The sequence below is a fragment of the Sphaeramia orbicularis genome, chromosome 20 (assembly GCF_902148855.1).
Source record: "Sphaeramia orbicularis chromosome 20, fSphaOr1.1, whole genome shotgun sequence".
In the NCBI taxonomy this organism is placed as follows: Eukaryota; Metazoa; Chordata; class Actinopteri; order Kurtiformes; family Apogonidae; genus Sphaeramia; species Sphaeramia orbicularis.
The window spans coordinates 24,687,942-24,759,175 of record NC_043976.1 but is presented as its reverse complement, the minus strand read 5'-3'; the positions used below and the strand labels follow the sequence as shown (position 1 = coordinate 24,759,175).

The window sequence follows — 71,234 nt, the reverse complement described above, 5'->3', positions numbered from 1 at the left end:
GTCCTAGATTCACTATGACTGTGTGTCAGAGTATGTTTGGGGGAATTTCTGAGTGAAAAGCAAAGTGTTGGTTAGGATGTGGAAGTGTGACCGTAAAACTAACTTGATAAGACACCAGTGAGATGCAAAATGGAATAAACACAAGGTAATAATAAGGCTTGTTCCCAACATGAGACAAGCATTCAGATTCTAAACAAAAACTTTTAATTTTCATCTTAGAACCAGATTAATAATATCAGGCTGTGAAAGATACAGTAACTGATATGCATATTAGCTGAAAAGCCTGCAGGAACCGGAGGGTTTACAGGTGCAAAAGTGATAAGTCATAAGAGCTCTGAGCTTTTGCTCTCTTTTTTCATTGTAATTTTGTAGATGTTTTCAGTCAAAGCGATCACAGATGTACTGTTGTAGTGTGGCTAAAACAACATTTTGTCCACACAGCCATAGTAGTTGTCAGTTTTTAATGCTAGCTACGGTACATTACCATCATATATATCATTTATCATCCACACAACAACCAATAAAACACTTTATATTAACTAATAATAAATGTATCATGCGTTTGAAGTCCAGAATTACAAATGTGGACAGACACTGTTTTATTGGATTTGGTTGATTTGTTTCTCACATCTGTGCATTTTGCTAAAAATGTGCTTGTACATCATCAGCACTGAGGGTCTAATGTCTATTTCAGCCACTTTAACTCCTGGCTCCTCCTCTCTTTTTAACCCCTAAGGGCCTAAGACCTGGGGAACCTTTAATTACCCACAGCCCCAGCTCTCTTCTCCACTGGCCACTGAATGGTCAACAGGCTTTTTACTACTTACCGAGGCATCAGTGCCAGAATAATAATAGAAAACAATGTCAGCATGCACGAAGACCTGTCTAAGGGGGGCCTGGGCCGAAAGAAAGAGAGATAGACAAGAGAGAGAGATAGGGGTATCATTAGATAAGCCTGTTGGTTAATTAGCCCTGCATCAGGAGGAGGGGACCCCCCTCCTGATGCCAAGAATGGCCATCAGCCGTTATCCGTGGTCGCCTATTTTTTATGGTCCTTTGCAGACTCCGCTGACGAGGTTGTTAAGCAGCATGGAGGGCATATGGTGGCAGGATGGAGATGTACTGTTGTCAGTCAGTTGCACACTGACAGATTGAAAAAAAAAACAAACTTTAATACATTGTTGCAGAGGCGGGACCTTAGATGTTTCGCTCCAGCTGCTTGTTAGACATGGACTCCATAATATAAAAGAACCCCTTAAGTGGCGGAGGCTAGCTGTGTGGGATGTCCTAAGAATTGACAACTCTACAGTGTGTCCACACTGCCCATAATCGTGAGATTCAGCAACAGTGTCTCCACAAACAATCACCAGAGATGTTGATCACTCTGCTGTTCATTTAGGTAGGATCTTCTCTTATTTATTTCAAATATTAAAAAAAAAACATTTCGCAACATTCGCATTAGCCATAAGGATCGTCTGGTTTTATTTGGAAATGTTTCCAGACATGTGATGTTAGTTGTTCTACACACTATGATCTCAGTGTTCAACAGGCTTTTTACCACATTTGACATTGAAGTCTTATCCCATGTAAAGAAAATATTGCTTTGGGAAGAAGATGCTTCAGAAATAACAGACCTCATGTGTCATTGGAGATGTCAAGCACCACAAGCCAAATACCATTGGGCTCTGTATTACATAACAGCATAGACCCGTGGCAAAGATTTCACAACTTAGCATTTATCACAAATCTCAACACTATGCATGCTGATTTTAAACTACTATAGGTGAGAGTAAAATAATTCCTTATTTGAATAAACCTTTCACTAAAATACTCTCAAGATGTTTATGTCATACACATCCTCTATGGTTGTACATGTATCAAAGCTGCGAGCTGAGGTTTACGGAACAAAGTCCTCACAAGCCAGCATTTATCCCACAGTTTTGATCACAGTCAAGCATTCGTGACAAAACCTCACCACATTAAAGATGTTAATGTACGAGCAAAAAATACAAACTTCACCCCAGACAGGAAACAAAGGACCGCGCATACACAATGTATTAATTAATTCAGCTGAATACCCGGTGCTTTGAACACTTCTACCTTGTTTTTCACTCCCTTGCCTGTTATTTGCATTGCACTGTGTGGTGCTCATTTACTATTTATATTACCGTATGCACTGGCTTTGTGCAGTCAGTTCATAATACTCCATTTTTTCCAATTAATCACAAAAAGATTTTAGTTTCGCCTCCAGCATATTCAGGACTCACAGCTGTAAGCAAGCAGTTATATATCAAACACAACTTCTCTTTTATTTTGCATTTCTTACTTTTCGCTTTCTTTTTCTGTCACTTTTCACTGTTTTTTATGCTTTAGAACCCTTGATGTCTCTTTATCACTCTTTTTTTCGTCCCTCAGTTCATAAACACTCCTTCCACCTCCCTCTGTGAGTTTTACAGATTTTTGCCCCTCACCACCACCTTCTCCTCACATACCCTATCCATTCCCTCATCCATTCTGCCTCCAAACTGTCTCATTTTTTTTGCCTTCACCTCTTCATCCCTTTTCTTTTTCACCCTCCCCTCTCTCTTGTGGTAGTGGCTGGGCAGGCCGAGCCCTGGGGCAAGAGAAGCAGCGCCCAGATCTGTTCTGTGTCGTGTGACTAGTTATTTTTATCTCAAGTCACTTTCTAGGCCCAAACAGCTCAGTCTCCATCCATTTCTCCTCATTCTTATTCTTTTCTTTCTCTTTTCATTATGTTTTTCCTCTGTTTTTGGCCGGGGTCCTGGTTTACTCACTGTACTGTATTTACTTCTTACACGCAGTGTAAGATAAGACGAGTGGGCAGTGTTTGTGTGCATACAAGCCTGTGTACATGTGCATGCATATGTGTTTGTGTGTGTGGGGTGGAGATGACTCAACTTGCTTTTAGTCATTGATGTTGACAAGCATAAACATAAACCTGCTCTCTCTGCTGGTAAATGGGTAAATGTTCCTGAAAATCACAGGAAAAAATGTCACAGCCATCTTTTATTTAAAGAAGGCACTTGCATGTCCTCTGCACCATTTATATATTCTCAACCATTGTTTGCATCAATTCAGAAACAACATAAAGGGTTTTTTCGCCCACAGTGTAAAAAGTGAAGGAGCTTATGAGTTCAACTAACATGCTGTAGCAACATTTTATGAACATCAGGACCGGGCTTTCTGGAAAACACCTTGGAGACTAGTCCTGGGGTTCTGGGCATGTTGGTTAGAACAAAATATGTTGTCAGAAAGCAGGACACACACACATTCACTCACACATACACACATACACACACACACATCGTCTGCTCTTCAGGAGGAAGCCCATTGTGCAGAGAGGAGATCGATGGAAGGGTCAGGCCATGTCAGAAGAGGTAAAGCAGAAACAAGCAGAAGATTGTTTTCTGTGTCTCTCTCTCCTCCGCTGTCTGGAGACCCCAGTGGTCAGTGCTTTACGCCAGGGTACAACCTTTCAGCTCAGGGAGAAGGCACTGTTCACTTGTAACAATAACTTCTTTCTGTGCGTTTGTGTGGAAGAGTGAAAATATTAGCAGATTCCTTTAGCATGATACGAAACAGTTAAGGTAAAAGATGCTTGAAAGTCAAATGTAGTGTTTAGTATTCATGATCACCTTTAATGTAGTGTCTCTTGTTATATTTATGGTTTCAGATTAAAAAAAAGAAAAAATATGTGACCCTGTGCAGAAAAATCGGTGTAGCTAATGAACAGACAGATGGATATTCAAAATAAAAATAAGTCCACAGAATTATAACCTCTTCATCAGGCATTATGGCCAATAATGGATGAGGATGATGGTCTAGAGGTGTTACTATGATAAAAATGTATTCCTCTGCATTTCATCATTCACTAGTGTTACCTTTGTGATGTACATATAGCTAGCACAGTCAATCATCAATTGTATTTTTGTTTTTTCTTTGTTTTTTCATACTTACAAAGTAAGGTATACCAATTTAAATAAATTACAGTATTGGATGCAAGGTAAAGATGCTAAAAATGTGACCCTTTTTATAAATTTTTTTGTCCCTTGGATCATTTGTAAAAAAAAAAAAAAAAAAAAAATGTCACCAATACCAAGACCAACACTCAAGAAACAGGCCTTATACATGCAGAACTGTCCTGTGTTCTCTTTATCACAGCTGTTAATTTCTGCTCTCTTGCTGTTATTAGCCATCAGCTGTTATTTTCGGACGCTGGCCCCAACTGATAAGTGTGGGAAAGAAGCATGTGGTTCTCCACATCAGTCCTCCAACCTCACCCACAATGGTCTGCTTTGTCCACCTCACCTCCCTCCTGCCCGGTCTTGGGTGCTACATAGGGTTGGCATTGTGTTTAATAAAGTTACAGTGGTCCTACAACGTCTGACTTCCCAAAAGCTAGGATATTAGGGGTGGAACAAAAGGCCACAACTGCCACTTTGTCTTATCCAGGCCAAGAGTGGCTCAGCAGAATTAGGGACGAAAATGAACAGCAAGGTTATATCAAGCTATGAGACACAATTATCATTTTAAAAACCTGGGCTGCATGCTGAATTCCTAATGTATTTAAAATAAAAGAGATTCTGTCTTGAGGGCAAATCATTGACACTTCTAATGGGTGAGCCCTCACTGGCACCAAACCAAGGTAATAATTCACTCGGGCTGTCTTATGACCTCATGGCTTTCACATGTCCTGTGTCAAAAATTTTTAAGGTAGGGGTGAAAGACTGCAGAGAGTCCAGCCAATGATCTTTTATTATACAACCCATACCTGTACATACATATATATAACTTAAATTTGTCACAGTAATAAAGAATAATACAAAAGTGCAACACACAGACAAACTTGCTAACAAACACTAAACATTACAGAATAAGCTGTCAAGATACTATTACAGTATAGGGACACTGAAGAAAGAGCAGTCAGGTGTGGAGCTCTGGCAGTGATAGATAGGATGGAGCTTAGGGTAGACACACTTTTACAAGACCAACCTGTGTGCCATTAACAAAATGTGCAAAAGAAAAAGGTCTTTGTTATCAGCAGTTTCTACTGTTGTCCTTATGGGTTATGCTCATTGCTTTCCACTGACAAAGTATTCCCACATGTATCACCTTAAGACATAGTTTGTTTGCTTCCCATACTGCTATGTTGCTCGCGTCAAAGCCAGCACATGGCCAGCTCTTGACTGATGGCATGCTCTCTTTCCCCAGAGCTGCCTGGTCCCCCGGTAGTCTCATTCCCCCCGCCACAAAGCCCCCTGAGGGTGTCGCCAGTGTGTGTCTGTGTATGTGTGTGTGCTGTATCTCCCCTGTGCAGGTAGCTAAGTGTGACAGCTCAGTCCACAGGTAATAGTCAGGTGGCTTCCCCTTGGGAAGATCCCCATCTACCAGACCCCAAGGGAAAGAGGGGGGAGAGAGAGAGGCTGAAAGATACACTGTAAGAAAGAGGTGGATAGGTCAACCAGCAAGGGGTTTCAGAGTTGAGGTGAGTGTTCCCCCCGCGACTTGCCCACAATCACCATTCACTCTTCCCTACCCAGGTTCCACCCTTAAAAGCCTGTAAGTGCACTGCAAATTATTTGGTTCTTACCAAGATAAAAAAAAACAACTTAGATTTTGAAGTGTTAGATAGTTTATCTTGTTTTAAGAGTTAATATCTTATTTTAAGTGTTCATACATCTGTAGACATCCTTATTTCTAGATTTAACTATTTTAATTCAAGAAATCTTGTCAAGTGAAATTATCTTGCTGCAGATGTTTCACTTGTTTTGTGTACCCTTTTCCTCAGATTTAGTGTTTTTATCTTGTTTTTAGACACCTCTTTTGTGCAGTGTGTTGTGTACCTACATACATAGTGGTCTTTGGATTATTCTAAATATACTAGCACAGAGCACGCCTATGAATGTTGGGCAACATCTGCCAGCTAATGGTAAAGAGGTCAAGATCTGACAACAGCATGATGAATGGCTGCTTGATCTTCTATTTCCGATCCTACTTGGACTGAAGCTCTGTGGCAATGCGATTGAGAGTTGAGCCATTTACTGCAGGAACTGGTGAATAAGGGCATGTCTAATTCTCCGGTGACATATTTATTAATTTCAACTCATTATTGTTTGTGCAACGAGAAGACTCATGTAAACTCTCTGCTTTGAATGTTATTATTATTGAGTGGTTCCTGTTCAGTATTAATTCTAGGTTGATCTCATGAGGGCCATTTCATTATTCTTCGAAGGTTGAATGCCATTGATCTAATTATTTGTGTTAGTTGGGTGAAAATTTTTATGAAGAGTATAATTTAAGCAAACCATCTTTGATTTGTCACACATTGATAAATCAATAAAATATAATAAAAAAAATATTGTCAGAAGTGTAAAATGAACTTTGATTTTCAAAAAGTTTCATTTTTTTCATCATTTACATCCATTACATCCCTACTGTCTTGAAACCAGAAACAAACACTCAAAGCAGATATTTGTGGAATGATCTTCTCTTATACCTGTGCGTAGACAGGTGGTGATTTGATAGCCTAATAGTCATGTGGCAGAGCTTTATAGCAGGTGTTTGCAGGATTCTCAAGAGTTCCCATGTGCCTGAACATGCTTTGGCCTATACTGACAGTAAGTGTGCATTCAAAGGATGGATCAAGGTGGATTTGCACGCATGCTCTTGAAAACCTTTTTTCCTTTAGACAGGCATATTTGGTGTGGAAGTTGAAGCGAATGGGAGGGGAAGATGCTATTATGTTGTCTGTTCCTTTAGTCAACCACAAAATTTGAGTCAGGCAGTTTACTTGGTCATGGAAACATTCCGACTCATGTGTCACGAGACTGCAAGACCTCCCTAATCTTACACTGTATTGTCAACAAACCCCATTAAGAAAACTCTCCAATAAGGCAACGCAAACAAGATCCTCTTCCTCTTGACTTTTCTTGTCGGCACTGCCCTTTATCACCCTCTTTAGTTTTTATGAAGGGAGGCCTATCTTTGGACTATCATTTGACATCATGTACACATTCCTCCTACCAGATGCTCCCTTGTGATATGCTGTGTGTGTTCCCCCCTTGCTATGTGTCTCAATGGGCTGCTTTCTTCCCTTGCAGCTTCCCTCCACCATACACAGACAAACATATAGACCATGTAAGCCACAAAGTCCATTCAGCTGATGGAGAGCGTTGGCTGAAGGGGGAACAGCCACCACATGATAGTGGGCCCGGCCCCTCACAGAAAACCACCTTTTCTGTCCAAGAGGGGAAACAGACAATGCTTTGTGGACCATATAGAGGGAGTCTACCCCTTCTATTAAAGGCACTGACACCCAGCTGCTTAAGCACGTCCACCAAACTATTGACCATTGTTCCACGCATGCCTGCTTTAGTCACATCCCTTCCTCGATAGGCCCCCAGTGATGATCAATGGCCAGGCCCTGCTGGAGTGGTCGAGGGTCTGTGGCACCCCACAGGTCTCTATACTGGGCCCACTCATCTTGTGACTGATCGCCTGTCACTCTCCATCCTCCCCACACCCCTGGCCTGGAAGAGGCACTCGTCTTGTCCCCCCAATTAAACCCACACAGCAGGTTATAGACTTCATCTTACTGGTTGGTGGCTTTGTCAAAAAGAAATAATAAACTGATTTTTTTCTTCTACCACAGTGAGGTATTGGTTTTATTGGCTGAGTATGCAGGAGATAGGTGTACCAGTTCTTATGTTTTTCATCTTGTCTCCATTTTACGACAGCCTTTAAAAAGCTAATGTCTGTCATCTCATCTGTTTGGTGCAATTAAATTCTTCTTTTAGTGGTATTGCAAGGAGGCCTCAGCTAACACGTCCATCAGACAAGGAGCTGTGTATAGGAGACATGCTCAGTTAGACCGTATGGTCATAAAGGTTATATTAATGGTTTATGTACCTCACTGCAGCATTGTTAATGGCAAATGGCATTTACTGGGTGCTGCAGAGGAAGGCCATTCAATCCACTGTATGGTTTATCTATCATGTCAAGCGCTCAATAAAAAGCCCTCAGTAATATCAAAGGAGACTCAACACAAAGGCTGTACCCCTGGGCTAGGTTTAAACCTTTTCTTGTGTTCTATGTAACAAAATGAATAGTTTATATTTTCAAAATCCGTCTGAAATTAATCAAATTTAATTCCTCTTTGCGCCGTGCCTAAGTACATGCACATGGACACACAGAGACAAACACACATCAAGGCATGTCTGTGTGCGCACACACAAGGCAACAAAGCCATCCACACACAGTGAAACAAACCCTATTAAAAGAATTTCAGGGGTCGTTTCAAATCTGGCTCTGTGAAATAGCTCACGCCTGAACCAGCGTCTGATTTCATGTGCCTATTTGATTGTTTGGTGTCCCTTTATCAGTGATGATGTCATCAAAGTGGGTCCCCACACTGCAGCACCTCACTGGCTTTACAGCTAAGCAATCCCCACTATGCTTGGTGAATGCTGGTGAGGATAACGATAATGATGATGAAGGTTATCATAGAGTAATTACTGTGCATGGAGGATTCCACACAGTGTGAATGAGTAAGACACCCAAGCGAGAGAGATTGAAAGAGGGAATGAGGAAGAAACATTGAGGGGAGGGGGTTGGGGGACGTATCTCTAAATGTGTCGCTTGATTGAAGTGTGTAAGGTTCTGAGCTAATTACATCCAGAACCGCAGCCTAGGAACAGATGCCACACTTGTGCATCAATAAATGCTTATAAGTAACTTATTTAGGGCTGCCTGCCATGCAAGGAAATGGCATGACTTAAAGCACAAGTGCCTGGGGGCTATTCCCCAGCTCTTTGTCTTGTCATCCTGCATCTTTTAAATCTATTCACCGCTTCAAAACAACACAGGCAGACAGCAGGGCAGGCAAAAAAAAGAGAAGAGGAAGAAAAAAAGATACAAATATTCACACTTTGCAGACAGTATTATGTTTGCCGTTTGAGTTGTCTGCCATCAAAGAAATGTTGTCTTCTCTTAGATTTGTGAGCGGTAAAAGAGTGGTGAGAGCTCTGTTTTTAAGGCCAAGCTTCTGTTTGATGAAATGCAGCTGTTCTTTAAAGTTTTAAGATAAATATGTTTTGACTTGAGCGTAGAGAGATACATTAGCTTGACAAGCCTGTGCTGTGTTTTCTTTATCTGTTGGTGTAATAAACAGTATTAGGCTTTCATATGTGAGGAGTTGTATGTTGTCAAAAATTCAAGGTACCTTGCTGCTTTGTGATTATATTGAGCGTGAATATACGGGTAGGAGTTTTTGTGTTTTTATTGCTTTCCCTTGTGGACCATATGTTGACGTGAATTTTATCTTTAATGATCACTGACAGCGAATCATTCAAACAGATAAATTGCTTTGAGAAATGCACATAGATCACATAGAACATAGTATGTAATCAAAGCCAGACCTTTACCCTTTGCAGATGTAACAGGCAATTAGTGTTACCACAGGTGCAGGTTTTCTACAGAATTTGATTGACACAGTTCATTTCTAGTTGATGAAGGTCGGTCCTTATGACAACACTTGAGTCATTAGTGACATTGAATGTAAGTTGTTTTTCTGTGGCTTACATTGTTGTCATTCATTTTCTGCTCCACTGTTATTTTCAGCGTATACTTCATAAAGAAAGGAACACAGAGAAAGCATGCAATGAGACACTCTAGCAACTTTTTGGGTATTTCTGTGCACTCAGGCTCGACTGCATGCACATGTTCAGGTGTATATTGGCGCTCCTTGTCCCATTCGCAAAGCTATTTAAAGCTGCAAAGCTGGAAAATCAACTGTGTGTAACATCAAGGGCCTCTGCACATTCCCAAGGATTTGCATACAGAGAGAAAGAGCTTCTTCACTCATTACTGTTACCGCCACATGATGTAAGAAGGCGAAAGTCCCCGGGAATTCTGGTTGGTTTTGATCAGCCTGCACGACTGACCGGTGCTAGAAACACTGCAGTGCTTAACACAAAAATGCTAATGCAAAAGAGGAGCAAGTATTTCCCTCTTGACTCTGCGTTCTCTCAGTATGAATGCAAAGAGCTGTTTTGCAATTGATGATTGTCCCAGAGAATAATTAGACAGTTTTACATTTTTCATGAGATTAATTCATGGCTTTTTTTATGTGCATTTTGTAACCTCACACTGCATATATTCAGTACCATATTACCATATTTGAAATATGTATTATCTATAAGGAATATACCATATGTTACTGAGAGGCCTTTCACTTTGGGTTTAACCATGTAAAAGCAGAATACAAATGGATTAGTTTGCTCTGTCATATTTAGTATAGTAAGCCGTGAATTAAGTTTGCAATTTTCATATAGACTTGTCTGCTCATGTTTATCACAGGCTGCTAATATTCATAACAATATCCACTGCCAAAAACACCAACACACGCACTCACATTGTAAAGCAGGATTCTGCTAGTGTTGGCCCTGTCAACTTTCCGTAGTGTGAAGTTCATTAACCTTTATGACTCAGTATTATGGAAGCCTTCATGATCTGTGGATGTGTGCGACTAGTGTGCACAAAATCTTAAAGTGTACGATTAGTTGGTGCATGTGTGAATTATTGTCCAGTATGTGGTCATGCACAAAGGTGGAAAATGTAAGAAAAGAGTTGGAGGAAGTGGTTGGAGAAGCTGCTAAACATGGCTAACTTTTCCATGACATCACTCATCTGGTATTAACAGTGTTAACGCTTCGTCCTGCTTTCCTCGCCTCTCTTGTGCCACCCAAATGAAAGGAATACAGCACAGAGAGTGTGCGTGTTGCTGTTTTATAAGGTTTCCTAGTGGCCTGTTGCCAGAACCTCTGCTTTGCGTTTCATCCCAGGGCTAATTTATCACATCCTTTTCTCAATCATTCTTTGCTATTGGTGCTACTCCAATCTAACCTTCTTATAAACAAGATCAAAATGAAAACTAACTCTAATTCCTACATTTCGTCTAGTTTATTTGGTTATAGAACATCAGCTTAGTTTTTAATCAGAATATTTATATGAAGGTTCTTCACCGCAAATAGTAATTAATACAGGATGTACAGTCTAGAGCAACATCATCTGTATTTTCATTAACACTCTATTAAGTTAATCTATGAAATGAAAAGCTGGTGTATATAAACCTTTAAACTGTCATTTAATTAGACTTGAGGTGTCGTTAGCAGCTGGAATATACTTTCTCACAGTTTGGAGAGAGTCTTTAAAAAGAAGCACAGTATGTGATGAATATGAAAAAAACTGTGATCCGAGGTGTCTGATTTCAGCTTCGGGGCAAGAGGTGGGGGGTGGGGGTAAGGAGCTCAGTTTAGAGGTACCATATTTTAATGCCTTAAAAGTACTGCTCACTGTTTGTCGACTTGTTTGGGCAGTGAACAAACAGTCTTGGCATACAGTATATACCTCCTAGCCCCACCTCTCCCTGCACCCACAGCTGCATCCACCACCCCTGATCGGTTTGATCTAATTTCCTCTTTTTTTCTTCTTCCTTTACCTTTCCTGCTGAAATTGATTTCTGCTTGTTTGGTTTGGCAGTAATAAGATCAACAGTAGGATCATGTTTCAATGGCATACTACTTTGAACCCCAGGCAAATGATTTGTCCAAACTTAATAATGGAAATACTTAGGATGTATTGGGAGATGTAAACAGTAGTTGTAATAAAACAGTGCCGCAAGGTAAGGGCTCCTTTAAGTTGCAAAGCCTTTCCACTTATGTTGGCCGTACACACCTCGGGCTCTCCCCAAACATTATGAATAAAATGTATCCCCATTTAGCCAGGCGAAAAGTCACCCAATAAAAGCTATTTAACTGGAGTGTGGTCTGGAGTGTGGCATGTTTAGCCGTCGCAAAGTTTGACCGGCAATGACAAAGCTGTCAACAGAGCAGGAAACAGCTAATGCTTTACTGCACAGACAATTAGTTTAAGGGTCTCAAATACACATGTAGACATGTAAGTCCCACTTTGTGCTTTCTGAAATGTTGCAACACTATTTCTTTGGCAGCAGAAATGTACTAGAGGGGGATTTTTTCACATCTACTTGCACTGCTCACTAAAGCATAGATTTTCTTTAAGAGGTAAAGAAAGGAACCTTGACTACCATGGGATACTTCTCTTCATTTTTATGTTTTCTGATTAGATTATTAAAGCAGTTTTAAATGTAAGGTTTTGTTTTGGGTTTTTTTTTTGGTTATACGTCAGTTTCTAATTAACCCATGAAGAGTTTTGTTTACTAACCATCGCCTCACACCTTGTATGCATTGGCCCACTTACATTCCTCAAACTGAATTAGATTAGTTTCACTCCATGCAGGATGGCAGAGTTACTCCCTGTCTTCAGCCGTAACCTGAAAACGTATCCATTCAGGAAACACTTCACATCCTCTCTCTCTCCTTTCCCACAGATTCCTCTTCCACTTTAAAAAATAATGTCTGCGTTTGAAAGTGTGTAAAATACCAATGTACCTTCAATCTCAAAGTCGCCCATAGATGAATAACAATCGCCTTAATTGTGCAGTGGGTGAGTGGATGTGAATGAGGTTCCAGCAGCTGCGGCCTCAACTCAAAATAGACAGATTCATGGTAAGTTTAGTTCTGTATCATACCCACTGTTGTCTGCCACATGGAATCCTTGTGACCAGGCCACAGAATCAAGATAAAATTTTAACAGCTGCTAAAAGTTCTTAATATGCTTTTTTTTTTCACTCAAACAGACCATACTTTCTGATCAGAGAAAACACACATTAGAACACCCACACACAAGGACGTTCATTGAAAAGTGTGTGCTTAGTCTTTGTGTTCGACACAGTTCAAACTCATCTTTAAATATACTATTTAAGCACAAGCAAAAAAAAAAAAAAGCTCTACTGCATTTTCCCAAAAGTTTCTCTTCTTCCTGATAGTGTCTCTCTACATAGACAAAGGCCCCATTGAATCAGGAGCTACAGTTCTCCTGTCTGTGAAAAATTAAACACATTTAACAAATTGAATCTATGCCTGTCCAAATCCAATTTGTTATCATGACACTTTCATTTTCCTCTTTTTTTTTTTTTGCCTTGAGTGAATGGGTAAATCTGACACGACTGATAACACAATGAGAAAACAAACAGACAAGGACATTGGGCGGTGTTGTTGGTGGCACAACTTGTTTGATGATGTTTGTGAGACTAACATGTTTTTACGTAAATCAGTTTGCGCTCTCGCAATTACAGCTGCGTCATGCTTTTTATGTTTTTTCATGGCAGTTTTAATGTTCACACAGCACAAATTAGTCTGCAACTGGTGGCGAGAAAGCAATAAAAAGAAGCTCAGTCAATGATCACTTTTAACAAAGCAAATATTCACCACTTGAATAGTTTTTTTGTTTGTTTTTCGGACACAAAACAGGCTGAAAATATAAACCATGTCGTCTGGAGCTGTCATCCCCCGAGCTGTTTAATTTTTTTAACACTCGGTCAGAAGTGGAAATGAAAACTCTGAAAGTTGGTTGAAATAAACAGCAGGACTTATGTCAGTGTGAGGGAGGACTCGTAAAACACCTGTTTGCAGTATGGGGGCCTGAAAGCAGGAGTTGTTAATAGCCAGCCATAAATCGCTCACTCCATTGTTCTGTCACCAAGTTGCAGGCCTGCATTTCTCTGTGGGATTCATGAGGTAAAACTTTGCTGAAAGTATAATGTTCCCTCTTGCCCCCTTTGCTACTTTGACATCAAACATGTTAAAGGAACACGATGCGTCAAAATTGGAAAAAAATTTGCATCTGAGCTATGATCCAACATGCAAAACATATTTGGAATTTCAACTTCTTTGCAAGTAATTTGGTTTTCTATGCGTAATGTAGAAGCATTTTCAGCAATTTAAATCTAAAAATGTGTCCTTCTGTGGCATACAAATCAACTTGATAAAAAAAATATTAGTCCTAGACATTTAACAGATACTTCTGTGGACTGATGATATTGAGATTAATAAAAAAAAAACAAAAAAAAAAAAACAGTCATTTATCAAAAATTAGCCGCTGTTGACCTTTTGTAAGAGTCCGGGTGAGCCAGTAGTGAAGGGTCCTTTTCCTAATCATTCTTTTGACAACAAACACAAGCTGTTGTTGGACTGAAAGTGTGTTTACGTCTGTGTATATGTCACCTGGACAGACCAAGTAAATCCTCCACCTCTTTTATTTTTAAAATAGACCTGTAGTCGTCTCAGCTGTCTCACTGATGCAAACCAAAAGTCTGACGAACAAAGGAGGAGGCAGGGAAATTGCAGTGGGGGGAAAAGAGCAGTCACGACAGACAAGCCTGGACGGGACAGGAGGGAGACCTCTGGCCTTCCACCGGGCTCCATCAGAGTGTCCTCAGATGAGGGGATCATCTCACTGTAACAAGCTACACAAAGGCAGCAGGAGGAAGAGGAGGAGGAGGAGGTGGAGGAGGAGCGCTGAACACCTGAGATCTGATCTGCTGATCACTTGCCTGCAGTAAAGAATGGTCTCTGCATTCATCCGCCCTTTAAACGACCAAAACATCAAGAGGTTTCAAAAAAACAGAATAGTCAAATTATATTATTGACACTTTAACCTGTAAACTACAGATATCAAGAGGAAGAAGTTGTTTTTTCTGCTGCTGCTTTTCTCTTTTAAGTTTTTTTTTATTTTTAAATCATCACCTTCCTAAAATAATTGTCATTTTTTTTAGATTTTTCACAAAACACAAAAAACTTAACCAGGCCTAAGTCACAGAGAATGTAAGTGATTCTACCAAAGGTGGCCAGCATTATAAGGAGATGATTTAGGCGAAAAAAAAAAAAGAAAATGGTGACGAAATCTTAAATATTATCAGTCCCAAATAGCTTTAAAATGATAAATGTGAAGAATGAGTCCACTGCTTGAATCCTGTCCGGTAAAGAATGCGAACTATAGATCATGCTGTTGTACTTCTTGTTTAAAGGCAGACAGACGGAGTTAAAACACAACAGACAAGGGCCACACCAGCTTTTCTACATTCTCTGTCTAGTTAATGTTGGTAGGCTCTAATAAAAAGCCACCATGTGCCAATTGAGCGCCTACAATTAACAGATTAGAGTGATAAAGAGGTTGCATGGCTGCGAGGCACAGGGCCGCCTCCCCAGGCCCTGGGGGCTCCACGATGGGCAGGAGGAGTAGGAGGGGGCTGCACCGCTGATGAAGGGCCCAGATAATCTCTTCCTCCCTCCTTCTCTTTCTCTCTCTCTCCCTTTCTCTCCTTCCACCACCACCCTCCCTTCTCCCCTCTCTCACTTCTCCACCCCTTTCCCCACCGCCCCACCGCCCCACCCCATCCAATCCCTCGCACTCTGTGCCCTGGAGCACCTTTTGCAAATACCTGCTCAATATTCTAGTTGGGGGTGCAGCAGTGGCGGTGGTGGTGGTGGTGGTGGTGGGGCATGTGGTGTGTCTGCAAAGGGGAGATACAACACACAAAAAAGCTGCTTGAAACAAAAAGCGGAACATCTGCTAAAGCGATTGCGGGGTAAATATGTTTGACAATTATTGTTTACAGTGACAGTGGTAACAGTTTCAACACCCAAATCAAAACCCCACCATTTCTCTATTTGCAGTGAAACAGATGGGCCTACAGCGATCCATTAGCAACCTGTCAAAAGCTTCATTCTCAACTTACTTTTATGTCTTTGCTTTTTGCAATGTGACTGAAGAGAGGCACTATTTGGGCATAATGATTATTATCTATTTGCCCAGCATAAATCAGATACCTACTGCTTGTTGTGTATATTATTTTTTTGTCTTCCTTTTTCTTTACTTTCTTCTTCTGCCAGTGTTTACTATTCAAGGAGAATCCACATTTGTTTCTCTTGCTTCTTCACATAATATTGTATTATTGATGGAGATATGCTCTATGTTACACTTGAAAGAACCTGCAAAAGAGATAACGATTTTTCACTGGTTGTTGTTTTTGTTTGTTTGTTTGATTCGGCGGTAAAACCTAATACATTGGGGGCATTTTTTAATATGTTTTTAAGATTATTCAACAGTAGAAATTATTAACAACTTGCCTCCATCAGGCTGTCTGTATTCTCACGCTACCTTGAGAGATCAACGCAAGCCGTTATGAGCAAACATGCAAAACAAGGACTTTGAATACCATGATATGAGGATTCTAATCTAATCAATTGACTTGATGCCTTTTCTTTTAAGTTTATTTTCAACAAGCTGAATGGCATGAAGTTTTGTTTATCACCCAACTTAGATGTAGTATGTAGTATAGTCTACTTACAATGCTGTAGAAAGTGAAGGGATGTTGTTCCAGCTGCTAGGTATAGGGTTTAGTATCAGTTGTGTTTGTGTGTACATGCACATGCACATGAGCGTGCACACATTTGTCACTGTCTGCTCATGACCATGAGTGTGCATCAACAAAGACTAAGGCGTTATCTACTGCTACCCCTGTCACCATTTTTCCCCAGCACTGTACTGCTCTAAATACGCTCAATCAAATAATGTGTTGGGAATAATTAACCCCAGAGCCCCCATTGGTTCTAATTGGCACCTATTAGAGGACTGTATGATTCCTTGATAAACACTGAGGAAAGAGAGAGCAAATGGCAGCAGTGGTGGGCGGAGGTTTGATTGGTAAGCAAAGAGCGGGAGCGATGCATACCGGGGGTAACCAACATTTAATTATCAATGAGGTTTTCGCAACACTTTAGTGAAGCCCCGGGCATCGTTTCCTTCAGTAGTAGTAATGGGCTCTTTTTAATGGAACTTGTGTTAAACACGGTGCTGCCACTGCAAAGCTTTGGCGTTCAGCCCCAGCCCTTAGTTGTGGCTGCTTTAATTTAGGTGACTACTGAAAGAAGACGGAGCTCATTTGGGTTACACACTTTGAAAGTGCGCACCAGGGCCAAGGAAGAAGATAAAGAGGATGCCCATAGTGAATTCACATAGGCTAAATTTACATTTTCTCATTTGCATCTGCTTTGCAACTTCTTCAGGATAGGGTCAGGAAAATGATTCATTTATTCAAGTTGCATCTAGAGGTTCAGAATACTCTGGTAACTAACTACTTTTCTTTGTGTGAAAGAAAATTAGATCTTCGGGGCTGTATTTAAAGTACTACATCTTTAACTTTTAAGTCACAGTAATGGAGTCCCGCGGTTTTAAATGACTTGTGGTTGAATGTCAGTCTCATTTCAGATTCAAACCACTGTCACCACAGTCATAAATGTGGTTTCCCAATAAGGCCAGTGAGAACTTTATGTGATATGTCACTTGATTTCTAAAATATACACAAGTGCCTTTTTCTATATGTCATCCATTAGTTTACACAGTATCCAGAATGTGTTTTCTTTACTTTTTTTTTTTCTACATCTGCCCTGTTGATGAATCAATTCTCCAATGTATTCAGCTTGTTCTAAGATACTGAACATGATAGAGTTTAATCAAATCAGAATCTAATATTACCATGTTCCTTTTCCGAAATGTGGATTGTGTATAGTTTGAATGCAATTAAAAGAAGTGTGATTTTTATTATTAATGATGAAGAAAGGCAAACAGAATCACCTTTACCATGAGGGGAAGGTTGTAAAATTCATCAAAATTATTGTTAATTATTTCAATGAGCTTTTTAGTCTCAAAGAAAGTTGCAAACGGTTATGTTGTTTGTTGAAAAGTCAGAATGTTTCAAAAGATTGAAGAAACCTAAGAAACTACATCATTAATCTTTAAGTCAGGCTGATACCTATAGGGCATCAGAAAACAACCATTTATAAACAAATATGTTATCAATAATTACTTCGGTACACGAATTTACGATGACCATATATGTGTGGTTGTGATTTGTGAAGTGTGTGTGGGAGGACTGGGGTATTGGCTGGGGCTTTGGCCTTCATCTGTGGCCTCGGGCCTGAGCCTCTTCTTCCACTAGTTCTTTTGCACTGGGACCAGATCTTGGGTGGAGGAGCTCGGGGCAGAGCCAAGCCCAAGTCTGACCCAATTTTCGGGGGTTCCTGATAGCAGGCGGCTGCGAGTCTCAGGGTAACCCTCCGTCAACACCAGCTCCTGTAATCTGGCATAGCATGTGCCAGTCAAGCCAAACGTGATGACACGCTTGCAATGTCACAGCCATCGTCCTCTCTCCTCTCGTTGCTGCCTGGACATCTCAAACCCAGGAAAACATCCCAGTGATTATGGCATTTCAGTGTCAACTGGCATGTTGGGTTTGGCTGTAACCTTGAGATTGACGATAAAGAGACAACATGTTTGTGAGGTTTGCAAAGTTTATAGAGAAAGGTTGAGGTTTTTGGCACACAAGTGTTCAGTGGTATCATATAAAAGTTGTTTGTTGAAGCAAACTATCAGATCGTGTTTGCGTCTATAAAACATCCTAACCATGACTAAAACATACTCACATGTTTTCATGTTATTTTGAAAAATATGTAACCCAGTGCATATGCAAACACACAAAACACCATAAACACATACTGGTATCAGATACAAATATGGAAGTTTAAATATACATGAATGAGCCATTTGGAAGTGTGCATTTTTTCCCCAATTTTTATAATGGTCTTTTCTTTTTTCCAGCTGTCAGGAGAGAATCTCTTTTCTGGACAATCATTTAAGCATACTGGAAAGAGAGAGAGAGAGAGAGGAGGATAGTATGTAAGAGAGGGAAAGGGAGAGCTGCACATCTGACAATCCACTGGCATGAAAGTGAGCCCCTCAAGCTAACAAATTCAGAGAGAAAATTACAGTTTTGCGCGTTTGTGTCAATATGCATGTCAAAAGGTAATTGGGAAATTGTTCTGCAATGTCAAGTCCTGTTGGCAGTGTTTAGCCTGTGGTAAGATCAAAACCATTTCTTCACAGGCTCTGAAAGGCCAGACCAAGCTCTCTAACTCTCTCAAACATACAAGACTCTCCTTTAAGCTAATAATGTGGCTGTTTATTGTAAAGATATTACATTATTATCAGCTGCTCGCTCAATCTACAGAGATGACAGAGGAACTTTATTGCACTTTTGGCCTGTCATGACCAATGAACTTCTATGGTTTTGATGCAAGTTTCTGTTGATGTGCAAGATCAATTAGACTGTGGTTTTAAGCCATCTATATTACAGATCACTGAAGTGAAAAAGAAACAAGATAAATTGATAATATTAAGTATAATGATGCCTTAATAAGACAGGTCAAATATGGTCAGAGATATTATTATTATTATTATTAATCCTACTAAATGTTTGTAATTTTTTGTTTTTTAAAGAGTTAAAATTAAAATAAAACTAGGCAGATTTCATGTCATGTCTTTTCTTTGCACCAGTAGATCCAAAGGAAAAGCTTCTGTAGACCACCAGAAGACCACAGCATGAATAATAGTTTTTATAACTACATTAAAATGAATATCTGAATATATCCAGAAGGATTTTCCTGTCTGCAGATGCTATGCGACTACCTCAACTACTGAATTCGATTAGTTTTGGTTTCAGATTTTTATGTGTGACAATGGTCTAAATGCAGTGTTTTCTACTTCGTTACATGTGAAATTCTAGGCTAAACAATTGTTTTGGGATGACCTGGAGAAGAACGAAGCAAAAAGAAGCAGCTTTAAAAGGCTAATATAGCTTGAATTAGTTCAATGAACATGTAATGTGCTCTGAAAGCGTGTATTTCCAAGTGATCCATGACCTTTGTCACATCACTGTTAAACCTGAAGTGTCAGTCAAAACATGTGACTGAGATTTGAGCTCAACATGACACATTTCCCCCCAAAATCATAATGATAACATATATGCTACAAGTGTGGTGTAAATATTCAAATATATAAACTGCATATTAAAACCACACACCTTTAGTTGTAGACTGAGTGTGTTTTATGTCCCCATGAAGGAAGGATGAAGTTAAACCTGACTAAACCTAAAGACTGAAACGAACCCATATGGACAGAATGGGCCCCCATCATCTGCCATCAGAGGTTTAGGTCCCTATCAGCCTCAACGCCTCGGGGGAAGCAGGTCCATATATGCGTCCTATTCGTCAATAAGTCCAAAAGCAATACACGGTTTAAAGGAACGAAAAATAATAGTGTCATGATTTTTAGAGGCGTGCGCAAAATCCACTGGCGTGCTTTTTTTTTTTTTAAGTTATGTGGAACAAAATCGGTAACCACCACAAATTATTATTATTATTATTATTATTATTATTATTATTATTATTATTATTATTATGCTCCTATACCAGAATGTTTGGTAAGTGTGCGTAGTGTCTAATGAAATAAATATACTAAATGTTCTGTATCCCGTAGAAATAAAGAAAAAGAGAGGAGAAAGAGCAAGGGAGGGATCCAGAGAAATGGAGAGAGAGAGAGAGGAGGGGGTGTATACCAATCGTTAAAGGGCCAAGCCAGTGAGTTGATTAGGTTCGGGAGAGAGAGAAGCTGCTGCGGCTTTCTTTGCGCACAGACTGAGTATAAGTCCTTTATCATGGGGAGGCACCGGCGTGGCCCCGAGCTATTGCTGGCCTGAAGCAAAGTACCAGGGAGAAGGGAAAAAAGAGAGAGAAAAAAAAAAGAAAGAAAGGGGGGGTCTATCATCAAACTTCATAATAACGCTTGGGGTTTGCCACAGCTGCGCAGTGACCCTTTTATTTTGCTGTGATGGAACAGATAGCTCACTATGAAATAGTGTGAAATTATCATGTCTATTAATTCAGTCAGACATCCACGGATCTCCGCTGCTACCCCCTTACCCCCACCTCTCTCTGTGTCTTATTTCATTCCTTATCCGTGGAAATATGCGATTTCCTAGCAAATGCGCCATTTTACTAGAGTGATTTTTCATCGTTGATTCACAGAAAATAAGGCAAAGGGTGACATGAGAGTATGAAAGTCTAGGGGCATGTGTGCACTGGAGAAGACACATGCCGAGGTGCACTTTTATTTGCTTTGTCACATTTGCTGAAAGATCGGGTTTATCACTGAGAAATTTTTTTTTTACTTTCTTGTTGAAACACTTTAATGGATCAAATATTGTAAAGTCACCTGCCCACTCGCAGCTGGACATCCTGGAAGTGGAAACGTGGCAATATGACCACCTGCTCTTCTGCAGAAATATTTGTCAAATGCCCCCTAAACTTACAACTTTAGATAATTTACTAAAACTTTCCCAGAATTTTATTTTATTTTTAACAACAGATCGCAATAGATCTAAGATCCTGCGCGAGTCCATGTCTTTTTCGTTTTGTTTGGGGTTTTTTTCTTTTTCGTTTTTACATTAATTAAATTATTATTATTATTATTATTATTATTATTATTATTATTATTATTATTATTATTATTATTATGTTTTTATTGTTATTAATATTAATATTATATCATGATAATATATTATAGTCATCTATTGTTCTCATTAATGTCATATTTGTTTTACATGAATGTTATAAACTTTTAATCAGCTACATTATCTTTCTGCTTGGATGACCGACATTATTTTTTTCCTTTTCACTGAATACTGATTGGTGTTTTGAATGTGCGTTAAAACATCTAAAATAGTCTGAGGCGCAAACAAAAGTCACCAAAAAGTCATTTTGATTTGTAGTCAGTGCTCATGCGACCGTTTTGCCAATAAAGGCTGCCAACGTGGTACCCTGTCAATATTAATGAAGGCAGAGCTGCAAATATGATGACCTGACAGCAAGTACAACATGAGAGGAAATAAAAAAGGCTTTTTAAGGGATGTGGCTGTGTGCTTATGAAGCGTGAGGGTCTGGTTTGATAAAAGGTCTGGGGTTTGATACAGAGGGAGAGAGAGACTTGATTGAAATGGCGTGTGCCTGGCTGACGGGAGCCAGTGAGGGACAAAGCCCCTGCGAAGCCACGGCCACTCGAGCAATTATTCCTCCACGCTGCATTTGGATTAGTGCAATGGAAAGAAGCATATGTTTGGCCCGGGGCGACACTCCCCCCCTGGCTGACTGCAGAGGATGCAGAGAGAGAGAGGCAGAGAGACGGAGAGGCACAGAATGACTAAAACTAGAATATAAACTGCATCCACCGAGTAGGGCAACATTAACACAATTTTAATCTGCTGTTAGTTTAGATATTTGAGGGATTCACAAACCCATGAAGTGGTTCCACCTCAGTGCTTGATATTAGAGAATAATGCATTTCTGATAGCTTCTTGTATTTTGGTTTATTTTGCAAGAAGTGGTTAATGTTTGGAAGACAAAGAAATACAAATAAAAACTTTTCAGCATACGTTCTTATTTTTTTAAATTATATAAACCATAACCTGCTCGTTAATGTGTGTGTGTGTGTGTGTGAGAGTGTGTGTGAGAGTGTAGATGTCAACTAAAACTAATTAAACGCTTTTCGTTTTTGTCAATGACTTATATTACGGTCGAATAATCGAGCTGTGCTGCCTTTCAGGAGAACCTTTGTTTATTCAAAGTCACTTAATGTTTTCTAATCGATTACCTAATGTCTCAAGTAATCAAGGGCGATTTGGCGAAGTCATTGACCTCTCTTGGCTTCTGAGCCCTGGCTTGCAGAGTGGGCCAGGGGCCCATACAGGGTCAGCGCCAGGCGGGGGGCCAAAGCCCCAAATGACGGCTGATGTCAGAGTTGAGGACAATTAGCCATTTTGCGCTTCATTGCAAACTTTAAAGTCACATAATTCGATTGCACCAATAACCGTATCAAATGTCATTTAGAGGAACCCTGCCTCTTGTCCAGGCCACTTAATATGAAGCCGACAGTTAGAAATGCACCCTCAGTAAAAAAAAAAATAATAATAATAAATAAATAAATAAATAAATAATAATAATAATAATAATAATAATAATAATAAATAAAATAAAAAATATATATGATGAGTAGATCTACGTGTAGAAATCTGTTTCCTATCATTTCCGTCTTCGTTACTTATTGTATTTCAGTAATCCCAAAAGTTTAGTCCGTCAGAGTCTTCTTCTCAGACAGCTTCCATCAGTAACCAATAACTTTCCACAACTATGTAAACGCACACCCTTTACTTTTTCCACTGCGCTGCTCAATAACTGATCGTCTTTTAACAATCAATTTAATCTCCATTAGAGTCTGATGCTTAAATGTGAGAGGAGAGCTGAATCAAATTCCAATCCGACCAAAATGCCACTAAAACATTTCTGGCACTCCGGTGAACAGATCTGGGCCTTGTAAGCCGCTGCCCTATATCCACCCATGCAGCTCCAAAGCATTGCCTGCTGGCCTTCCAGTGCAGACTGGTGTAGTGCTGATGGTGCTACAGGGTAATTAGGCCACGCAGACTCTCCTTTCACCAAGCAATGATCTCAGCAGCATCAACTAAACACTTTCTGACCACAAACATGGCTGCTGGCATGTAAAGTGCATGGGACACATTTGTACAGCAGTGACGTGCAGCTGGTTGCAAAGTTGACGCTCCACATGCAGTGATCAATAAAATAACTAACACGACAAACTAAAAACAGTCATATGAGTTTAAATTATTTCAACAATCCTGACATTTTTCTGAGTTGCAAGACATGATGTGAGGTAAGATCTGTGTCAGTCAGACTTAAATGTGCACACACTCAGCCCCACAGAGGTGCTTTAACTGAGCCTTTCTGTGTTTGTCTTTCATTATAACTCTGCTCCAAACTGTAAATATCAACAGAGCGCTGCCTACTGGACCTGCCTTTACCACCACACAGAATTAAATGCATGAATATATGAAATGTTTTGACACACAACCCCTCTCTAATACGCTCACTTCAATTTTGCAGCATCATCATCTCTCTGCAGACACTTATTAACACGAAATATACTATATAAGTGTGTATTTTCTCCTCATGTTATCTAGAATATTTGATGACAACAGGCCTCACACTTATTAATTACTATATGAGAATGAGCTGTAATTGGTTTAGTTGAGACAAGCAGCAGTTATGAATTGAATTAACCAAATTCAGCACTGGCTCTTCATATTTCAGAGCTCCTTGTTTGCTTTTTTTTGTCCTTCCTGATTTTTATTTATTTGTCTTTTTCTGCAATTTACATGCTCTCAGAGGCATTATGTTTAAAAAAAAAAACAAACAAACAAACAAAAAAAACCTCTACCTGTCTATGATCAAATTACGGTGTAAATTACTTTTTTTTTCTATTTAAAATTACAGGCAAATATGAGTGTAAACAAACAAAACACAAAGGGATTTGGACTTTCTTTAGCATTTCAATTCCATTACAGAGAAAGACACAATTACAGGCCTTGCCATCCTCCTCATCTTATACTAATAATACACGCAAATATCCACCATTGTCACAGATACTACTATTTCTAATGCTTTCGTTTCACTCCCAAAAACCTTTTTTAATTCAACCAAACCCCGATAAATTTATTAAATAACATTAGCATTAATGACACACGTGAGGGGCTTCCCTTTTCGTTAATACCAATGAATGCTGCTTTAATACGATTGTTTTCCCTTAAAGTGACTATTTATGCTATTTCCCCCTCACATCCACCATAGCAGGAGCAGCCGGGTAGTCTCTCCCCTTTATGAGTGAGCTATTGTGCCTGAGGACAGGATCCCACACACAATCTGAGGACTGAGCCAACAAAAACAGGGCCTGACAGACAATGCCTCGCTTCACCTGCTCCAACACTGTGCATCGCAATTATGCCAAGGACATGTACAGTTAGGCTTCATTCACCCTCCTGCAAAACAACTGCCTCAGAATTAAACCAGGGCCCGAGAATCATGCAGATAATAAATATGGCTGCTGAGGAGATTGGAGAGAGATGGAAGAGGAAAAAAAAAAAAAAAAAAGACTGGAGATGGAGGAGGAGAGGGGGGGCTTCATCTCCCAGTGTTACAATATTTTAAACTGCATGGTTACCAGACAGTGAAATAGGGAAAGCAAGAAACAATACCAAGATGCATATATCACCAGACTGATTCATGCTTCAGACGAGATTGATTTCAAGCTATAGGTGCCAGGCCATCAATATACAATCAAACTCAAGTCAAATGTTATGCAACGGCCTGCTCTGTGCAGCTCAGCACGCAAAAATAAAGCAAAGGCCAGCACAAGATCTGCTCTCCTAGGCCGCCTCATAGTCCCATTTAGACTCAGCCAGCCCAACGCACAAAGAAATGAGACTAAATAACAGTTAGAGACAGAAATTCGTTATGAAAGTGTAATGATTACCCATGAAATATACATAAAAATCCACCACACTGAGCGATGATTGTTCATTGATTACACTGAGAGGCAAACGACATAACAAATATTTGATGCATGTCTTTGAATAAAGCTCCAGCACAGAATAAACGGGGAGGGCCAAATATAGCCTGTAACAACCAAACATTGCACACCAGGCCTATATACATCTCAGAGGGTTTTAGCTGGAGGGGTGGCGCTGCGCACTTCAAACGCGAATATATCCATTGTTGTGAGCCATTTGGCCTGCATAAGATCCTGTGCTCTGAACTAGGGAGTTTAAAGTAAGATTTTTTTTTTATTATACTTGAGGGAAACAATGAGTTCAGCTGCTTATTGCAAGGAGCAATCGTCAGGGGAGACTTAAACTCAATTACTGTAGCAGTTCAGAATGGGAAAAAATACCAAGCCCAAAAAAAAAAAAAAAAAAAAAAGAAGAAGAAGAAGAAAAAAAAACACCCGGGCGTATCAAGCAGTGAATAAAAAATTAAAAGATATGAATAAAAATCGAGATGAAGCGTATCAAATATTTATTTTTTTTCTGGGCAACAAAGGACTATAATACATTGACAGGCATGGGAACTATTGCCAGCACATGTCTATACAATACAGCTAAAACCGCCTCCAATTTTGGACATTATCGGACATAACAAGATATCAGGTGGTCCCAAAAAATGTTTTTTTGAATGTCTTCGAACATTTAAAAAAAGACAATATTCCATTTATTGCTTTTATGGTGCTTCAAGGAGAGAACAAGAGGTGAAACGTATTCTGATTGGCACAACACATAAAAGCTTGTATAAAAACGAAAATAGAAACACAAAAAAAAACCAAAACAAAAAAAAAACCAACAAAACTTCTCCTCAGGGTCTCATGTATGCTCTGTTTCAAATAAACTGAATAAGGATGATATATATAGAGAGAGAAATGGAAGTTTATTTCTATTAAATTTGTTCACTTGCTTCAATGTCGCCTCAACATGCTACAAGAGGGCTGAATTGAAATATCCCAGAGAAATAAAAATACCCCAAACTTCTGTTTTTCTAAGAACCATAAAATCACATGAAGAACTAACCGAATAGTCAAACCCACTAAAACAGGAGGCACCAGATAAATAAAAAAAAAAAAGAAGTTTCAACAGACGCACCATATTTACAATTCCCATTAAATTACACATAAATAAATATATACATACATGAACACTGATTCCCTTATATAACCGTGAATCGTGTTGAAATTCAAAAAGTTCAAGTTGGTCGCTTGGAGAAAGAGTGAGAGTCTACAACTGAAGTCATGACATGGAGCTCTGTGGAATTTCTCTTTGTTTTTCAAGTTTATTATTCACAATACTGATAAGAATTCATCCTTTTTAGCTTCGTTTTTTGTCACAATCGTAAAATTGAGATATAGAGGGGTCGCTGGATTTCAGTCCGTTCTTTGCAGCTCATAAAAAATAAGGGGAGTACATAAAAAGTCCTCTGGCTGAGGCAAAACACCTTTTTCCTCGCCCTGGAGCTGTTCCTCTGCAGCTTCTTTTTTTTTCTCGTTTCATTTTTTTTTTTTAAAATAACATTTCATACGGTTCAAGGTGTTGGAAGAAGAGGATGATTCTTGCGTCGTTTCCCCGTGAATCCAAAGTGGGATGTGAAAAGAAAACATGTAAAACGCGCAAGATCAGGAAGTGGCACGTTTAACTTTATCAATAGTATTTATAAGGTATTTATAATATTTATATTGGATGGGTGGGTGGGGGGGCCGGGGCGAGGCGAGGTGAGGGGGGAAAAGGGGAGGTTGGCGTAGTAGAAGGGCCCCGGGCTTTGGCCCCTGGTGGATGTGGGATGGAAACATCACTTTCTGTGCTTCTCGTCTTTGTCTCCGCCTTTAGTGCCGTTATCTGAGTGACTGTTGGGGTTGTTGTTGAGGTACATTTTGTCCATGGCTTTAATCGCCTCGGTCAGATAGTTCTGCAGGGCTGTGACGGCCGCACACAGGGCCGGGGTCCCGAAACCGTGTGAGATTAGACTGAAGTGGGTCAAACAGCTCTGGATTCCCGGTTCAAGAATGGGCTGCGGCCGAGAGTTTCCCAGCGGCGAACGGTCCTGGGACAGCAGGTCTGTGAACTCTTTGCAGACTTGCCTAAAAACAGAAGAAAAAAGAACGGTGTTAATGACAGTAAATCCCTGCGTGTATTACAGTAGCCTGATAAAGTAGCAAAAATGTTTTAAAATCTGCAAATATGGACCATATATCGCTGTATTTATACCTTTTATTTCCCCCAATATGGTTTAATTAATTAAAAAATAATCCAATGAAATGTTTTGTTTTCAGCTATTATAAAATAAATGCTATTATTATTTTTTGTTGTTGTTGTTGTTTTTAATGCCCGAAGCTATAAAACAGATGGAAATTAACCTCTCAGCTCGGTGACAGGATTTTCTTTTTTCTTTTAAATAACAATTTAAGACAGAATAAGAGTCCAGTTTATATTAAGGTAAAACAAACATTATTGCAGCGTGAACTCTCAACTTTTATCGCCGAAAGCCAAACAGAAAAAAAGAACATCTGTTAAAACAAAAAACAAAAAAACACCTTTTACTTAAAAAAAAAAAAAAAAAAAAAAAAAAAAACATCAACAACTTTTATAAAATGTTGATAAAAATGACAAAAATAATAAAACGCCGGTTTGTTCTACTTTCCACTGATACATTATCACGTTTAAAAAGCCTGTAATAAGTTGTTATAGCTGACAGCTGTTTGATTATAACAGCACATCATCAATATTGAATGCAGGCCTCTGCGACACTGTGCCTTGTAAGGAATTCCCACGTTTTAGTTAACGCACAGTAAAAATAACCAACACCAATGGTAGCGCTGGATGGGAACCAGCTATGTGTCAGTGTCACTGAAATCACAGGGCAAACAAATTGCTGCTGTGCTTGTGGATATTATAGGCAAAGGCCCAGTCAACATCGGTATATTTAACTACTAAACATAGCAGTATTAGCAGGATATTTATATTTATAGAGATGTATTTACGTTTGGTCATAATAAAATTCGAATAAAAATCCTTATTGATGTTTGAAAGTGCGTGGAAAAAATATTCTAGCCCACCAATATCACATACTACACAGTTTAATTTTGTTCAACTAAATTAAATTAAGTTAAAAAAAAACAAACAAACAAGTATCAACACTTAAAAAAATTAGAGATAATTAAAATAAGCCTGATGACATGATGGGTGTGTGTTTGTATGTGTGGACGCGACACGTGTGTAAACTGTCAAATAAACACACACACACACACACACTGGCACAGACTGGGATGCATTCAGTGTGACACAGTGAAATGTGATAATAGCACTTACTTCGTGGCCAATAGCATGTTTTTTCTTTGGACTTGTTCGTTTGGGTCGGAATGCTGACGGTTTACATATTCAGCTACTGCCTTGGCTGGAAACTCGGTCTCACATACATAACCAAAATCCCTGGCAAGATGTACCGCTTCGCCTGAGAAAAAAAGAAAAAAAAAAAAAGAAAAAAAAAAGGAGGATGAATGTGTGTGCTTATTAAATATGGTTAAATCAAGCCCATTTGTAGTGAGCAGTGCCTGCCTGGACTCAAACACTGTTAATGGGATCTGAACACAGGGTCCAGTCTGGATCCGTTCAGTCAACAGGGTTAGGGCATCAGCAACATTAATGATGGTGATAACAGCAATAATAGACTGCAAATGAAAAGGAAACAGCCTGGGAGCTGTCAATACACGTCAAGCGCTTCCCTTCACACCGTGAGAACAGTTAAATATGGAGAGAAACAATAAGTGGATATGAAATATAGACGGAGCGTCATGCTTAACACCATGTCATTGATTACCAATGGCTGCACATTATTGAAAGTCCAGCAGATCACAGAGGCATGGGGAAGCAATTTTAAAGGGTTATACCTAAATCTCACGTTCTTTTCACATACTTGAGCCATGAGAATTACAGGTTTCATTCCGTCCGAGTCTGCGCCTCTTTCTCTTGTCGGTTGATTTTTTTTTCTCCCCCTAAGTCTTTGGTTTTAATTTCCTGAAGCAGTTGAGTTTTTACTGCAGGGTTTCCTGCCCATAAGCCTGTGCTCCGGAAGAACGCATGCGCCAATTAGCATCAAAGCTCAAGTCCAGTAAACTCGTTTCCATAAAATGGAGCGGATCATAAACAATGACAGCACTTCAGAAAATGCAGTGTCCCTTCACTAAATAACCGGCTGCGTTCACCACCCCCTGCTATCCACCCCCCACGTGCCACCACCTCCTTATTACCCAGAATCATACATTTCTCCAGGCTCATTACAATACAGCACCAAATTTCTACGAAGCACAATGAATATTGCATTTGGTCCTCATGTGCAATAATGATTAACAGGGACCAATGAACCATCGCAGGCTTTCACCTTTGGAAACCCACAGCACACCAAATACCACTGCACTGAATAATAAGGTTCAACTCTGCAAGCAAAATGGATTTATCCAGTCGCGAAAAGGCATCTTTTCAGCGCACAATAATTGACTAATTTATTCTTTAATAGGCCCAAAACATATAGCTCCCAATAGGTCAGCGCTGTGCCATTTGCATGCAACAAAAATCTTCAGTGAAAGCCAAGGCATGGGAAGCTATTAACGAAAGAATTAAGACACCATTAAAAATCAGCCCTGTGCTGCCATATTCAGCCTGTATTAATGTTTGAAACAATGCAGGGTTAATAAATCAATCGACTTCTCATCCATGAGGTGAAACAGCTCAGCGGTGCCTAATAAACAAGCAGCACTCAATAATTAACTGGACTTCAACACAAATTCATCCAGTGTATAAACTAGGCCAGCCGTGGACCTGCAAGTGTGCTCCTGAAAGCGAAGGCCAACGCTGCAAAGCCACTAGAATTACCAGCACAATTCTTTCTCTCTGTGTCTCTCTCCACACACACACACACGCACACACACACATCCTTCATGCTTTATTACTTGCGAGGCAAAGTCGGTCCACATTACACGGATGAGCGCATATGCTGATTTCCAACACAGAGAAAGAGAGAGAGAAAAAAAAATCCCAGTTTGCAAGCAACTGATATCGCGGGAGCAACATGAGTGGGAACGTGATTTACGGCACCAACTTACCTTCGACTAGTGACGTCAGCAAGGTGACGTTGGCTGCCTTGCGTCTGCCCGCAGGTAGATTCAAGCCGATTTTATCCAGCTTCTCCCTTAAGGATCTTCCTCCGTTTTTAGATTTGGCCCTGGGACAGTAAAACAAAGCAGAAACTCATTGTGGTGTGTGTATGTGTGTGTGTGTGTATATGTGTGTGTGTGTGTGTGTGTGTGTGTGTGTTGGAATTTCTCTGAATGGGCTAATCTGTGGACAAAGGGGAGAATATTTCCCTTTCTGTTGATATAATATTGTTCTTATTGCGCAAATCTGCTAAAAAATCAATGAGCTAAATATTTCTTAATAACGCGAGATTTTGGTGTCACCTCCTCCTTTGTTGGCCAATGTATGTGCTGTAGCTGTATTTCATTAATTAAAAAGTAGATGGACTGATTTTGGCTGGCTTCGCCCTCCATCCCTGATACTAACTATAAATAATACTAAAGGAGGCTCAGCATATTTGCCAGCAGACAAATACTGTACAAAATGAATAAATAAAGCCCTACTTAATAGGCAGTACTATTACTGGCTGCGTGTCTGCAGCACTTCAGTAGACAGTTCACTGGAGACCAATGTTTTCATGTGTAATGCCTTCACTGGGCCTATAGAGCTGGGTTTGAAACAGACTAGGCCTACATTAATTTGACTGAGAGAGAGAAGAAGAGAGAGAGAGAGAGAGAGCGCTAGGGAAGTTAATATGGAATTTAACAGACCCCTCCTGCTTTAAATGCAGGAGCTAGGTGTCATGGTTGGTCGATTTTAATTATTCTTGGTACAGAGGAGAGAGAGAAAGAGAGAGAGAGAGATGCACGCTCACTACACGAGAGAGAGAGAGAGAGAGAGGAAGAGGAGGAATGGATTGGAGGCGAGTGAGGGAGTTCACACACACACACACACACACATACACACACACACACAGGTATATAGAGAGCAGTGATTTTTGCAGGCGTTCAGTCAGACTCACCTCCTCAGCACCCCGCCCAGCAGAGAGGCGTTGAGGCACTCGGGCGGCGAGAGGCGTCTCTGCACCTCGGCCACCGTGACCTTGTACTTTGATGTGGAGCTGAGCAGGGACAAGCGACCCGGAACTGAGCAGAACACCTCGTTGGGGTTTACCACACCCCCAAAAAGACCATCCTTATTTACGGGGATGGCGGAGACGTTGTTGTTCTTGGATAAAGACACTGGACCTAGTCAGGGAAAAGGGGGTCAGAGAAAGAGAGGGATGGTGGGATGGAGAGAGGGAGGGAGGGAGTGAGGGAGGAGGAGGGGGTGAGACAGAGAGGGACCGTGCTCAGTGAATTTCATGCAATGCAGAGCCTTAACTAAATGAGAAGGGGGGATTTAGGCCCCAGATTTAGAGTTTAGCACCACATGTGAACACTTTTACCAACAAGGGCATGCAGAAAAGAGCAGGTATAATAATAATAATAATAATAATAATAATAATAATGAGTGTTTAATGAGCATAAATAAATGTGTGAAGTTGTACTGTATTGTGACGTCAGTGAAATAATAGATTTTGTTTTTGTTTATGTTCACATGCATATTTACACAACGACAAAAAAAATTCCATTCGCCTTTCATCTTTATCTAATCCATCGGACATTTGTTTACATATTTCAGCAGAAGACACCAAATTTCTAAAGTAGGCACTGAGAGATCACACAGCCTATTTTTACGCTCGCCACTATGAATACCAGAGCGCACAAAGCAGCCTCACCAGCCCAGATATTTGGTAAAGTCTACCTATTTTGACATATCCTCGGTATCCAACAAAACACCGCCGCCCGTGTGTAATTTCAAGCCGAGGAGGGGGCTCAGCACAACTGGGCTTTATACCGTTTTGGTGTGCAGTAACCGGAGACAAAGGGGACTGTGCGCCTTTGGATAGATCACTTGTGACATTAATGGCTCAGGGGAGCCTAATAGAGACAATAGGAGTTAAACGAACTCTTGAGATTACTAATATAAGAAGCCAATTATCATGCTGATGTGCAGATAGACAGACTAGAAAGAGAGAAAAAAAAAAAAAGAAATAAGTGTAGAAATAAAAAATGACAGCGAGGAAAAGAGAAGAAAGAAAAACGCTTCCATGTCGTCTGGAGCGAGTTTTTACGCATAACCATGGAAAAGTCATCCTGCATTAGAGCATTTAAAGTGAATCACGCTCCATCTCGAGTGCAGAAAAATAAAAATATATATATCAAGGCAGTATAGTCATCATGTACGTTCACCAGAGTATTCTATATATAACAATTACATTTGGCAGGACTAAAACGCACTGTGAATTTTCCAGTATTAGCTTTGGTTTCCTCTATTAATGATAGGCTCTCATCTGCACACACTAGGCCTGAGCTCCACAGCGGTACCAACTTCCATTTTAGATTTGACCATGCAGTGTGATTGCAGCTATTGGCTTCCACCACTGAAGTGCCAACACCGTCTTTAGGCCTGTATCTTTCACCATCAACACCACGGGCCCACAAAGCCCACTAGCTCTACTCATCTCCCCGCTGCTCTGAAACGCTGACAGTAAATTCCATAAGCGAGGGAAAAAAAGGTGCAGCCAGTTTGATGCACTTGGAAACCATGTAATGAAAAATAGGCTACTGCGTATTAGGATCAGTCAGGCATTACCGCATTGCATCGAGTTCTCTCGAGCAGAATGGTGAATGGTGTGTTTGTGTTTGTGTTTGTGTGTGTGTGTGTGTGTGTGTGTGTGTGTGTGCGCGCGCGTGCGTATGTGTATGTGTGTGTAGCCTAGTGGTGTGCAGTTTGCAGAAACATGCATGATATCTCAGAGGAAATTGCTTACCTTTTTTAATTACAGTCTGGTCGGGAATGTGAATTCCTTGATCCTCAACAGGCTGTGACACAAACGCACAAAATGGACAATTTTAGCACAAAGCCACAAAATATGGGCCTCGGTCGTGTTTGACTTGAAGGCACCTCAGGATGCTGTGCACCAACAAAGCCTGACACAATTAGCGGCCAGTATCACCCAACATGGAGGCTCTGGAGGCCCATACCTGTTATTATTGTCCGTGGGTGTTTTCAGCAGGTTACACTGATGGACGCATTCCACTAGATCACCAACTCAGACTTAAATAACGAAGCTGTGTCGTCCCATAATCCTGACCTAATTTCGCCCTCAGATTGCCTCTACTCACAAGGAAACTTCTAATCTAGATTGGATAGTAATTACGGCAGCGCAGCCTATTAAAGCCCTATGAACTAATTAGAGGATTATTGGTGTTTGTTTCTGATTAAAAACTAGGAAGAATATAGGTGCTCAATAAGAACAAGGGTTATTGTCCTTTTCAGATTCAGTTTCTAATGCATCTTTAGTAATCGTGGCTATTACCTTAACTCAATCCACCAAACCTATTCTCTAGTGCATGCAGTGGATTAGACCGGGGAGAACGGCAGGCTTCATCTTTGTTGAACAAAGAAATTAAATAAAGTCAGAGGATGTGCACAAAAGCACGTAGAAAAACCGACGATCTGACTTGTATCTGTTTGATTAAATTTGTTGTAAATTATCAGATCGAACAAGACCACTTTCAAATTAAGAGAATAAAAAAAGATCGTAAATGGATTTTTTTTTTTATTAAAAAAATTGTGACTGTGCTAACATTAAAACTGTTAATTATTTTTAGAGTACAATTTTCTTCACAAAGAGCCATTAGAATTGATCTAATTTAATCCGTGGTAAATCTGTAAAATTTATTCAACAATAATCACAACAAGATTTTATTACATCAGGCAATAATAATGATCTTAATAGGCTGATGTTATAAAAATGTAAAATAAAATAATAATAAATTGAAGCTTTTTTATTAATAGTGGGAGCCTTTATTAGACATATTTTTCTAACCGATTAAAATCACAGAAGAGGAAAGAGGCAGACGCGGACTCACCTGAACATCTTCTAAAGAGTGAGGTATTCCATGGATAGGGATAGAGTCCGACAGTCCCGTGTCGATGCCGTGGCCGGACGGTAGAAGCACCTCCCTGCGGTACTCCCGGCACAGCTGGTGGGGCAGGCTGCGGTGCTGGTGCAGCAGGCCGCTTTCCTGCTGTCTCTGGCCCGGCCAACCCGGGTGCTGCGGCTGTGGTTGGGTGTGCAGGGAGTTCAGGGAGTACGGGTCGTTGACGTGCGAGTAAGGGTCCTGAGACTGCGGGTAGATGGGCTGGTAGGGTGGGGGAAAGTACGGGGGCTGGAAGTCCGAGTTCGGTGTATGGGAGAGCGGAGGGGCGCTCGTGTAGGGACTCTGGCCCACGCCGCCCAGCTGAGGTAGCCTGGCTGTCCCATTGCTGGTACCGTCGTGACGATCCTGGCAGGGAAAGAGGAAAAAGTGTGTGCTTTAGTTTTACAGCACATTCTGGAAGTACCCGAACATATGATAATAATAATTTCCCTCTTTATCCGCCGAATACTCTGTGATACTGAGGCAAATATGGCCTGAGTGGATGACAGGATTTACACACAAGCAAGTGTGAAATCTTTTTTTTTTTTTTTAAGAATCTGTATTAAAATCGAAAATTTGGTTTCTGATTAATAAATATCAATGACAGTTATGACCAGGTCCACTTTGTCGGTTGGAAGTTTTTAAACGCAAAGTATGAAAAATAAATTTCCAAAAGTAAATAATGAAATGCATCGTTAAAATTTCGAAGGTGGAAATACCTATATGAAAAATGTAATTTTTTTTTTACTCCTTTCCGAGATGACACATGGACATGCAAGTATGGCAAAAACACTATTCAGCGTTAAAAATTTTAAAAAATTAAAAAAAAAAAAAAAACAACTAAAATTCGATGTATCTGACAGACACGGTGAAGGTCCAGCAACTTACCATCGCGGAAAAACTGTGCACTAACATCTGTAAAGATTTTTGGTGGGACTTTTAGCAAAGAATAATCAGTTCAAAAACACTCGGAGTGTTTTGGGGGGGCGAGCGAATGGAATTAACCAGCAAAACAAAAAAAAAAGCCCCCCGAAAAGGCTCTTTTCTCCTGCAAGATCACGATGGCCCCGACGATCAGATATGTGCCACAGCAGCAGGACGATAATCCATCAGAAATGATAGGTAAGATCCCCTCTGCCCTTCATCTGGGGCTAAAAATGCAGGTTTTCGGCGGTGCAGGCGGATTTGGGTTGAGAAGTTTCTGTCGGTAAGCCTCTTTTTCTCCCTGTTTTCCTGGCTTCTATAACAGTGCTGTCGTCCCTTCGCTTGAGCTCATATTTAGCAAAAGAGCCGCTTCTTCGTCTCCCTCTTGGACTCCTAATAGAACGCATTCATGACTATTAATATTACAGGAATACTTAATAATAAGAAAAGAATGGTCGGAAATCGGGCGTGAAGCGGAGGACGCAACTCAAGGCAGGAGTCTGCGCTTAAATGACGTCCATTGAAAGGAGGAATCAGTATATCTAATCAGAGATGGGGAGAGAGAGAGGGAGTGAGAGAGTGTGGAGGGAGTGGAGAGAGAGAGAGACAAAAAGAGGGACATTCACTCCGGTTTGACGAATCAGAGAGAGAGGGAGGAGGAGGGGGGGCATTTTAAAAGGGTCCCAGGGCCAAAGCGCAAAAGTGAAAGAAAGATATAGGAATGAGGGGAGGTGGACCAGAGACAGGGGAAGAAGAAGAAGAAGGAGAAGCCATGGAAGGAAACAATGTGCACCTCTGAACTGGGTGAACATCCAGCAGACGACGCTACGGGCATTTCGACCGGCACATTTCTACCGCTCGTCCTTTTGTTTTCCACCTCAGACTCCGACGCCGAGCTGTCCTCCATTGGACTCTCTCTCCGGTTTTAATTCCCCGGCTGCTTCCTCGACTCCAAAACCCAGAGTCGCACCTGCTAACTTTTAACTTTGACCCCGGAAAAGACGAAGAAAAATAAATTCTAACAGTCTATAAAAAAAAAAAAAAACAGGGCCTCGCGCGGATTCGCTCCGAACAACTTTTACGCGCGATTAAAAGCTCTGCTGTTTCCTCAATCACGCATTTAAAATTACATGGCGTGACACGATTTCGATGTCAAATTTTCGGTTTTTTCCCAAAGCTTTAAAAACATCTGCCTACACACACATAAATATATTTTAAAAACTACAGTCGGAGGTGTCCAGCTTTTGTTTTCCTGCTCCCTTTCCTCGTACCACGCGGGTGAAAACACGTCCGACTGGCTTCTCCACTCCTAAACAAGTCCCTGATATTACTGCCAAACTTTGTCTTTGCTCAAAACAACAATCACACAGTGTATGCACTCCACACGCGTTGCACACACACATAATCCAACAGCTCAAATTGCACAGATATTAAAAGTGAAGCATAAAACGTCCATGTCATTTCAGCACTGAATAAAACAGCCTGTATTTGCGCTGACACCTGATATTAAGCCAAAATACTTCTATTAATTAAATGCATGCAAGTGCACTGGATATGTTTTTATTTTTTTAAAAGCTCACACGTGTTAGTTAATAAATGGAAAAATTTATATTGTGCATTTGAAGGAGAAATATTAAAAAGTGAGAATTAATGTGAAATTACACATGCAAATAATAAGGCATATTAAATTAAAAACCTGTCTTTTATTATATTATTACTATATTGTAAATTAAAATACGTTAAAATGAAATATTTTGCTTCTGTCTAAATGTTCAACAATAACTGTCAGATTAGATTTTAAAAAGTACAACGTATCAGTCAATATCTTCTAAAATAATAATAATAATAGTAATAATAATGATAATATTAATAATAATTAAATTAAATATATATAAAAGGAGTCCCTTACCTCGCATTCTTCATATTTAATGTTATCAGTTAATTTCCAAAGCATTTTCATGGGTTGTTGAGGTGGATATTGAGTATAGGTATCGCCTTAGTCTTGTTTTCACTCAGTGAATTGTGCTCCCCGCTCAGAAAAACTACTTTTATTGAAGCTGTGGGTTGCTGTCTGTCTTGCGCTCTGAGGTCTCCCTCTAATGGTGGAAGTGAAGGGCTGGAGTAGCTCTGTAATAACACTGGCACAGGGCCTCATTAGCATATCAACAGCCGTTTGATTCCCCCCATCTGCTCACACAACACCAATGGACAGCGCACAGGTAAAAACTAAAGCAGCAAGACGCTACACATGCTTATTATTTCTACTGTTCACTGAGGTGTGTGTGTGTTTGTTGAGGGGTGGGGAGGGTATAGTCATGCATGGGGACCTGCATGCACCTGGGACGGGTTCTACTGTAATTTTACATGTCTTTCGAGGCAAAACAAAACAAAAAAGTACTTTTTTTTTTTTTTTTTTTTACTATTATTTCAATTTATTACATTAAATTAGAATTAAGTTCCAGTTGCAAAATAAGTTTCTTCATTTCTTCTTCTTCTTCTTCTTATTGTGATGTTTAGTCTCATTTGGTGACTTTATTTTTTTTTTTTACAGGATTTAATATTAAAAACACATGTAAATAAATATGTCATTCACTTTTTCTTTTTTCTTTTTTGCCAACTCTGAAAGTGTTATTTTAATCCCATTGAGAGTGGAGACCTTGTGAGGCTTTTCTTTGAATGTTATGTTAAAAAGGTGAGCCATTCGAGGCGGCTCTACAGGTCCAATGCCTACCTGTAAGGACGCAGGTTTGGGGAGAATGTAAATAATTAACACAACAACATGGGCCTGTTTCATTTGAATGAGCGGCTCGGGGGAGGCTGGCTCTGCCCTGTCGCCGGCCCAGCCTTCACCTCAGCAGGTCGTGGGTCAGCAGACAGGTCGCCGGCTCTTTTAGGCGTTGGCTCCTCTCCTTTAACCCCCCTGGATTACCATTTTTGGTGGAGTACTTTCTTAAAAGCAGTTGTTATTAATGAGAGAGATGCGATGAAACTGGCTGACAATGACAGCTAATGCATGGAAGTGTCTTTCCAGAGACGTGGCCTGGTGGTTTGTGAAACCTAAGGTGTGTTGTGTCAGAAAAAAAGATCCTAGACTGTAGGATTTCAACGATTTCAGACAAGGAGGTCTCGATTAAAAAAAAAAAGTCTGTAATGGGATGTTGTTTAAGTTATAATCCGAAAAATATGTACAAAACGCACAATATAAAATACCAGTGTTCACTTTTAACACGGAATTAAACGACTTATAAACTATATTTGGAGATCCTTCACCTTTAACAAGACTTTATCTCATATCTTTCGCGCAAATGCAAAGGAAATCCATGTGCAGCCTATATAACAGTGTTCTCTAAACGCGCACTGTGCCATAATATCCTACAGAAACACATACAAACATCCTCAGTTTTTTAAAGCTAAACATTGATGGACTGTTTGACATGCAGAGCTGCATCTTCACTAAAATGAGGTCCCAGAACCACATAGTTCTAAGTTCTGTCTGAGCTGCTGTCTGTTAAAATCTATAAGCTTCAACAGCACACGGCACCACCTTCTTTTGTAAAACATTTTACGGTGCCTGTGCAGCTTCATCTCACAACAAGTCGACACTTTGACAGTTTTCACAGATTTTCACAGACGTTTCTTTGTCTTTAAAAAAGCACCACATACCTGCCATTCCCCCATTTTGCCCATAATTGACATTCTTTGTCTTCTGCTGCCTTTGGTGGTTTGTTTTTCGCTGATCCAGTAACGTGCTATCTCATTGAGCCTTCGGTCCCAAGGCAAACCTTTACTTTTTACCTGGAGTGGATCGCCTCACCTGGTCATAAAAACGGTGCGGGGCCACCTGGTGGCGCATGCGCAGTGCTCCGGGTGTGGACGAGAGACTCGCCTATCTGAATAAAAGTACTTTGGTATAATCGAAGGTTCCTCAAAAATATGTATGTAAACGAATCCACTTAACAATCTTTTTCTATATTCTGCATTTGGAAAGTTTAATGTTAAAAAAAAAACTTTACTAACAGTCACTGCTGCAAACATGAACGTAAAATTTATTTTACTTCTGTCAAATAAAATCAGTGCAATTATTCTTTGCATTAACTGAAATTATATTAAAACTAATATTTGTGTAAAATAGTAATAGAGTAATGGTTGTAATTTACTACATATCTATTAAAATCAGCTAATTAAAAAAAAACAAACAAAAAAAAACAGATAAAGTAGGCTACTCTTAAACAATTAAAAAATTAAAGAGCATAAGGTAAAGAATAGTATAGATGGTTCTAGTTGTCATAAAAGTAAATGGGACATATCTGTCTGTCCCATGAGCCAATTAATCTTTCTATTCCTTTTTTTTCTTCAGTGTTTTGTTTTGGTAGACAACATGAATTCTCACTGCAAATGAAACTGTGTCGAGTTAAAAACTTGAAGGTTAACTGCCAACATCATTACTTCTACACAGAAAGCTACGCTGCTATTGTGAAAGTCATTATTTATTTATCCACTGTTTATTTCTAATACATACTTATGTAGACCCCTCCGGCTAAGAGTGAATGAGCTCTCTCTCTCTCTCTCTCTCTCTCTCTTTACGTACACAGAGAGTGCAACACGTGCGCTCAAATAGGTGATGATGGTTAAAGCTTTAGTCCAAACCCCTCTTTCTATTCTTTTAGGTTTGGACGCAGACAGTACACACTTACAGACAGTACACACTTGCAGACATGGCTGGAAACGGTGCGCACAGAGTCGCAGCGCGGGTCGTTCTCCTGCAAAGCAAAGGCAAAACACAGCAGCAGAATGGTTCTCATACTGCATCAAACACCGTGATTAAGTCAAGTTAAAATATAAAATACTCCACAAAACTTTTTTTCAGGGAAAAGCAGTCTTCATTTTGAATTTTCCCCAATAAATCGTTTAGAGATGTGCTTTTTTTTTTTTTTTTTTTTTTGCAATTGCATAATTCCACATAGAATCCCTATAGATTTTTTGTGGTGTTAATATTTAAAACAAGCCTTCATGTCTGACTTCAAAGGCGAACACATTTTAACTGCACACGCACACACACACACACACACACACACACACACACACACACACACACACACGCATACACACACACACACTACCTGCAGCTATATAGACCTTACCAGGCCTGGACAAAAGGGAGGAAGGTGGGGGGGATCAGAAATATTGTTTGGGGCTCTTGCGCACTGAGGGAGGAGTAAGTTTTAAAGCAGAGCTGTCTGAGAGTGGGTTACTCTCAGACATGAACGGGGTCCCTTTTAAATATCCAGCCTGTTTGTCTAGGGCTTGGTTTCAACCACCTTTATCATAGCACCGGGCCTAAGGCAACGTTCGACTTCCTAAAACTGTGAGCAGTGGTTAATAGGCGACGGCTGCACCCCAGGCACCATGCACATTCAGACATACTCAGGTTAGAATAAAATTATTATTATTATTATTATTATTATTATTATTATTATTATTATTATTATTATTTATTATCCATGTGTAAATTCTTCCTTTCTTGGCAAAAGTCTCCTTTCCGTGAGGTTTCTCTCATTGTTGCCTTTGACGGGTGATGGGACTATTTCCTAACTTTGAAAATCATCTTATTAAAAACATTCCCAGCAACCAAGAAATTTGGCAACACACTCCCTCCAGCTGGACCGTCGTGACTGCTGAAGACAGTAACTATTCCGTCACCAGTACTCGAGGTACAAAGCGTCTGATACATTCGTGAAATTCATGAAATTGGTGTCTGTTGAGTGAGAAGGTTTCAGGCCTATTGTGAAACAGTGCTCCCTGAGGAAGATGAATTGTATTGGAGCGCCACCTAGCTTCAGGAAAATGACGAGACCGACAATGGATTTATGACAATATTGCAAGTAATTGAAACCAAATGAGAATGTTTGCGCAGCGAGGTTTCCAAAAACTGGAGCTTCCAATCTGATGCTTGTCAAAAAAAAAAAAAAAAAAAAAAAAAAAACATCAACAGGTGGTCAGAGGAATTGTGCGCCAAATAAGTGACATATTAAATGTGATCACAGGTGGAAAATCGTGCAAATGCGGAATTTATTTTGTATATTGACGCCTTTCAGAGTTCTTGACCACCTGTCGTTTATTAAGGTTAAGGCTGATCACTCTTTCAACACTATTTCTCAAAACTGTCTTGAGGATTAGTCAAACAGGGGTGGGGTTGTGTTGGTTTTGATATGCATGTATTTTTATTTTTTATGAAAAGCAAAACAAATCTGGAACATGTTTAAGGAAAATGGAAAGTTGAGAATGTTGGGACGTGACTTAAGACCTAACCTCGTCTGATCCTGTGGTGCCATCTTGTGGTTGTAGAGTTAAAACTACTCTGGTGTTGACAGACCAGGGATCTGTGAAGTGGTGCCAGAAACAGACAGTTACCAGCTGATTAAAAAATGTTTGTGACTGTAATGATGTGTTAAAGCATGTTCCCAGTAGCCTACAAATCAAAACACAAAACAATGCAGAACAATTCCCGAGTGTGTATGTTGACATCTGTGGGCCTCAGACATGAACGCTCAGACTACTGTGTGTGTATTATTGCAGAGAATATCTCACATGTAAATAAAATCTAAAATATATGAGTTTGATTCCTCATTCATTTATTGTGAAGCTCAAAAAGCAGGAGTTCAGCTCTTACTGTGGGATTTCACTTGCACAACACAAAACAGGCTTCTGCTTGGACGTTCGGTAGCTCCGAATGCAAATGAACATCTACAGTGTAAATTTGCATATTTGCACAAAAAATATCTGCACACAGCTTGATCTAAAATTACAATAAGATGTAAGACAATGCGACAAACCTGAATATCATAAACTCACGACAACAAATTTATAATACTTTGGTTTTTATAGATTAGCACCATTTCTGTGCATAGTCTTAAATATTCATAACTGATTTTATATCGCTAAAAAAATCCTCTACGTGGGGTTATGTGAACATAAAACGTATAAAAGTAGCGCCTCGTTAGCAAGTACTACATTTCCCATCAGGCACCCCGCTGTGAGAAGGCTGTGCAGCAGTAATTTGTGCTCGGTCGAGAACAAGCAGCTTGAGGACAAACACAAGACGCAAGGTTGTATGTATTTTTGGCATTTTACTTCTATTTTATATTTGACAGCCGTAGTTATAAGTTTAGTAGACACATAGATGAGTCATGTATGTGGATGTAACACACTGTCAGTACATTTAATCGGTTCTTACGTGTTAAAATAACAGTTAGTGATGCTAATTTCGGTTGGGGACTAATGCTAATAATGCTAATGCCCTGTGCAGCACTGCCTTATCTATTCAGCCAGACACGAATAAAATCGTCTGTGAGGCAAGAATGTAACGGCTTGTGACCAGAATCAGACAAGAGCCGTGGTGTGGCTGTCAGAGAATTACTTTCGTGCTGCAATGTTTCCATATCTTCTAGTGGCTCAGCTTGTTGTTTGTAACAGCTCTGTACTTCATCACTCATTTAGCCCTGTAGGTTTCTTCGCAGGTGTAAGTAACATTAGGTTGATGATGGGAAATGTCATGAATTGAAATGTCTCTGTACTCATGGGTGTGTGGTCCTGACAGGTGTCCAACATGTCTGTGGACTGGGCGGGATATGGATATGCAGCCCTTGTCGCATCGGGGGGAGTCGCTGGATACGTGAAAGCAGGTACAGTATTTGTTGACGGTATTTAATTTCAGTAACTCCACTCTTGTACTTGTGTTTCTATGCATCATGGGGCTTTACTCCTTCAAGATATTAGCATATCATCTTTTTTTTTTTTTTTTTTTTTTTTTTTTTTGCAGGCCTATTTTGCATTCTGGAGCACATACTTAATGCAGCTATTTACAGTCACGGAAAAAAAAATATTAGATCGCCCTTGTTTTCTTCAGTTTCTTGTTCATTTTAATGCCTGGTACAACTAAAAGTACATTTGTTTTGATAAATATAATGATAACAATATGAATAGCTCGTAAGAGTTTAATTTGAGAGCTGATATCTTGCCATTTTCCGTGTTTTCTTGATAATAACCAAAATCACTTAAGTTCTTAGATCAATAGCTATGGCACTGTAAGCCAAAAACAGTGCTTTTAAACATTCCATGTCTTCTTTTCTGTCTGTTTTAGTCACATGATACACACAAGAGTTGGTACTTGATTGCATAACCATTGTTTTTGATGACTTTTGATGGTCTAATGATTTTTTCCGTGACTGTATATGTACTCTAAATCTGAAATAGTTTTGCTTTAAAGCTCACCAGTCTATTTCTCACATGAATGTCAGGATGTCATGTGCAGGTGCTGACCCACTGTGTGTTCTCTCTTTCAGGCAGCGTTCCCTCTCTTGCTGCTGGGTTACTCTTTGGGGGCCTAGCTGGTTTTGGTGCCTACCAGATCTCCAATGACCCCAATAATATTTGGGTGTCCCTCGGTATGTAAACTTACACTCTTTGTTGTGCATTGTTTTTGGATTCACCCTTGACCTATATTTTACACATCTGGTATTCTCCAGCTACATCAGGAACGCTGTCAGCCGTCATGGGAAAAAGGTTTTATGGATCCAGAAAGTTCATGCCAGCTGGCTTGATGGCTGGAGCAAGGTATTTATTATATTTATGTTGGCTCAAGGTATTATTATGGAACATAGTTGTTACTGAAAATGTTTTGTACTTTTGAGTGAAATAGAATCAGATTTACCACTGGATAACAGTGCTGCTCTCCTCTTGAATTGTTCTAAACTCCTATATACATTCCTGAACTCTGTAAAAATAAGATGTGATATTTTTTCTTTTAATTGCTGCCATGCAAACCAGTGCCTTGAAACTAAATTATCTTATTTTTTGTCTTTTTTTTTTAAAGTCTTCTGATGGTGGGGAAGCTCAGTTTGGCATTGCTCCAGAAACCCAATGAATCCTGATGGAGTTTCGAGATGTATGTCTTCATTTGTTGATCATTAATGTCGTTTTGTAAACAAAAAGGTGTATATATGAAGGTGAAATACAGAAGCTTGTTTATACAAAGAAATGGCAGTCCTGTCTATTTTTCATTCTTTTTATTTGTACAAAATGTTTACAAAAATGCTCAGTTGCATAATACAAAGAGGTTTGCTTTACAATACACAGTATAAATGTTGTAATCATGCTTATAACCATTAGACAGTTTTGAGCCACCTATGTTGATTGAAGCAGAAGGAACACACCAGTAGTATTACAAGAACTGTCACAGAACAATATAATGCATTTGTCAGTGGAATTAAAACAATACCAGACAATAAAAACTAAAGTATAAAAATGAAAAGAAAAAAAAAAGCATGTTTTATATCCTATTCAGAATAACCCAACACTAACAGTAGAATTGGCTTGCACTGAAACCTTAAGGAATGCAGTGGGATTGTCTTGCACACACTGTCAGTATTGGTTAAGCGTCATGGCAACCATCATCTCAAGTTAAGAGTTTTCCATGCACGTATCAAGTTATTTCTATATATACTGTATTAGCCTTACTGGAAAGGAAATTATGCCGGTGTGGCTTGTTCTTAATCAATGGTCTACTAATTTTTGTCACATTACTATTTGTTCCTAACTAGCTACCCCCGTATTTAATTTCTAACATTATCATTTAAGCAGAATTCCTTCAATTTCCTCCAGATCTCAATGTTAATGTGGTTAAAACCTTCCTTCAGATTGATTTTGTTAGCCAAAGATATTTACCACTTGGACCAAAATTCTAAGCAGCTGTGTCATTTCTGGTTGCACTACCGGTTTCCGCCATATTTGGAGGTCCAGTCTACCCTTCCATGGACCGGCTGTGCTGCAGGGGCTCTGGTCAGAAGGTTGCCAGAGGTTTTTCCCAGAGCCGAATAGCTGTTTCCTTTCATTTGAGTCCGGTCTGTTCTCCTCTTCCAGTCCTCATAATCTGAAAGAACAAGAACATCCCACTCAGTCAGTCAGCTGTGAATGTCTGCATCTAATGAACAACGTAACAACTACGGTGGTCAGTTTTTAAAAGGTACAAAACCAACAACAACACAGACATTGTAAAGTAAAAGTGATCAGCACATTTGACAGCAATGGTCAAAGCAGGTACATCCTCAAACCTACTAAAAAATCAGAATAGACAAACAGACTTTACCTTCATTACTCTCACTTAAAGATGAGGTTGATATGTGCTTGGACTTTGTAGATTTTGATTTGTCTTTTTTATTGTCAGGAGAAGAAGAAAGATTAGCTGAAAGAGTATAGAAAGAAAGTTGTCAGAGTAAGTAGGAGTAAATATTGGAAGTGAGAAACGGGAATCGGACAGTAAAGCCAGAAAGGAGAAAATAGTTGATTTAGAATAGGAGCCGAGGTGTACAGTAAAAGTAAATTCCAAGGTTATTTTTCTATCTTAATAAAATGGGATTAAATCTTACTTGAATGCTGACCAGCCAAAGGAGCTAGCTGGATTCTCTGTCCCACTGAGCCCACCTCTTTCTTTTGGAAAGAAGGGATGTAACCACCAGACAGGTTGTACTTGGTGCTTACAAAGTTCCCTAAAAGAGAAAAGGAAATAGCATGCTGTTCATGAGAGTGCATTTTATTTTTTATTTTATTTTTTCACACTTCAGGTACTCAGCCAAGACCCATTTCCAATCAATTTCATATCAATTAATAAAGATGTGTGAACTATATTAACCCTTTATTGGGCAAGTGACTATTTTTGGTCATTTCTGCATACATTACAATACAGTGACAGGAACAGTTACAGTGAGGCAACAATCTCTGGTCAAATGTGGTCTGCAGGGTCTGTAAGGTCCACCTCAGCATGAATAGTAAGTGCTTTGTTAGGTATCATGAAGTAATGGTACTGATGTAAGGAATGATGTTCAAAGGGATAATGTGGATGCGGACAGGGGTCTGGATCAGCACTTATGTTGGTCTAATGTTCTAAAATGCATGTTCCTTTCACCTTACATGTGTTTTTCTTGTATTTTTTATATTTACTTCTTGGATTTTATTTAATTTTTTGCCAGTTACGGGCAAGGAACCAAATATAGTAACTTCATTGACCTTGATTTTCAACATAAAAAAAAAAATAAAATTCCAAAAAGTTATAAAGTTTTCTCCAATAACACACTAAGGTTGACATTTTGAATTTCAGAGTATTTCAATGAGTGCCCTATAAAGGGTGAAATAAAAACATGTTAACTGCATGATCTTGTTAAGTCACTGTTAGTGTAGATCTATGTGAAGTAGTTGCTAGTATCCAAAAGCTACAGATGACTTAATAGATGAATAGGGCCCGAGTGACTGAAGTCATTCATCATGGCCATGCTTCAGCAGCAGGCTCAGATGGTTATCAGTATAATTAGTCAAAAGCCTCATTGTTCCCTTATGAAGATGTTGTGGTTGTAGTGCAGTTTAGTATCTATTCAGCAAGTTCTCAGGATAAACTGTGTATTTGTCGCCTTGACACCTGCAGAGGCTTTAACTGTTGGTTTCTTTAACATGTTAAGTATCTGGCTGAATACCCGAAGCTTGTTGCATCATGCTGATTGTTAGTTTATCTTATTTAACCCTCCAGCTATTCTATTGACTACGACTTTAATTGTCTGTACACAGAAAAAAAAACTTGTAAGCCTAGTAACTTTAGTACTAGGTAATATTATACTAATGCTTCAAACTGTTAAATGTAGCTGATAACAGCAGAGATAGTTGTGACAGGTAGCCACCTCAGTTAAATACCTTTGGAGAGATCAATTTTCTCCAGTATTCTTTCTTTAACAACAGTTTTCTCTGGCGGGCTATCCACAGACTTAGAGGCATTCTCTTCTAGTGTCACAGCAAAAAGGAGAGTTTTCAAGGAGGTATGCATGCAATCAGAGAGAAAAGAAAATGAGAACTGATAAGAAGAACAGGAGAGGAGATAAGATGGTACAAAGCATGATTGCTAAAAACATAATCGGACATTTATGTGAACATGTTAGCAGTGATGAAAGGACAGAAGCAGAAAAAACTAACACTTTTTCTTTCATATTAATTAAGAAATGTTTCCATTGTAGAATTAAAACAAATATAAGTGAGTGCTACAGGGTGAGACAAATGAGCAGGGGGTGCACTTAAGGGCCATTTCAGGGAGCACTTGATCTTACAGGGACCGTCTGAATCTCATGAATAAAAAATGGAGAAGAAAAAACAAGGCTGAAAAAAGAGACAGAAGAAGAGAGGAGGGAGCACAGCAGGGACTCATATTGTGCATCTATCTACATAACAAATGAATTCTAAAGGTCTCCCAGCTGTAAAGTCGCAGACACTTAGGCTCAGTCCTAACCCTACTTTGTCCATGGCTCCATAACTACTGATCAGGAGACATTAACTGCATCATTAGCATTTAGAGCCTTTGTGTCACAGAGAGAGTCGGGTCAGATTATGTAACTGTAGGTGACACTGGCACAAGCCAGGTTTCCACTGCGCATGAGTTCTTTACATTATTTATGTCAATCAACTATTAATCTTGGTCAGAGCTTGTTGGCAAATATAATCCATAACCTTATCCAGCTTCAGAAAAAGAAAGTTTTGTGTCTTACAGATAAATACTCAATAAAACCGGATAACTAGTTTAAAACATATTTTATTATACTTTATTATTCTGTGTTTAAGAGCCTTGTAGTTGTATTTTACTCAATAATTTAAACTCATTTTAAGTTATTCTGACTATAAAAACTTGAATGTTTGCACTCATGCTTTCAAATGCCTCACAACTTTATTAAGTACAGTTACACAGTACATTATTATATCTATATGTTCAATTACTTTCATAAAGATGTAACATTGCTCAAACATGGTGGGCAAATGTTTGGTATAATCTTGTTAAAAACATTACGTGAAATCTGAAAACAACAGCCCCGTTAACTGAACAACAATCTCCTTAACAGCTCTTCATCACACATTAGTAGTCGTTACCTGCGTTGGCTCTGGTGACAGATAATCCCCCTCCGATAGGACCGAGTGGTTTATTTACAGTGTTTGAAGAGTTCTCCCACAAGTCTCGTAATGACATACCACTCAACTCCTTGTCCCCAGAGGAAGGCTGACTTTTGCCAATCAACCCTAAAAGGATCATAAACATATCATGAAAGAAATGCAGTAGAAAATATGACCTTTTATGGATATATATATGTGAACTGTTGTAATATTAAATAAGATATTAGGTAACTTTAAGTCTGCATTAACTGCATGACATATGTAAACTATTGTATTTATACTCACAGTTTAATGACAATGACTGGTGTTTGTTGTGTAAAACATGGATCAAAATGACATAACAGCTGTCAAGTCTTACCAGGCAAGTAGCGTGACTGGCTGAGATAGTGCTGCCGTGCAGCAGACCCCGGGAGGTTTGACTCAATTTGGCCAATCTTAACATTGCTAGGAAGCTTGGTAACTGTGCTGAAGGAATATAGCGGTTTTTGCTCTTTGGCCCTGAAAAACACACAAACAACACATTGTTGTTACTGTTTATTTGCCCACTTGCATAAAGTCTGGATTTTCTTGATGACTGCTATGATGTTTCAACAAGTAAAATATAAGACTTCATTATGAATTCAGCTGAAGGTGTATTTCTGTTTTCTGAACTAGGACTTACCAATATTAGGTGACATTTAATTTTTACAGTTTTGGTACAATGTGATCAATACGTTGTCCAAAAATGCATTTAAAAGTGACACTGAGTTAATGTAACTAATATTCAAGTAATGATGAAAATTGTATTCAAAACATTTTTGGACAATTCAAGGCCAAAAAATGTTATTGAATTATATACTTCTAAAAGACCCACAGAAACACTGCACCTGTTTGAACTGAATGGGCTGGACAAAAATATTGCATGCATATTATAGTAAATAAATAAATAAAACTAGAAGCACTCGGAGAGCGCAGACCTCCGCCAAGACAGATAAGTGCCCTGGATTTGGATGAAAATTTCAGGAAATGTTGATACTGGCAAAAGGAACAAATGATTAAATTTTGGTTGTGATCCGGGGGGGGGGGGGGCACTGATCTGCCTTGGCGGAGGTCTGCGCTGTCTTTTGTAGAAAAGCACTTGGAGAGCACAGACCTCCGCCAAGGCAGATCAGTGCCCCCCCCCCGGATCACAACCAAAATTTAAGCATTTGTTCCTTGTGCCAGTATCAACATTTCCTGAAATTTTCATCCAAATCCGTCCATAACTTTTTGAGTTATCTGGCACACAAACAGACAGACAAACAAACCACCGCCTACAAAAACATAACCTCCTTGGCGGAGGTAATAAAATATTATTGTAATACATCAACAGACATGAGACAGTGTAATTTTTAAAACCAATAACCAATATCTATACTGAATCAGTTAAGGACATAAGCGCTGTTCATAAAGCTCCTGTACTGACATTATGTAACTTACTGTGGGCGATGCTTAGGGCTGCTCTCGTCTGAGTTCCCCAGGCTCGGTTTCTTAGAATTAGAAGCTGCACTTTCTGATGGGTCAGATTCCTCCCAGCTGTCAGAGGTCTTAGCCACCGTCTGACCCCAGCGCCGACGACCGCTTTTCAGTACCCCCATCCCAACAGCGTTGTTCTCAGTGCCTAGTGATGCTGCCTTCTGCATGACAAGACAATTAAGAAAACGTGTACATAAAACTGTCAGATTACTCAAATTCATATTTAGAATTCCAGTCTTCAGAACCAAAGCCCAGAGTCACTCACATCGTTCCAAATTAAAATGAATCCCGTTGTGGGCTGAAACACTCACTGTCTGGCTGAGGCCTGCTGGTTTACTCTCAGTTTGGGGCAGAGGGATCTGCTGAAGAGGCTGCTGCTGCTGCACTTGGTGTCTTGAGGATGATGTGGAGGCTTTGGACTCAGAGGAAGACTGCTGGAGGTCAGCTTTGACCTCAGAGGCCTGGTTCCGAGGCTGTGACCTGGCCTGGACCTTCTTGACCTCCTGGCTCTGAGGACGAGGCCCTAAGACTTGGCCTACTTGGAAGTATGGGTAGCGCAACGCCTAGGAGCACAGGGAGGAACGAGAGGCAGACTGACATTCTGTCTGTATGTATCTAATGTATGCCGTCTTCTAGAACGTTTTCCTTTTAACCTCATATATTCAAACACACTAGGGTGGAAAGCACATATTCCACCTTATACTATACAAACGTCATGACAGAAGGCATTATGTAGCTTTTGGTCTTAAACAATATTAATGATAACTATACACCACAGATTTTGCATGTCCATACATGCTTGATATTTAACTCCAGTTTAATATCAGCATTGTCTCAATAGAGTAAAATTAGAAGTGCTTCCTATAATCATTAAAACTCCAGGGAGTCATGTTAGCAGAGAATGGAAAACCACTCCCTCTCTATGGTAAGGTGTTTCCTACTAAGGCCCACAGAGTAATTCACCGGTCCACCTATTATGTCTAACTAAGTAATGATTATGTCAGATACATAATAGGTATGCATCATATAAGGCACACCAGCAGTGGAAAAAACATTGTGCACTGGGCTTAACTACTGCTTACATTGACTGGGATTATGATGCTGATCTAATCTCAGTGTTGGAACCACAGATAATCTGTATGTAGTGGTGAGTGTAGTGAGAATGGCTTTTATAAGGACAGATTTTTTTTTTAAGACTTTATCTAAAAGTTTGCATTGGATTTAGATTATTCTCAGTTTTAGGAAAAGACAATTCAAAGAACTTTGAACAATTATCATTATATGAAAGGTAGAATGGAATCCTTCAACTGTAAAACAAGACAGGCATTGGTTTACAGAGTCTTAACTAGCAAAATCCATCCTCACATCACTTTTATTAAACTGGTCATATAGTCTTTATTTAACATACTCAACTCTTTGGCTGGTGCTAAAAGTTCCTCAGGCAGACATTAAAACTGGAAAGTCAGATCAGACTTGGATAAGGATAAGGGAGTCAATGCCTTTATTTTTATGTAAACACACAGAGAACCTAGTCTGCCTACCTGTACAGCGGTGGGTCTTTTTTTGGGGTCCCACTGTAGCAGGTCCTTCATTAACGTGATAGCCTCATTGCTGGCATTTGGGATTAGGGTCTTCAAATGGGTCGGCACACACTGTGGGAAGCGGAAGTTCATAGCTGCAGCCAGCTGATAGCCCTCCGGCCAGTCCGACTGACGGGAAGAAAACGTACATCGTTCTCTCATTTACATATTCTGTATTTTTTCTCTCACCGTGCATTGGAAAAGTACAGTTCATTTTTTAACATTACAGCTATGTTCCACAAGTACACTTTGATGAATAATCTCATCTGCGGTTTTTGACTGTTGTAAAACATGTCACTCAAATTGGATTGGGTGGAAATCCAACACCACGTGAACACATCTGGTCAGCAGCAGCAATTCACTTGATGGAAAGACCTCCATTGCAATAACACAATGCATCATAAAAAATGTATAACCCTCTGCAAGACCCGTCCCCTCTTGAACGATTTAGTGTATTAATTATTAAATCTCCAAAGTAAGGTCAAGCTCCTCAGACTCTTCTTACCTTTTTGACAGTTCCTAGGACTTGGCAGATCTTAAAGATCTCGTCCACCTCACTGTTCCCGGGGAAAAGAGGTCTGAGGGTGTAGAGTTCGGCCATTATGCAGCCCACAGCCCACAGGTCAATGGGGGAGGTGTATGTAGACGACCTGAGCAAGACCTCTGGGGCTCGATACCTAGACAGAGAATATTCTCAAATAAATTCAGCCAGATCACATATTTTATTATTACATGACTAAAGTGCATGAACACTGGATGGAGTTTTCTTTTGCTGGAACTCTCAGATGCTCTGAGACTAAGCCTTGAAGGTGTTCTCACCATCTTGTCGATACATAGTCTGTGTACGGTGGCTTGGAGCGGATTTCTCTGGCCAGACCAAAATCTGCTATTTTGACCAGTTCTGGACCCATACACAACAGATTCTCTGGCTTCATGTCTCGGTGGAAGAAGCCTACGAAGAGTAAATAACAAGCTCAGCTACTATGTATGGAGTGTGAGCCATCTTAGAACACAAACTCTTAAAGGCCAACTATAGGCAGCTTTCCTATAGAAATAATACCACTGCCACTTGTCTTAGCCATAATCATAATCTGATTAGCTCCAATACTTAAGTTCCCAGTTTATATCCAAATTAGAACACATGTATTCACTGTAATATTGGTGAAAGCTAATCCTTAGAAATGGACTGTGTTAATGCAAAAGGTTCTGTCTGCAGACATTTTGCAAATACTATAAGTAACCGTGGCATGTGACAGAAATTTTAAGTTCAAACAGACCTGGGTGAAACAAGCCAAAGCAGGTTATTGAACCGTAGCTTAAGTAGTCGCACACAATGATAAAATATAGAACATAAAGTATATGGGCTACTCATATTCAGTCTGAGGGCCAAAGCAACACACTCATGCAGCAGTTCTAAAGTCCATGCTACTTTGTGAACAGGTAAAGAATGACAGCCTCTTACCATGCTTGTGTACAAAAGCCAAACCAGTCAGCACTTGAAACATGATGTTCCTAATTTCATTCTCTGAGAACATTTTAGTCTCCCTAACAGCAGAAAAAATGGAATCAAGAGAGACAGAAAGGGTGCAGAAAGAGGGGTAAAAGAGAAATGTAAGAAAAGCAGTTAAAGGAAAGCGCATAGAAAAGTACATGCATATCACCTAGATGGGTGGATGTGGACGACAAACGTGAGCAGGTATAATGTACATAAATTGATTTTTAGTTCTATTTAAAGTCTGTTTTTATCTGGCTTTTCACACTTTCATAAAAAAACATCCACACATCTATTTATTATTGAAAGACAGACCTGAGAGTTTGAGGAGATAGTTAAAAGTCAGCACATCGAGGGTTGACAAACTACAAGATTCTTATGTTTTCAATTATATAATATATACAGTTGCGGAAAAAATTATTAGACCACTCTTGTTTTCTTCAATTTCTTATTCATTTTAATGCCTGGTACCACTAAAGATACATTTGTTTGAACAAATATAATAATGACAACAAAAATAGCTCATAAGAGTTTAATTTCAGAGCTGATATCTATCCACTTTCTACTGTATGGTTTTCTTGATAATAACCAAAATCACTTCAGTTCTTCCATCAATAGCTATGGCATTGTACTGCCAAAAACAGTGCTTTTAGGCATTCCATGTTTTCTTTTCTTTCTGTTTTAGTCACATGATACACACAGGAGTTAGTACTTGATTGCATAACCGCTGTTTTTGATGACTTTTGATAATCTAATAATTTCTTCCGCGACTGTATATACTTTAGATTTTTCCAATTAGATTCTTTTGGACTTTAAGAATTAAATGGGTCGCATCACTTTTGTATTACATGACTAGTTAGAATCTTGCAGTGTTCCACCACTCTCATGTAAATTGCCGTGCATGAAAGGAACACGGTAGACCTACCATGTTTGTGAATAAATGACAAGCCTTGTAAAATCTGAAAGCTTATGTTTCGTATCACTGATTCTGGGAACAATTTTTTTCTGTAAAAATAAAACGGATTGTTATCATTATTATACACCCAGCATTCTGCTCGTCATTACATGCAATAAGAATGCCATTCAGCTGAAATACAGTATAATAAAGCAAAGAAATTAACATATTTACAATGAACAATTACATTAAACAGTGGCTGCCCCAACTAGATAAACTATAAGGGCTTCCCCCCATTAAAGGTGTGAAGTGTGACGGCAGGTGCAAAAATGGAAGTGTTCGCCAGCCAGGTGTGAAGGTGTCAGTTTCTCTTCTTACCTGTCCTTCATAAGCTGGTATAAGTTCTCCTTCATGTACTCAAACACAAAGTAGAGGTGGTCATTCTCTCGGATTACTTCTTTTAATTTCACCACATTTGCATGGTTCAGCTTCTTCAGTGACTAGTGTGACGTCAAGGCAAAGACATAAAAAAAAAAAAAACAATTTTGCAGTAAAATCCTTCAGCTAATAAAAAATAAATTTGCTTTTAGAGGCTCCTGTAACCATGAAACATATTCTTACCTTCACCTCTCTTAGGTTCATGCACTCCTCCCATGAATAAAACTTTCTTTTCATCCTGCAAAACAAAGGAAAACTCATTATCAAGTGGCTGAAACCTGAACCTGCCACATAGAACATTTGGATTGAGAACGTGAGGGAAATCTATCAGATGGAGCAAATTACATATGTGCTTAGAATTCAGGGAGAGATATTTACGAAGAGATGGAGTCCCATGATTAAACTTTTAATGCAATAAGCATTCAGAAGTAGTTGTATATGTGTGTTTTTTGTCATTCATGTTTCATTTGTGATTAACTGTAATCAATATCTACTGCAGATATACATTTTTTCTTTTTTTTTTTTTTCTTATGTGTGCCATATGGGGATGTTTGATTAGATATGTTAATGCATGTAAAATGTCTTGTATATTTGTATGAGAAAAACTAAATAAAATTTAAGTAAAAAAAAAACAGAAAATATCAGTAAAGATTATTAGACATTAGATATATCTCAAATCATGTAACACATATATGTACAGAAATTTAAAGCGTGTATACAATAAATGGCCAGAATGCAGTAAAAAATTTCCACTGTGTCCTCATGAATAATTCAATTCTTTTGCTGTGTCTCTCATTTCAGCCTCATTTATTTCATTTGAAGCTTTAATAACAGCAGTAAATTGCAAACAATAATACGCTGATATACTAAAATATGTAGGTTGTACTATATGTAATTGCTTAAGAAAGTGAGCAAACACATGTTGACGTCACTGATATTTTCAGTTCCCTGCTTTATTGATCTATGACATGATGCCACATTAAAAGCCCACAGCAAAACACCAGAACCTTAACCTCTTTGGCATTATGTCAGAACGTACAGATATCTTTTCTCCACCACTGGCAGCTACCCATTTCTGTCATCCCTTCCACAATGTCAGCAACCTGACACGCCCCCTCTACTTTCACTCCCTTTCACCGTCACCACATGTATTGTCTTGCATGGTAACCGAATGATCAGCCAGTGGACGCATCCCCCGGTATCCTTTTCATTATTAAGGCCTGCTGCCATGCTGCTGAGACAAAGGCTTGTAAGCTAGTTTGTTTGCCCTGGCGATAGCGTGAAACAAGAGGTCTGAGAGTCTACTTTGAATTTCTGTGGGGTGAAACAAAAAGTATGAGGCAACTTCGTACAGAAAGAAAATTGCACGCACATTGAAATATGTGTTATGACAGAAACATCATAGAAAATGTCATGATTGTATGTCATATATTAACCCATAAAGACCCAAACAGTGACGGGCGAACACAAGCATCTACTGATCTAAACTGTTTAATACCTGTAGATCCACTAATCCTATCAATCCATGTGAATAATTGGTGAAAAATGCAGTTTGTCATCTTTTCATGGTCATCTGATATGACCCATTTGGACGTTCAGAGGCTCCGTAGTGAACATGAAAACACAGTCATCTTCTGCAACACTGATTCACCAGTAAAACCCATTTTGAGTTTGAGTAATGATAATGGATGAGGACACTTGTTTTTATATTCAGTTAATGATATCTTTGCTGAAAAAGTTAGTTTCTTCAGTTTTCTCTGTGTTTCTCTCAAGTGTAATCTGAGCTTTAATGACCATCTACATGATCAGCAAATTAGATAGAGGAAAATACCAGATTTTCATTGAAAAAATGCAAAATAAAGAAGACAATATTTCAAGAAATGGTGTTAAATCACTTAAAGATTAAATACTGAGGAGAATTCATTTGGGAACTCCCACAAAAGTAGCCCTGGGTCTTTATGGGTTAAATAAAAAAAAATGAAAACTGATCATATCCAGATAAATCCCCACCTGTCAAACCATTTTACACAATACTAGAGCAAACTTTAGTGCTAAATTAGACTACATCTACCAATTGTAAAAGTCACCAGGTCTACATACCTCTTGATGGCCACCAGTTCTCCAGATTCATTGCTTCTCCCCATCAGCACGCTGCCATAGGTGCCATCACCCAGCTGCTTCAGGGTGGTGTAGCGATTCATCATCACTCAAGACGGTTTCATCAGCTTATTAACTTTCCTTATGCGTCAAACTAGTTGCACCGCTGATTCATGGATCAAATAAAAGGCCTGCTTCCTTTCCTTTCCCACTGAGGAAACGTCGAGGCTGTGTTTCTCCAACTGATTGTTATTTCCAAGTAAATCTGTCACATTGCTCGCTGAATCTTGAGGTTCAAAACTCATCTTGTGGTAAATAATCCATTGTTTTGAGGGTGAATGCTGATGGGGGTCAGGCTACAGTCGGCGCTGTTCCTTTGCAGGCCTTCAGAAACCATAAAGAAAGTATCATTAGCAACAGGAAATACATGACTCAAACATCACACAAGTGAGACCTTACCTACACCTGGAAATCCCAACAAACAAAAGCAGTTACAGGATCTGTGGCCAAAGAAACGACCAGTTGTTGTTCTACCCTCAGTGAGGCGGATTAGGTGTGTGTCACACTAGTAGGAGGCTTCAACATGACCACCCAAGGGAGATGACATAGCCAGAGCCAACCCTGAGCAGATTAGGCCAGCAGGGATGTAAATAGGATGTTACATCACCATCATGCTTACCGGCATTCATAACCTTCCCCAAGTGCCCTTACTGGCAAGATTATTTGATTGATTCCTCTGTGATCACACTGGTATGTTGCTGTTTGTTTTGCAGCTAAATAAGGATCACTAGGGACTGTCCTTTTAAAAAAACATACAAGTCAAAAACAAGTAAATGAGCCGCTACTGTGAATGTTCAGGTAAGAAAAGCATGGCTGTCCACTGTAACCTGTTGGCCTAAACATGTACGACATCTTTGTTTCATGCTAAATTATAACCCCATATCCATTTGTATTTAAATATATCAATAATGTTTCATACTTTTTAGACAGCAACTGTGGGTATCTAATTTATTCATATTCCTGATCTCTTTCCAACATGTCTTACCTCAAAATATTGGTAATTAATACAAATAATTGAGTTTTTGCTTTGTAAAAGTTATTAAAAAATACCAAAATCGCCATGGTAGCTACCAACATATTTGTTTAACTCCAATACTTGTGTACCTTTTTACTTATTTATTTTTTAATTTATTTATTTTTAATAGTTGTAGTAGTTAATAGTTGGATAGGAACTGGATTAAACAGTTTCATGTTCAAGTTGTATGTTTCTTGTTATACATTTGAAAATTGAAAATAAAAAAGACCTTGATTTAAAAAAAAAAAAAAAAAAAAAAAATGCCTAAATCGCAAAATCAAACATCATTGATTGAACTTTTCTCTCTACAAAAATTCAAGATGTAACCTATTTGCTTCTTGTAATATATTCATTATGACTGCAATATTTTTGGATCATGTTTTGTCTTCAGTTCATGCAGTCAGAAATTCATTGATTAAATTGTAAACAAAGTATTGAAAACAATCAAGATTTAATTTTTTGGGCCTTATCACCCAACTTTAGCCTCAGCTAATAACCTTATATGTTACTACATTTACAATAAACACTATTGCCCATGAAGTTGGAATAAAATATTTTACCCCTTCTCATGAAATGATGTATCATTGCACTTGGTCAAAGGTAATTACTGATGTATATAAATAGAAAGAAGAAAAGAAATGTGTCTGAAATTAAATTACTCCAACTTTACAGGCAGCAGTGTATTTCAGTTTACACCCCATATTTATGGAGTTTCACTGGTTACATCAGTATAAGTGCTGCCATGTTCACATCATTGGATAAAACCCCTTTTGGACCTTTATATCTTCATTATTTATTTCCTTCTTAAACAGTTCATATAAAGTTTCATTACTAGCTAACAGAAAGCATCCGTAGATAATTGTCAATGTGTTTACTTTAGAACTTGACTGGAAAACATCCATGTAATGAAGTCTTTTACAACTGGAGTAACAAATGTTCAGTGAAAATTACTGATCCAAACCACAGTTGATGAAATACACACAAACTGTAATTATCTAATTGTTGTCAGCAGGGCAAAATATTTTGATTCCATCTGTGACCTATTTGCATGAAACTTCAGTAAGGCTTGGAAACAAGTATAATGCAATAGTGACCTGCTGTAAGCTAAGGCCAGAGATTAGTGTTCTTTTAATGAATGAGGCCAGGAACTCCCATCTACGTAGACTTTCCAAAGTGGATTGGACTCTGATGAATGCAAGACTCATTAGTGCATTTCACAATAATAAATGACTATGTTTGTGTCTCTAAAGATGTGCTTCTTTTTTGTATCCATCTTATAAATGGTTCATACATCCTTTTTCCACTACAAATTAGTAAGACTTTGCATAAACAAATACCTACATGATATCCAAAGTTTACAGAAACAATAAGGGGGAAAACGACAAGCAGAGAAGCCGGTCGGAGGACTGCTGGCCTGTGCACAGCTTTCACATATGGCAATCTGTTGCAAAGGGATTTAAAGGGAATTAAGACATATCCAGGCCACATGACATTAACCAAGGTATTCAAGGTCAATAAAATTGAAAACACACGTGGATACTAACCTGAGAGAAAAAAAATAAATAAACAGGATGAATCACATTTTAGGGATATCATAACTTCAAAATTGTTCCAAAATAAATATTGTCTTTCAGTGAGTTCAACTTGAGGTAAAGCAACTGATTCTGAGTGTGACAGTTTCAAAATGTAAAATACGGTCAAATATGCAGAATAGACCATCAATATTTGCTGTTGACATGTAAAGCTGTGACATTACAACCATCCTCCGTCCTTTTAGACCAGGCCGTTCATGTGTTTGTCTTTTCTTATTTTCTCTCGTGTCCTCAAACTCACCATGTAGACCTGTTCCTCCTCCTCTTCTTCGCCGTTTTCTGCTCGCGCTGATAGCACCAACTTTTGTTTGTGTCTTGTCTGATAAAATTCACGTAGTCTAGTATCTAAAGCAGCTCTTACGATAAGGTGTGTGTGTGTATGCGTGTGTAAGTGTGTGACTGCTCCCCATGGAAACGTACACACAAACCGACGCTCGCTTAAGCTGCCAGCAGGTATGGACGTGCTGCCGCAATGCTTTGTGGGAGTTGTTGTCCTATAGTGATTGACAACTCTGCTAGCTTGTCGCTTAATAATTTAATTTAATTATTTTATTTTATTTTATTTTGTTTTGTTATATTTTGTTTTGTTTTAGTTTAGTTTATTTCATTTTATTTTATTTTATCAAAACCTATTTATCTGCCCATGCTATTCTATTCTATTCTATTCTATTCTGTTCTGTTCTGTTCTGTTCTATGTGCTATTTGATCTACACTACTTCATTATTTTTGTTTTGTTTTTATTATAACTTTTAAAAGTCCAGCCTCTTCATTTCTGAAATATTTGTCATGTTTTGACCATAAATAATCATTTTAAAACTCAAATAGCTGTTTGGTTTCCTCAACTCTTTTTCAAGAAGGAAAATCAGCCTTTAAATTCAGAAGAAATATTGACTGGATATTTATCGTGACTATTATTGATTATGACTGACCAATATTTTTATCATATTATTTCAAATGAATCCTTACAGCATCCATTCGGTGTAGCTTTGTTGTGTTTAAAGCAGAATCTTACAATATTCAGTGATAATATGACATATTTAAAAAGTCCATTCTGCATAATTTTAGGGAATTCAGATTTCAATTGATTTCTACAGTGTGAATACTGAATTAAAACTAAGCTGTTCAGGATAACAAGTCATTCTGTGCAACGTGAGATCCATAGTGTGGTATTTTGTATAAAGTCAAAGGTAAACAGTATTAATTAGTCCAATAATGTAGATGTTCTAGACCAAGGGTGTCAAACATGTGGCCCATGGACCAAATCCGGCCCACTAAAGGTTCCAATCTGGCCTGCAGGATGAAAGTGCAAAAATTACAATGAAGATATTAATAGTCAAAGTTGACAAAATCATTTTAGCCCAGGTTACACATACAGACCAATGTGATCTCATGTAAAATGATAACAAAATAATCCATAAATAATGACAAATACAAATTTTCTTCTTGAAAAATTACGTGGAAAAAAAAGTGAGCAAGTAAAAAAAACAACAACATTACACTATGAAAATATTTACATTTACAAACTATCCTTTCATAATAAAATGCAAATAAATACATAAATAAAAATAAATATGAACAACCTGAAATGTGCAATTTTGACAATATTCTGCCTGTTACTAGATGTTTTGTGCATTCATAGATCCACTGGGATCTATAAGTTGTGTTAATATTAAGCTAAGATGTAATATTGTAGAAATTGTTCTTATTTTACTTCCACACTCCAAAATGTTAACAATATAATGCTTGTTACCAAATGTTTGTGTAACACTGTGTGTAATGTACATATATGAATAATAAGTTGAGGCATCATATTATTAAAATTGCACTAATTTTTCTAATGAAATTTCAGTTTTTCAGGTTATTCACTTTTTTTGTAAAATGTAAATATTTTCATAATTTAATGTTTTGGGTTTTTTTGTACTAAAACAAACAGAAAAACCTGGAGTTGTCATTATTTATAGGTTATTATGTCATTATTTTACTGGTCCGGCCCGCTTGAGATCAAATTTGGCTAAATGTGTACCCTGAACCAAAATGAGTTTGACATCCCTGTTTTAGACTCTAGAATATAGAACATCTTCCACTTGATGGCTGTGGGAAAGGGGGTTTGTTACTCCACAGTTTATTTTAATGGCAGTTCTAGTGTTCTACCAGCAGATGGGACTGTGTATCTGCAAATGAGAATAGAATAGAATAGAATAGAATAGAATAGAATAGAATAGAATAGAATAGAATATATCTGGTACCTTAGATGTGTTATTAGGTTTTATTTAGGTTTTCAACTGAGATGTTGTTGTTTTTTTATGTCATCCATGTTGTCAAAGTCACAGAAGATGATCCATGTGAGCTGATTAATTCTTTCTTTAACATGTCCAGCCTTAGCGTCATGGTTTGATGACTCATGATTTTATGAGACTTCCAAGTTGGACCAGACGTCTCCATCTGTCTCCTTTCTGCGTGATTATTTGTGTTCGTGGGAGTGGTCTATACACACACACACACACACACACACACACACACACACACACACACACACACACACACACACACACAAAAGAAGAGGGTGAGGAACCCGCGCGGGGGGATAACAAGTGGAATTTCGCTTTAAGAGGATTATCACGGTCGTTAGCCATCCACCGGCTCTGCCAGCGGATGCCGGTTGGTCACTTGGAAACACAGCACACCTCCACGCTGTGTCACACACACAAAACGGGTCACACTCAGTCTGCGGCCAAACTGGTGTTGTTTTGACCCAGTGATAGATGTAAATGACAAGCTGCCGCCTCCAGGATGGTCTGTGTTAGTCGTCACCTCCTTGGAGCGCACCGGAGATCCGTCTGCACCGGAGAACGGTTTCCTGAGTGGGTTTGTTTGACCGCTTGAGACATGAAGACCCGACCTACGGGAATCGGCACTGTCAATGCCGATTGGATGGGTGTCCTTCCATCCAAGCTCAGTGCCATGCCTCTCAAACACCTCGCTGTGCCAGGTGAGTGCGCCGTGCGTAAAGGTGTTTGGCTGCTCCTCTGCGTAAACATCCCTGTTGGATGAATACAGTTCACTTTGATAAGACTAAACAGGACAGGACTGAAAGCACTCATCTTATTATGTTAGTAAAGTCCTAATTTTCTATGTCCTCCCTCTCTCTTTTCCTCTTAAAGGCTCCCATGATTCCTTCACTTTCTGGGTGGATGTGGAGGCTCCTGTGGGTCCTGATCAGAAGGTGTACGTCCAGTACCTGGCTACCATGTTCAGCGCCTTTGCCAAGAAAGTCATGGTGAAGTGGTCTATGACCCAGGTACATTACACTTATGCACAGCTGTGTGGGCACCCAGGGAGGTAGCAGTCTGTTCATGAGGTGTTCTCCTTTCAGAACATGTCATTCAGGGAACAGCTGGATGCAGGAATTCGCTACTTTGACCTTAGGATTTCATCCAAACCAGGCGAACCTGGGATAGAAGTCTTCTTCATTCATGGCCTCTTTGGACACAAGGTGGGTCGATCAGAAAACATACTTAAGAAGTATAACTTAAGACATGTTCTTAACTTGATTTACAGTAAACTATTTAGTTGCCTTTTAACCCTTTACAATCTGGTATCTTTTGCAATTTTTGTATTTCAAGACTTAAACTAATAATTGGTGAATGTTGTGTCATATTTCTGTAGTTTTTTCATCTTTTTGTATAACAGCAGCATGGTGAATTCATTATTCTAGTGTTGTGCTCTAGTTTCTAGTTATTTCTAGTTGTGTTGTGATGGCCTTGAACAGGGATCAAAGGTTGTGCATTTCGTTGTAAACATCTTTCCTCTAATATGGGTTAGTCTGACATGTTCCTGTGCATCCACATGGCTCAGTGCTTTACCACAAGGAAAGAGTCATGATATGGATTAATGTCTGTGAATGATTAGATCATATTGACTTGGCTGCATTCTACAAGTGTATAATTATTTAACCTTTGTAATTAATATATCAGATTGTTTAACACCATCACATATGTAATAGCACAGTGTTAAACAGAAAGATAAGGATGAACTAAACTGTAAACACTGGATTTTTGCAAAAAATTATCTACAATATTTCAGTCTTTTTTCCCCCAAAGGTGAGAGACGGCCTTTTAGAAATCAGCTCTTTCTTATCAAGACACAAGAAAGAGGTGAGATGCCGTTATATCTGCATTAAAACAAAACACTGATACATAAGCATTTGACCATACAGAGTTAGAGTGACAGGTCTGGATGTTGGACTGACTGTTTTTGGTTTAGGTAGTGTTCCTAGACTTCAATCACTTCTATGCAATGGATGCAGAGCACCATGCGTACCTTATCAACATGCTTCAGGAGGTGTTTGGCAGCAGGCTGTGTAACGACTGTGCTGTGGAGAGCATAACACTGGACTACCTCTGGGAGAAGAAGTACCAGGTGAGATCACATGAGAATTCAACTTAAACAGATTGTATCAGCTGCTGCCCAGAACTGTATTTATGGTGCTTGTGTGTATCTACATTTGATTGCTTGTCTGCAAATATGAAGCACATGTTGGCGTAGTGTACATATACGTACAGAAAATGTAACGTGTGTGTGTCAGAGGCCCTGCTTAACTCCGGTGGTCAGGTAATCCTTGCTACTTGTGACTCCCCTGGATAAGAATTAGTGTTGAGTGTCATCCCATTAACAGTTTTTCCACCAGCCAGACTGCATCTCTTGTATCTCTTTCATGTTTAGCTTTTAATCTATACCCTATGCCCTCACTTTCTCTGTCTTTGCAACACTATATTTGAGGAATCGTGAATAAATATGGCACGAACATGAACAGAAGCAGACTTTATGATTGAAATGACTGTAGTGTTAAGTGTCAGCTGTTGAATTATGTCATTTTTAACACTGAATTCATTTTTTTACTATTAACTTTTACTAATTACTCATAACACCTTCATCAAAAATATTTGACAATTTAATAACACACTGATATCTTCATAAGACCAGACTGTAGTCCTGTGGTTGAGGTCAAGGAAATTATTCATGACATCTCTTTTGACAATGTAATCATAATTTAATTACATTTTAATGACTAGTGCACACTGTAGCACTTTAGCTGAAATAAAGAAAAATATTCATGACACAATTAAAATGGCCTCATGACAGCTAATGTCAAACGTGAGCATTTGTGAGTTTAATGAGATGTTAACACATAAGACTACATTGTTCTTTTAGTTTCATAAGGCCTGTTGTGTCATGTTTCTGGCATAACAGGTCTATTTTGTCTTGGTTTATGATAACAAAGATCTCAAGGAATGGCAATTTCACATTAAGAATGAAATTACACACTTAATAACAACAAATTCATAAAGACTCCTTCATTTTAATGCAAGTTGTCATGCTATGGTTAAGACAGGATCATATGGTCTTGTGCACACCCCTTCAAATAAAGTGATATCTCTTTGTGATTTCATATAAACACACATATACACATCTGAGGTAAGGTAAGGCAAGTTTATTTACAAGGCAGTTCATTGTACTTTACATGAATACAAGGAACATCCAGAGGGAAATAAGAAGTTAGGGATATGAAAGATCAAAATATATTTTTGAAAAATTATAATAAATCCAATTAGAAAAGACTGCTGGATACATACAATCATAACAGAAAATAATAAAATAACTTTATAAAATGTAATCTATTGTAAATCAGTGAAAGGAATATAGACTTACCTCGCCATAAGACTTACAATATTACAAGAATAGCACAGGCATTATGAGCTAGTAGAGTTACACCAGGCTAAAGCAATGAGAAACACACATACAGGGAAGTATGTATGTTTTTTTTTTCTTTTTTTTTATGTGAGTGACGTTATCTCTTCAGTGTTTGCATGCATGTGCCTCATTCAGACACTCTCAGTTGAATTCCTTTTCCAGTGACCCTAATCTAAGGCTGGCTTAACTGGCAAAGCAGAGGGAGAGGGCAAGAGGGAGAAGAGATTTACACAGTTACTATCTGCAGAGGGCAGCCTTAATCTTTTGTCTTCAAAGAGTCAAAGGGAAGAAGAGAAAGTGAAAGCATGCTCACTGATGAAACAATGACATAGTGGTATTTTGTGTTTTAACTGCACTTACATGCCAGACATTTGCTGCAGTAGCTCAACACTGATAATAAGAAACTTTGATACAATTTAATACAAAATAGTGGGATTGGCTCCAGCAACCCCCGTGACCCTAGTGAGGATAAAGCAGGTTCAGAAAATGGATGAATGAGTATAAAAAAAGTTAAATATTTTTCAGCTGGAAACAATTACTTTAACCATAACTGATGCAGTGAGTAGCTTCTCATTTCTTAAACTATCAGTTTGCAAACAAGCATAAAAATTAGACAATGCCGGGATTCATCAGGCTCAAATTGTGAATTGTGGCTTTTTCAGGGAGCATGAAACATCATTTTCTCACATGGACCGGAGACCACCAGACCTTAACCCCCTGAGAATATTTATGATGTGCTAGAGAAGACTTTATGCTGTGGTCCAACTCTCCCATCATCAATATGAGACCTTAGTGAAAAATTAGTGGTGTATGGATTGAAATGAATGTTGTGACATTTATTGTGGCTTTGTAAAAATGATGCTATGTATGAAATGCAGTACAATGTCACTAAATGTCAGCATTTAGTATGAAAGTGTTGATAGAACCACAAGCACTTGGACATGGGTAAGTGAATGAGGAAAAAGCTTTGAAATATAAACTGTAATATTTACTTAATATTTATTACTATCTGACCTAATTATCACTTTTTTTTAAAACTTTTTGTTATTTTGAGGGTGTCCACCAAAAACAAGGTGTGTAATCCTTGACGTTCTGTTGCTAATGGTGTTTTCCTTTTTCCTTTAGGTGATAGTGTTTTACCATCATACCTCAGGTCAGGGTGTACCTGTCATGTGGCCTGGCAGTAAGATCCCCGCTCCCTGGGCAAACACAACTGAACCAGACAAGCTCATGCAGGTCAGAAAACCATGTTCAAAGTGTTCTCTTTGAAGCTCAAAGGCCTTACACACTTTGAACCGTGAAAAAAAGGTTAAAGGTTACCTCAGTTTATTATCCCTGTAGGGAAATTTAGTCTGCATTTTAGCCACCCTGACACACAGAGCACCTAGCATTAGCAATTAGCGTTAGGAGCAGTGATCTGGGACCAACTGCGAGCCTCATCTGTGCTGTGGTTGAAGGCACCAACAGGAAAATGAACATACACTGTTTCCCATAAATTTGGAATAATTTTGTTTTCAGCCACATTTCTCTTTTTTTTTTTCCCCCTATTTATAAACATTTATTCATTAATTTATTCATTCACATACACAGTTATCACCTTTGAGGTCCAATGATAACATACTGAGTCCCAATTACACTTTATCTATCAAGAATAAATCACACTGTAACAAAATCATGTCACAAGAAGAGGTAAAAATATGTTTTTCTGCCCTCATTGGTAATAGTTTATGTATACCTGTTTTTAATGGTGGGTCAAAACCAGAGACCCCAGACAAAGAGAACAGACAAATTCAACATACAGTCACAGAAAAAAATATTAGACCATCAAAAGTAATCAAAAACAATGGTTATGCAATCAAGTACTAACTCCTGTGTGTATCATGTGAGTAAAACAGACAGAAAAGAAAACATGGAATGCCTAAAAGCACTGTTTTTGTCAGTACAGTGCCATAGATAATGATGTAAGAACTGAAGTGATTTTGGTTATTATCAAGAAAACCATGGAAAATGGTTAGATATCAGCTCTGAAATTAAACTGTTAGGAGCTATTTTTGTTGTTATCATTATATTTGTCCAAACAAATGTACCTTTAGTTGTACCAGGCATTAAAATGAACAAGAAATTGAAGAAAACAAGGGTGGTCTAATGATTTTTTCCACAGCTGTAGAAAGGATTGTACGGTGAATGTGCTCACCACTACAAAAAAACCACTAAACATAAAAAGTATTAATTTCTTCATCATCTATTAAATTGAAAAACTCCTGAGTAATTCCCTTAAACAACTGCTATTGAAAAAACTCACATATAAAGCCTGCTTTAGTGCTGGCAGCTTAACTTGTTGACATTGTTTCTTCCAGTTTTTGGATACCACTTTGAAGGAGAGAAATAAACAAGGCTCTTTCCACGTGTCCCAGGCCATCCTCACACCCAGAGTCAACACTGTGGCCAAAGGGCTGCTCTGGGGCCTACGCAGCTACCTGGTGGAGAAGTCAGTGACTGTTTTGACTGTTTGGTTGTGTGTGGGAGTGTGTGGCTGAGATGTGGCGTTGTTTGTGGATGTAAAATGCCTCCATACATGGCCTATATTACACACCATTTCACTTGGATTTTCAAAGAATTTGGCCCCAGTGTCTTCTTTTTCTCTATTGACCTCAGAGGGATATACAGTAAGTGGCCTTCATGTCGCACTTAGAGCAGAAATGAATGCTGGATTTGCAGAGTCCTTGAAAAAAGGAAAGGAGGAATCAGTGACATAATATTCAGAGCCAAAAAAAACATTCTTCCAGGATGTAAACTGTCTATCTTGACAAATTTACTTCCTTCCTAGTTTTCCTTATGATTAAAACTGAACTCATGCGTCTTTGTGTCCCACCTCTACGCAATTTTCTGTCACTAAGTCAGTTTATTCCACTTGGGATCAACTGTAATCCATTTTATCCATTTCCAAACCAGAGCAAACACATTTCATCTCACAGATAACATATCTTATTTCCTAAGCAATGGCTGAGTTATTTGCACAAACCTTTGCAGTCTTGTATTTAATTTAGCCTAAGATTTTAAGGAAACAACAACAGGAGTACTGACTTAGAGTACATACCCACTATCTCTTTAAATCTAGGAGAAACAGCCACTGATGCCCGGGTATAAAACTTATACCAAACGGACACCGCGGCGAGACAGGAAGTGTCCTAATTTTGCACTTCCGAGGAAACAGGATTGTTTATCACCGCTGGGTAAACATTCTGGCTTCCTGGTTTTGTTCTGCTGGCTGCTCAAACATAGGGCACAATGTAATGGTGTTAGAAGTGATACAGTCAGTCAGTCGTGGTGCGAGTGTATGCTTTTTTTTTCTGTGTGTATCTTTGAGTGGGTGTGTTTTTGCGTGCCAGAAACCAAAACACAGTGTTTTAATGCAAAGTAATGAATTTGAGATAAAAGCCTCTAACTGACAGATGGACCCAAACATTACTCCCTTTCACTATTTTCCATCAAATCAGTTTCCATCACTTTCTAACAAACAGCCTAACCAGTGACCTCTGCAGAAAAACAGAACTTTGGCCGTAGGAACAGAACTGAGGCTGGATTTATAATCACACTGCAAAAATCCAAATCTTACCAAGTGTATTTTCTCATTTCTAGTCAAAATATCTCATCACACTTAAAATAAGACATAATCACCTAAAGAGTAACTTGTAAGTGAGATATAAGAACTTATTTTTAAAAAAATAGATCTTGAAAATTTTATTTCAAGAAATTGTATCAAGATAAATTTCACTTGTTCCTATGGCAGATTTTTTTGCTTGAATTAAGCACAAAACTCTTGAATTAAGCAAAAACAAAACAAAACATAGTGCACTGTTTTTTGGGGGTTTTTTTGTTTTTGTTTTTTTGCTTGAATTAAGCACAGAAATCTTGAATTAAGCAAAAAAAAAAAAAAAAAAGAATCTGCCAATGGAACAAGTGAAAATTATCTTGGTAATATTTCTTGAAATAAAATTTTCAAGATCTATTGTCTAAAAATAAGTTCTTATATCTTTACTTACAAGTTACTCTTTAGGTGATTATACCTTATTTTAAGTGTGATGAGATATTTTGACTACAGATGAGAAAAATACACTTGGTAAGATTTGGATTTTTGCAGTGTATAACTATGAAAGGCATTTCACATATGTACAGTCACGGAAAAAATTATTAGACCATCAAAAGTCATCAAAAACAGTGGTTATGCAATCAAGTACTTACTCTTGTGTGTATTATGTGACTAAAACAGACAGAAAAGAAAACATGGAATTCCTAAAAGCACTGTTTTTGGCAGTACAATGCCATAGCTAGTGATGTAAGAACTGAAGTGATTTTGGTTATCAAGAAAACCATGGAAAATGTCAAGATATCAGCTCTGAAATTCAACTCTTATGAGCTATTTTTGTTGTGATCATTATATTTGTCCAAACAAATATACCTTTAGTTGTACCAGGCATTGAAATGAACAAGAAATTGAAGAAAACAAAGGTGGTCTAATAATTTTTTCCATGACTGTAGGTCAGAAAACCTGTTTCAGTTTCATTTCTGTGTTTTTATTTGGCTACCAAGTCTTTATGTGTCATTATTTTCTTGATTCAGCATAATCTAACATAACCCTGTGTCTCTTGTTGTCAATATGTGAAAAAGAAACCTGCCAACCATCATGTCCTGGGTTGCGGCTCAGAAACCTGGTGTGGACGGGGTTAACATCGTCACCTCTGACTTTGTGGATCTCACAGACTTTGCCAGCATTGTCATCAAACTCAACAACTTACTATTGTCAGACCAGGACCAAAAACGAAGATGACACATGTTTGCACCACAAGGACGAAGCGTGCTTGCCCAGAGCGTGATGGAAAATAGAAGACAGATGGAAGAATTTTCTGCTACAGTTAATATAGTTCTCACAGAATACTGGAGGAAAAAGAGTTTATTAAAATAAGCTTACAGCATATTAACTATTACATTAGTGACAACATTCAGCTAACATTGTCATACTTGCTTTAGCAGTTGGATACAAACAGACTTTGTATGAGGTTAGAATTCAATGACATAAAGCCTTTAAACTTTCCAGGAACACATCAGCTCAGTATTTTTAACACCAGTGTTTTGGTTAAAGCCGACTTTTCCAGCCCAAATATCATGCACAGTCAAAAAGTGGAAAAGACAGGTTCCCAGATCAAACACTAGCACCACTGCCCTGTGGCATTGTTTCACCGTTTTCATAAGGTAGACCAAATCCTGTCATAACACACAGCTCAGGTCTCATTTTAGGATTCAGGTTTTTTACATTTCCATCTGGTGGGAAGTGGAAAAGTCATATTCCACTCCTGAGATGACCCTGAAGCACAGGTCACCCTACAAAAAGTGACCTGTTTTCATGTCTATGATGATCATGTGTCAGATGGTTTGTATTTGTTCTTTGATATTATAATCCTTCCATTGATATCTTCATTTCTGTACTGATACTTTAACTTATTACATTCCAGGCCTTGTCAGTAATGGGCAAGATCATGCACAAAATTTAGTTTTTTATAATTCTGTGTATACTGTATATAGAAATATTTTAATTCTAAGTTTCTAAGAAGTGTGCAGATTATAGGAAAAATACTGATATGCTGCTATTACTTCCAAAGTTAACCCTTAAAGACCAAACATTTAATCTTTCCTAAGAGATTTATCACTATATATTAGCATTTTCCTTTGAAAAGCAGGTATTTCCCTGTGTTAAACATTGTAGAAGTTCATAAAAGCTCAGAGTAAATCCAAAGGTTATTATTTATATATTTACATATAATAAAGAAACCTGTTGCAAAAGAGACATTTTCAGGAAAATATATTATGAACTGAATGTAAAAACAACCACTGTCATTTGTGAAACATGGGTTTAATTGGTGAATCACTACTGAAGCAGATGAAGGTATTTTCTACATATACTGCAGAACCTCTAACCCCCCCCCCAAAACAAAAAGGCAAATCTGATGCTGTTAAAAGCTGAGAAGCTGCATTTTACATGAATTATTGAAATGTTTCTATATGATTAGTGGGTCAGAAATTATTAAACATTTTAGATAAGTAGATGCTTTTCATTGCTGGAGGCTGTTTAGGTCTTTGAGGGTTAAACTGACAAGTATACTGTATGACAAGCAGGGGATGTTGTTTACAATTACACTTGTAAATGTTGCTTAAAAGCTGTGTTTTTTCAATTATAAAATAAGCATGAGACAAAAATACAGTCTGAAGTTTTTCTGTGCACTGTTGTTTCTATGGTAAGTAAAGGCATGTTGTGAAAGAGGAACCCACTGTGCCAACGGCATCACAGTATTTATGGCGCGACTATAAAGTTGAACTAAAAAAGCAGACAGTGGCACCTTAGAGGGGGGATTGCAGAGCAGAAAGGAAGGAAATATGTGTGGAACCTGTGCCACAATTCCCATAATGCCCATGCAGCCATATATGTGCACGACTATAAATGTTTATGGTATTTTTTGTCATTTCCATTGTTTTACTAGATATG

General features: G+C 38.8%; 4 protein-coding genes across 12 annotated transcripts; 2 read left to right on the top strand and 2 right to left on the bottom strand.

Annotated features, from left to right (window-relative positions):
* Nucleotides 1–25,740: 25,740 nt before the first annotated feature.
* On the bottom strand, nt 25,741–37,398 carry tfap2a (transcription factor AP-2 alpha). Of its 3 annotated transcripts, none has more exons than XM_030123361.1 (7): nt 37,217–37,398; nt 34,333–34,749; nt 33,228–33,279; nt 31,374–31,599; nt 30,382–30,500; nt 28,592–28,733; nt 25,741–27,363 (listed from the first exon to the last, which is right to left on the bottom strand). In XM_030123361.1, exons 1-7 carry the CDS (start codon nt 37,265–37,267, stop codon nt 27,075–27,077), a joined length of 1,296 nt encoding a protein of 431 aa, XP_029979221.1. In that variant the 5' UTR covers nt 37,268–37,398; the 3' UTR covers nt 25,741–27,074. The 3 variants fall into 3 exon arrangements, with proteins under 3 accessions (XP_029979221.1, XP_029979220.1, XP_029979222.1); XM_030123360.1 differs by lacking the exon at nt 37,217–37,398 and adding an exon at nt 36,101–36,302; XM_030123362.1 differs by lacking the exon at nt 37,217–37,398 and adding an exon at nt 35,272–36,017.
* A 4,895-nt stretch (nt 37,399–42,293) lies between these two features.
* On the top strand, nt 42,294–44,344 carry tmem14ca (transmembrane protein 14Ca). Of its 4 annotated transcripts, none has more exons than XM_030123863.1 (5): nt 42,294–42,413; nt 42,905–42,989; nt 43,650–43,751; nt 43,833–43,920; nt 44,180–44,344. In XM_030123863.1, exons 2-5 carry the CDS (start codon nt 42,914–42,916, stop codon nt 44,235–44,237), a joined length of 324 nt encoding a protein of 107 aa, XP_029979723.1. In that variant the 5' UTR covers nt 42,294–42,413; nt 42,905–42,913; the 3' UTR covers nt 44,238–44,344. The 4 variants fall into 4 exon arrangements, with proteins under 4 accessions (XP_029979723.1, XP_029979724.1, XP_029979721.1 ...); XM_030123864.1 differs by having other exon boundaries at nt 42,355–42,416; XM_030123861.1 differs by lacking the exon at nt 42,294–42,413 and adding an exon at nt 42,496–42,826.
* Nucleotides 44,345–44,357: 13 nt separating this feature from the next.
* mak (male germ cell-associated kinase) lies at nt 44,358–59,373 on the bottom strand. Of its 4 annotated transcripts, none has more exons than XM_030123856.1 (16): nt 59,187–59,373; nt 56,282–56,662; nt 54,365–54,419; nt 54,122–54,243; nt 52,819–52,901; nt 52,176–52,308; nt 51,862–52,033; nt 51,318–51,485; nt 50,088–50,339; nt 49,741–49,937; nt 48,641–48,780; nt 48,262–48,408; nt 47,044–47,130; nt 45,732–45,851; nt 45,452–45,547; nt 44,358–45,235 (listed from the first exon to the last, which is right to left on the bottom strand). In XM_030123856.1, exons 2-16 carry the CDS (start codon nt 56,383–56,385, stop codon nt 45,075–45,077), a joined length of 2,037 nt encoding a protein of 678 aa, XP_029979716.1. In that variant the 5' UTR covers nt 56,386–56,662; nt 59,187–59,373; the 3' UTR covers nt 44,358–45,074. The 4 variants fall into 4 exon arrangements, with proteins under 4 accessions (XP_029979716.1, XP_029979718.1, XP_029979717.1 ...); XM_030123858.1 differs by having other exon boundaries at nt 47,044–47,127; XM_030123857.1 differs by lacking the exon at nt 59,187–59,373 and adding an exon at nt 56,738–56,865.
* A 2,129-nt stretch (nt 59,374–61,502) lies between these two features.
* plcxd2 (phosphatidylinositol-specific phospholipase C, X domain containing 2) lies at nt 61,503–70,948 on the top strand. Its single transcript, XM_030123860.1, has 8 exons — nt 61,503–61,934; nt 62,107–62,243; nt 62,319–62,438; nt 63,046–63,099; nt 63,209–63,364; nt 65,822–65,932; nt 67,054–67,184; nt 69,365–70,948. Exons 1-8 carry the CDS (start codon nt 61,832–61,834, stop codon nt 69,522–69,524), a joined length of 972 nt encoding a protein of 323 aa, XP_029979720.1. The 5' UTR covers nt 61,503–61,831; the 3' UTR covers nt 69,525–70,948.
* The last annotated feature ends 286 nt before the right edge of the window (nt 70,949–71,234 follow it).

What these genes read in the sequence shown, in the direction of transcription:
- plcxd2 (XM_030123860.1), top strand. Translation starts at nt 61,832, where the DNA reads ATGAAGACCCGACCTACGGGAATCGGCACTGTCAATGCCGATTGGATG. An exon ending in TCTGGGAGAAGAAGTACCAG is followed by an intron (nt 63,365 to 65,821) that starts GTGAGATCACAT and finishes TTTTTCCTTTAG; the next exon opens with GTGATAGTGTTTTACCATCA. An exon ending in CGCAGCTACCTGGTGGAGAA is followed by an intron (nt 67,185 to 69,364) that starts GTCAGTGACTGT and finishes TATGTGAAAAAG; the next exon opens with AAACCTGCCAACCATCATGT.
- tfap2a (XM_030123360.1), bottom strand. Translation starts at nt 36,214, where the DNA reads ATGGAGGACAGCTCGGCGTCGGAGTCTGAGGTGGAAAACAAAAGGACG. An exon ending in GATGTTCACCCAGTTCAGAG is followed by an intron (nt 34,750 to 36,100) that starts GTGCACATTGTT and finishes TTTCCCTGCCAG; the next exon opens with GATCGTCACGACGGTACCAG. An exon ending in CCAGACTGTAATTAAAAAAG is followed by an intron (nt 31,600 to 33,227) that starts GTAAGCAATTTC and finishes TTCCCTGACTAG; the next exon opens with GTCCAGTGTCTTTATCCAAG.
- tmem14ca (XM_030123861.1), top strand. Translation starts at nt 42,737, where the DNA reads ATGTTTCCATATCTTCTAGTGGCTCAGCTTGTTGTTTGTAACAGCTCT. An exon ending in CGCTGGATACGTGAAAGCAG is followed by an intron (nt 42,990 to 43,649) that starts GTACAGTATTTG and finishes TCTCTCTTTCAG; the next exon opens with GCAGCGTTCCCTCTCTTGCT. An exon ending in GGCTTGATGGCTGGAGCAAG is followed by an intron (nt 43,921 to 44,179) that starts GTATTTATTATA and finishes TTTTTTTTAAAG; the next exon opens with TCTTCTGATGGTGGGGAAGC.
- mak (XM_030123856.1), bottom strand. Translation starts at nt 56,385, where the DNA reads ATGATGAATCGCTACACCACCCTGAAGCAGCTGGGTGATGGCACCTAT. An exon ending in TGAACCTAAGAGAGGTGAAG is followed by an intron (nt 54,244 to 54,364) that starts GTAAGAATATGT and finishes ACGTCACACTAG; the next exon opens with TCACTGAAGAAGCTGAACCA. An exon ending in TTTAAGTGAGAGTAATGAAG is followed by an intron (nt 45,236 to 45,451) that starts GTAAAGTCTGTT and finishes TTGTTCTTTCAG; the next exon opens with ATTATGAGGACTGGAAGAGG.